At 41.8% G+C, this 58,996-nt stretch overlaps 3 protein-coding genes and 1 pseudogene across 6 annotated transcripts; 1 reads left to right on the forward strand and 3 right to left on the reverse strand.

The window, feature by feature from the left end:
• Positions 1 to 7,375: 7,375 nt before the first annotated feature.
• On the reverse strand, positions 7,376 to 12,990 carry LOC133899338 (MAR-binding filament-like protein 1). 2 transcript variants are annotated; one of them, XM_062340653.1, is made up of 4 exons: positions 12,557 to 12,990; positions 11,327 to 11,473; positions 10,671 to 10,945; positions 7,376 to 9,390 (listed from the first exon to the last, which is right to left on the reverse strand). In XM_062340653.1, exons 1-4 carry the CDS (start codon positions 12,837 to 12,839, stop codon positions 7,621 to 7,623), a joined length of 2,475 nt encoding a protein of 824 aa, XP_062196637.1. In that variant the 5' UTR covers positions 12,840 to 12,990; the 3' UTR covers positions 7,376 to 7,620. The 2 variants fall into 2 exon arrangements, with proteins under 2 accessions (XP_062196637.1, XP_062197305.1); XM_062341321.1 differs by lacking the exon at positions 11,327 to 11,473.
• Positions 12,991 to 20,847: 7,857 nt separating this feature from the next.
• On the reverse strand, positions 20,848 to 23,385 carry LOC133900768 (FCS-Like Zinc finger 10-like). 3 transcript variants are annotated; one of them, XM_062343723.1, is made up of 3 exons: positions 23,027 to 23,385; positions 21,853 to 22,745; positions 20,848 to 21,409 (listed from the first exon to the last, which is right to left on the reverse strand). In XM_062343723.1, exons 2-3 carry the CDS (start codon positions 22,707 to 22,709, stop codon positions 21,256 to 21,258), a joined length of 1,011 nt encoding a protein of 336 aa, XP_062199707.1. In that variant the 5' UTR covers positions 22,710 to 22,745; positions 23,027 to 23,385; the 3' UTR covers positions 20,848 to 21,255. The 3 variants fall into 3 exon arrangements, with proteins under 3 accessions (XP_062199707.1, XP_062198963.1, XP_062198327.1); XM_062342979.1 differs by having other exon boundaries at positions 23,033 to 23,384; XM_062342343.1 differs by having other exon boundaries at positions 21,853 to 23,384.
• Positions 23,386 to 36,295: 12,910 nt separating this feature from the next.
• LOC133930147 (flavanone 3-dioxygenase 3-like) lies at positions 36,296 to 37,231 on the forward strand (annotated as a pseudogene).
• A 3,321-nt stretch (positions 37,232 to 40,552) lies between these two features.
• Positions 40,553 to 55,548, reverse strand: LOC133902872 (DNA mismatch repair protein MSH7). The gene is made up of 17 exons (XM_062344502.1): positions 55,268 to 55,548; positions 53,265 to 54,351; positions 52,679 to 52,774; positions 51,794 to 51,849; positions 50,870 to 50,936; positions 50,349 to 50,444; positions 49,581 to 49,709; positions 49,474 to 49,507; positions 49,356 to 49,403; positions 48,946 to 49,142; positions 48,553 to 48,679; positions 48,168 to 48,445; positions 43,114 to 43,299; positions 42,590 to 42,976; positions 42,414 to 42,510; positions 41,747 to 41,874; positions 40,553 to 41,156 (listed from the first exon to the last, which is right to left on the reverse strand). The coding sequence occupies exons 1-17, from the start codon at positions 55,447 to 55,449 to the stop codon at positions 40,683 to 40,685; spliced, it is 3,669 nt and encodes a 1,222-aa protein (XP_062200486.1). The 5' UTR covers positions 55,450 to 55,548; the 3' UTR covers positions 40,553 to 40,682.
• Positions 55,549 to 58,996: the final 3,448 nt, after the last annotated feature.

Consider the following 58,996-nt stretch of genomic DNA (forward strand, 5'->3'; position numbering starts at 1 on the left):
AGAAAAAAAAATCTTTCGTAACATATGATCCTGTAAAATTTACTTCCGTCGATACCAAGTCACACCACACCGCATCCCGTTCCACCCGTTGTCGTGGACTCGTCGTGCCTTTTCCCCTGTCGCGAGGAACTGATCGGACGGTGATTGTTGGTGGTAGTCGCCCGATCGGACGGCGGCGAGGTGCGCCCGACTGGTTTAGTAGAGGAGCGCTACTGGTGGTGGTTTGGACAAGTTCATGGTAGCTGGTCGGTCTAATTACTTGAAAAAAATGAGTTGCCGATTTAGCCTCTGACCCAGTTGGTAGCGGTTACATCAGAGATGGGCACTACGAAGTCATAAAAAATGGAGTGACGGGAACATGCAGACGGCCACGTAAACAGTGGACGGGATTGTGCTACCGCCACGTAGATATGCTTGTGGAAAACTGGAAACGGACTCCAGAACTGTACGCCTCATTCAGTGCTCTCCCTTTGGCCGAGAAAGGAAAGTGAGATATGCTGCCACTACCCACGCGCCTTCTTGCTGCCACTGAAGGAGCTGGCGCAGAGTGTCGCATCATGTCATCTGAGAGAGGCTCACGCGTACGCACGCACCGGCCGGCCGGCTCATGGCCATGCATTCGGGGTCAGCTACTGTGACGTACGTGCAGCCTACCGAAAGCTAGCTCTGGAACGCTGTGCACGTACTACTTACTATACGGTTACACGATTTGCAGGGAGATTAACGACTCGTCCAAAACTGAATCGTATCTCTCGGGGCGTAGCTATACGGAAGCTAAACTGTTTGCCCTCGAAGCTCAACTTTTTGCAGGGAGATTACCGACTCGTCCAACGAGTGCCGGTACTGGGCCATGTTAGAAGTGATCTCCGTTAACTACCGTCCTTAGAAATAGATTAATAGTTAGTCATACGGTGGTGTATGATCGGTGGACCAAAATTATTTTTTATTGATTTAGTCTCAAGTTATACCATGCTAATATAAGAAAGGGGTCCAACATCTATTGAGATTGATCGAGAGAGACTTATCGGGAGTCTATAACCTCATGCCCTACTGATCAAGGATACGTACAACAATGGCTCAAAGGCCAATGCCGCCCATTGCAGGAACGACATCGCCGACCTTCCTCTGCACTGACGCCCCTCCATGGATCTTCTTTATCAAGCCTACATCATGCCTGCTACAAGCAAGTAGAGGTTATCGCATACATATCACACCTACCATGTCTTCAACAGTAGATTATGATCATGTTGTTAATTATGCATAAACAGAGTAGATGATGATATTTTAGTGCTTAATTATGTCAATTGATTGTGTATTAGCCCCAATACATCCCTGTTAGTCGTGATTCCTCAAGATTAGCTTATGTTTTTGACATAATGTTGATAATTACCAACGATCGGGGCTCGGATAGCAACAAGAAGGAGGGGAATTGGGCGAAATTAAGAACCCTAAGGCTAATTCCCTGATCCTTTTTCCAATCCCGAAACCCTAAACTCGAATTCCCCAAAATCCCTAACCCTAGATCAAGAGGAGGCGAGTTACTTACGTTTTGATGTTGATGTTGTCACCTTGAGGTCACTGGATCCGCCATGTCCTTCTCTGGCAGACCCGCCTCCCTTGCGCACCACTGTTTGTAGCCACCGAAACGTTTCTTCAACTCCCGCAACTGCGCGTGTGTGCTACGAGAGGTTTACTTGATGGTGCCACTCATGTGCGCGATGCGAAGGAAGTGCATCGCGTCGGGGATCTCAACGTTGCAGCTTCATCGCACATGAACCACCGTGAATCCGCTCGACGGAGCCGCGCGCAACTTTGGCCGCATGCGAGCTCCGACGAGAGGACTCGTGGCAACGCATCTACTTCGGCACCAGCACGCCTGCTATTTCACCACGCCACTATCACTGTCTTGCTTTCTCGCTCGTGCGGATTTGTCAGAGGCTGGAGGTGGAAATGATGCTAAGGGTTAAGGTTTCGCGAGTTTTATCCCGCAAGCGCGTATGCGGACCGTTCGATGGCGGTCGATGACTATCGACGCACGGATGAGCAAGGCTAGCCTGCGGGCGTGATGGGTCCCATGGCGGTGTTCACTGGACCGGGTCGGATGCAGCCTCCTTTAGGAGGTTTGCTCGGCCCATTTTTGTTTTTGGGCCAACTCATGTGGGATGAAGTTTACCCTAGCAATAATGAAATTTGGGCCAATTTGAGCAGACCAAAGTTAAGCTTTTAGGCTTATTATTTTCAGTGTATTTTCTCATTATTAATGTTGTTTTATTATGCATTGTCTCAGTTGATAATTGCCCAGAGAGACGTATTATACATCCTTTGACTAAATGAATATTGCCCAAATGATGCTTAGACTTATGTAATTTTTGGAGTAATGTTTAGTTCCCAAAATGATGTAATTATTTTATGATAATTAAGGAATTCACAAATTTAGTTAATGATTAAATTTTATTTTAAGTGATATTTTCTGGCCTCTTATAATTAAGTTTGTCTCAAATCAAAATGGAACCAACGAGAAATTTTGATTTAGGACTATAACCAAATTATGGGCATTAGTATACTTAATGTTGATTTTTTATGGTTGTTTATAATCATGAATTGTCAGAATTTATTGCTCACTAATGAAATATTTATGTCCCTAGATCATGCATATTTCATGGACCCAATTTTGAGCATAAGTTTTAAGTTGGCCTTATGGATATTTTTCAACAGGGTCATAAATAATGTTTAAGTGCATTCAGAGATAAGCTAAGTTGGGATCACTTACGTTGTCAGATATTTTATGTTGTCATTTTATGTTGATAAGAATTTTCTTATGCTTTAATATTGCTTTAAAATTATGATCTTAAGTTTTTCCTTATTTTTAATTTAGCATTTATTTACTGTTCATTAATTATGATATTATTTAATGTTTATGCTTCCGTAAATAAGTAATGTTTAATGCACTTTTTTCACATGATTCAAGCTTGCCTCTAATTAAAAGATTTTGCTTTTAGACAATGTGGTTATGATTAATTTTATAGGTAATGGTCATGTACTGACCAACATTATTATAGTCATATGTCATTCAATTTATTCTTAAATTAATTAAGTTATTGAGTCGTTTTATCTCAAGCATTTATATGGTCATAATTGTGTAATAATTAAGTTGTCTCTAATTAAGATGTAACTAATGAGAGGTATTAATTAGATATTTGATGATGTTTGAGGATAATATCGTGGCGCATGATTATATTCTGACCAAAGTTGATTATAGTTATGTATCATTCTTATAGTTTCTCTAATTAAAATGGAACCAACGAGAAGTTTTTGTTAGAGATTTTATGTTGATTTAAGGATTATATTTCATGGCTCATGGTTATATACTGTCCAACGTTATTTATGACCATTTTTCATCTCTATTAGTGAATCCAGTTAGTCTTCTTTTTCTGCCAAAAGGTGATGAAAGTTGGACGAGTTATTCTTTCCTCAAGTTAGGTTCTTCTTCATTTCTGCCCAAAGGTGAAGTGAATTGGAATTATTAAAGATTGATGTCAGTATGTTATTAATCTGACTAGTGCATGATTAATTTCATGGCAGATAATTATTCACAACTTTTGTAGATATTGAAAGGACAATTATATCACCTAGAAAGAGGTGAATAGGTATTTTTACAAAAATTCATTCTATTTTACCGTCGGCCTAAACTTACATCAAAAAATAAACTAACGGATTTTTCACAAGCGAAAATCCTAAATATGCTAAGCTCAACTAGTTCACATTCACTCTAAATAAGTATAAAAGTTACAATTTCAGGTGACAAAGATTATTCAAAACTAGCAAAAGATATGTAAGAAAACTCTAGTTAAAAAACTCTAAACACACTGTTCACCGGAGGTTTCGGTTCAATCCGGAGCCTTCGGGTTCAAATCTGATTATATAGAACCCAGAGCTCCCGGGTTAAATCTAGAGAATTAAAGGACGCCTAAGGAGTTCTAGCTCAAACCAAATGAAGTCGTATGTTCCAAATGATGATTTCAAGTAGATCCACGAAGAATCTACAATTAATTTCACACGAGCAAGTAAATCAGGCAATATGCATAAATGCTTAGCAAGAACTCAAGAAAAAGATACAAGAGAGGAGACATAAGATTTATTTTTCGAAGTTCGAGCACCTCCTCTAGAGGTTCCTATGTCTCCGTTGAGGGGCTCGGTCACACTTGAGTCGGGTCTCTCTCAACCATTTTCCTCTCCAAACTCGATCACACTTGAGTTTGGGATTCCACTCTTTATTTTTTCACTTCTGAAGGTGAAATCAAAGCCTTCACAAACTTTCCGCAGCACACCACAACCTTGGGTGCTCGCAATGCTTAGCCGCCTAGGGCATTGAATCCCCAAGAGTAACAAACGCTTCACGAACTTCTTCCCGATGAAGATGGGATTTAGCTCACTTGCACCTAATCTTTTAATCTCTCAACAAAACTAACTTTTCTTCTCAAATCTCATACTAAAATGGAGTGGGGAGAAGTTCTTTTGTCTCTAGAATATTTTTCTTTCGTACTCAAGCAGGAGAAACAAGGGTGGGGTGAGGGGGTATTTATACCCTTCCCCCAAAACTAGCTGTAACATGCTTTTCTGGCCTAACCCAGATACTTTGGGTTCAACCTGGAATCTCCAAGTAAAACATTTAGACCTTAACTGAGCATCCCTACTCGGAGCAATGTCTGCGGACTCTAGCAACCCAGAGTATCTGGATCAACCTAGAACATCTGAATAAAACACTTTGGCTCTAATAAACCACCCAGCTCGGAGTTAAATTCGGAGACTCCGGCCAACTTAGAGTATCCGAGACAGCCCGGAACATCCGAGTTTAGCACCGCTAGCCCTCTGAAAACGACGATAACTTTTGATCCCGAAGTTAGATTTTAACGATTTTAGACTCTACGGAAAGCTTATTCAGAGGATTGTATATCCCAACTCTAGGATCAAGCTAGGAACACTCTGAAATCCAATTTAGATACTTTCACACTTTCCGCACTGGACTCTTAAAGCGAACTCTCACTTTGTGTTGGTTAGAAACTCTTAAGAATTGAGGCACAACAATTAGCTCACGTTGCATCCCTCTTAATAGTGCGACATACCTATACTCAAATTCAAATGTAAGATTCGTTTGAACTAATTTAAGTCTTTGAATATCTTCAAGTACCACTTCTTTCTTTCAAACTTTGAGGGTTGCCAACTTCTATATCGTATTCACTCCATCTCTTCTTAATTCTTCATGTGATTGATGCGAATCACCTATAGCTTCCCAAGGCATCACACGATATTGGCGCAAACCCTTCTCTCGCTCGTCACCACCGCCTTGGTTCTTGGGCACTAAGCCATTTGCTTGTACTTCACCACCGGATTGTCCATCGTAGCCAAGTCTTGTTTGCCCTTCATCGTATTTTCATAGAAAACTATTTTGTATCCGACATCTTCGATAAATATATGAAGTCCAATATTGTTCTTCACTCTTGGCATATAGAATATATCAACTCAACTCATGCATTCTTAAAGAACCTAACCCTAACTCGCTCTCAAGCACAAAGCATATGGGTTAATCCATTAAAACTCAATTGACAATTCTATACCTTTAATCACTTAGTCTTCACAAGTGACTTAGCCTTAATGTTTGTTGTTAATCTTCTTTGAGCTTCTCTTCCGAGCATCATATAGAGCTCATTCATCTTGATGCATATCTCTCCTCCATGCATCACCTGTGGAACATCATACTAACAATTCTCAACAATATTGTTAGTTCATAGGTATTATCATTAATTATCAAAATCACATATAAAGGCTAGATGCACTTTCATATATTAAAGTAATAATCAGTGATATGTCCCTATTATAAATTTAGCTATAAGTTCTTCGGTTGTTTCCAGTACCTAATAAGAAATACATTAATTTATTAGTATATTCTTAAGGTAATGTATATTGCTTACGCACATAAACATAATGATAATGTGGCTCCCATTAGAGATACATATAATAATTTAGACATTGATGAAAATTCAATATTCTAATGACTAATAGGAGCAACTTAAGCAAATGTACTTATGATCATAAAATTTAGGATCTGGAGGAGCAATCCTCTGATTAAATTATGATTATCTGCTAATAAGGAAAATCATTATGAAGTTCGTCAAAAGTTCTTGCCAATACACTGATCATAAAAGTGCTCAAAGAATAATAAGCTTGGACATAAAGAATTATTGGAGCCTTTCTAATTCACTTCATTATGTCATTCTTTTCTACGACAACAATGAAGAATGAGAAGTGAAATATGATTGTGCCCAGAATTAATGCATTCATAAAGAAAGTTGGTGATATACTAAGATAAAGAACTACATTTATGTTGCCAATATTACCTCAGAAATATAAAATATTTTAAAGCAAAGTCTTAGAGAAGGGATAGGATGCTAATATTTGAAGCTGTTGGAAGTTTTCCATCGGTACTAAATTATGCTTTAACCCTCCATCCTAATAATGTAATTTATATCCTTATTATGAGAAGTAATTTTCTTATGTTTCTCAACGTTACAATCTTATGAATTAGTTGAGGAGCATTAAGTATGTTGCTAACTCTATTGACTTTACTTAGAGTTCATCAAAATTATGGCATTGCTGCTTATGCGACATTTCGAGGAGGAGAATAAAACGTCTCATTAAGAAAGGAAATACTTCATTATGTGAGATATAAACCCTATAAATAAATTTCTTACTCCATTAAATATATGAAAGAAGTAAAAATAATCGCACATATATTTAGTGCCGCTTACATCTCCAGGATGTCCTGCCGACGGCAGGGGTACTACCTTGTATGTCCTCAAATTCACAAACGGAGATTGAAGTCCCTCCAGCCGGACAACTCGCAGAGACATCTAAGTTTAGTCATATCATAGATTTTTAGTCAACTGCTTGATTGACTGTTATGACTGTAATAAGCTACACTTTATTAGCTTTTTATTCACGTATCATACACTCAGCTTTCTTACTAACTTTGTCATGTATGAACCAAACATGCCCGTTGTAACAGGATCGCCGCACGCCAGGCGTCTTCTTCGAATCAAGCCTCGTCAATGGTCATTCGCAGCCTGCGCCTCGTGTCAAAGTTTGTGACTGTGCACCAAGCTGCGCAGGATGCTTATGCTAAGCTCTTCACCATTCACCAACCCCCTGTCGCAAGCACACATCACTGCTCTGGTGGCATTATTTGTCTGGTCAGCCCCTGAAGATGGCCAAGCCGGGGTGGCTGATTGTATCTATGTTCGGGTTTGAGTGTGTTGGCATTTGTTCTACAAAGTTTCTCCCAACGTATGCATCTAACATTCTTCATCATAACTACAGGTAGAAGAATTCTTCATCATGTTGGCCATTCAGTAACTCATCTGTACACGTATAGATCCTCAACTTTCCAAAAACTCAAAGAAAATACAGCAAAGAACTGAAATACTAAACAAGGCAAATGTAAATAACACTGGAATGATTATTGATGCTATTACGAAGAGGATGACAATTTAAAAAATGAAGTAATAATGGATGACTAAATAGGGAAGGCATATTAAGAAGGTTGTTTGGGCTTCCAAAGCACACTCATGACGATGCACCACCTTTTCTTTTCCTTGCAGTCCTTTTGGCAGAATGCGGAGTCCCAGCAGCAATATTCTGATTATGATCATTCGCAGGTTGCTCTTTCAGAGTTTCATTAGTCTCTGGTGGTGCACTTGTTCTGGGAAGTGTTCTTGGTCTCGGAGACCTGTTTGTGCTAATCTGCCTCCTCAGCCGCAGTATCTCACCCTTAGCTACTGCCAATTCCTCTTCAAGATGTCTAGACCTCAATTCAAAACCGTCCTTCTCTGTCTGAAGTCTTGTTATGAGATTCTGAGCATCCTCGGTGTTTTCCTGAGCTTCGGTTGTGATTTTCATTTGTTCAACGAGAGCCTTTGATAGCATTTCTTTCTCAGCTTCAAGAGTGTCATTCCTAGAATGCGTGCTCTCTAGTTCCTTAGACAGTGACAATGCACTACTGTTCATTTCGTCTAGTGATTTTGTTGCCTCATACAGGTCTGCTTCAAGAGCTCTTCGTGCTTCAGAATCTACCTGCAATTGTTTCGCCAACGCTTCAAGCTCCCTATTTAAGGTTGACACAATTTTCCTTTCGTCAACAAGCTCATGTGTGGTGGCCTCCAAATTCTTGTACAGATCCAGCAATTCTTTCTTCAAGTTATCACGAGCATCAACGACAGATACCAGCTCATTAGAGGTGGCATCAAGTTCTTCTTGTCCCTTTTGAAGCATTTCCTTTACAGAGACCAGTTCATCTGACAGAGCTTTGGATGTTGACTCTGCCTCTCCTAGTTTATTTGTCAGACCTTCTTGCACTTCATTGAACTCATCTTGGAGTTTTGAAATCTGTGATATCAGGTCCTGATTTGATTTATTTGCTTCCTCAAGTTCACGGGAGAGTTTGGAAACCTCACCTCTAGAATCCATTAGAGTCTCTTCAGATGATTGAATTGAATCTTTCAAATTTTCCATGGCCACAAGTTCATTTTCTAGCATCGCTTTGGTGGCATCCAATTCCTTGTTAACCTCAGCGATTGTTTCACAATCTTTGATAGAGTCAGTTAATGCAACAGACAGTTTTTCTTCAAGCTGTTTGATCTGATCATCTCTCTCTGATAGTAGTTTGGAATCATGACTAGCTCTTGTCTCAGAAGCAGCCTTCAGGTTTGTATACTCTTGTCTTAACTCATTAATTTTTTTGTCACCTTCTTCCTTTGCAGAGCTCAATGTTTGAAGTTTCACATTCAGTGAATCAATTGATGATACCTTAGAAGTGAGAGCATTTTTAGTTCTCTGAAGCTCTTCCTCCAGTTGTTGTATTTTAGAATTTGCAAGCTCAATGCTCCTTTTAGTTTGATTAGTAAAAGAGCACAGCTTCTGGTAGTCTACTTCCTTCAAGGAAAGTGACGCGCCGAGTTCCCTGATGTGCTTTTCCTTACCATCGATTTCTTGGCTGAGCAAACTTATTTTTTCCTGCAAAACATTAATTTCACCCAACTTTTCTTGCAGTTTAGTTTCAAGCACATCTTTATCATCTCCATCTTGTGTGATAATAGTCTCTAATCTCTGTATTTCATCCCTAAGCTCCTCAGCTAGTCTCTTCTCCCTTCTGAACTCTTCACTCAGCGATGTCAAAGTCTTTTTTGTTGAAGCCAGCTGATCTGAAAGAGAAGCTTCCTGCTCCTGGAAATTCATAGATTGTTTCTTTTGTGCCGCTTGTCGCTCCAGTAACCTTTTCTCATAGTTATCCCTCATCAAAGAGAGTGCTGCCTCATTTTCAGCCAATTTGCTCTCCATCTAAAGAAAGTAGCACGTTAAACATATCAGATAAATATCTTATTTTCATAGATCAGTTTTAGCAAATACAGCTTCAGCGTATCAAAGGTATTCAAAATATTTTGGGAGCTTGTTGTCTTCATAAGACTTATATGTCTGTTTTCTTGAGAATCATGGTGGAAAACTAGAGTATTGTTAACCCATTAGGTTTTCACTGAGTTCTATCCTTCTTTAAGATTCCGACCCTCACACGTAAATAAAAGCTCAACCTGCAGAAACATATCATCTGCAATGACTATCCTCGAACACCCATCGTTACGCAAAGGAAAGAAAGTGGTTGGTACTTCGTAGAGGTATAATTCGGATCTGGAAGGCAACATGCACAACAAACGAGGGTCAATTTAACTTCTGCATATATTGCCCGAAACCCTTTTCCTTCCGATTTTGAAGGATACTACAAAAACAATTTTCATTTACAAGGATCAGGATTTTCACTAATATTATCATAATTTGAGTGTAGCTAATTTTAGGTGGAATAGTAAGCACACTTTTGGTGGGTTAACGCGCACACACAAAACTTCCGTTATATATGTACATGACTACTTGGAGTAAAATTCTCCTTTTACTTCTCTCTTGACCAAGGCTATAAAAGTATACTGTGGAGCACATTGAAATGGTGTCAAATGTTGGAGGCCTATGGAACCAATTAAGCTAGACATGTGTAACAAAAACAACTGATTAAAACGAAACCCGCATAATAAGGCTAACAGACAAACATTAATTAGAAGGCAGGATCGAGATCAAAAGAGTTTGAAAAATGCACGCTCAACCTTCTTGAACCTCTTAAGAGTACTCTGTATTATTTAGTGCCTCAAATTCACGTTTGTATATTTGGCACCAAAACAGTGTGCATACTGGACAGGACATGCCACTTAATTTCCCCTAAATACAAAAGGGTACTGCAGAGCACCTTTAAAGAGCCAAAAAAGTGGAGGGCATTCAAAAAAAGGAAACACATTCAAACATATTAAGCGGATATGGATAAACTAATGAATATCAAACCCATGTATATGATGCCAACAATATATAAAGTTCCATATAGAAAATACCAGCCCTTCATAGTATATCTGACTTACAGAAAATATATGCAAGATGCACGGCTAATATGAAGACAAGATCATGAGCAGGTTTGGAGAAACTGTTGCATGCTGGAATTTAGGCTATATGAAATTAAGAATCAATATCTCTTAACGAAAAAATAACAGTAAAATAAACTAGATAGAGGTTTGTAGATGATTTACAGATGAGATGATTGATTGCAGGGTCATGTTTTCTTGTCGAGAAGTACCATACAGTCCAGCAAGAACACCAGAGGCAGCAACTGCAATTGTATTAAGAAGGCCAAATACTGGATTCCCAGGAGGTTGTTCTTGCACCGATTGCAAGGATGATTCAGGCCGACGAGCTTCAGGAGTAGTAGTTTCAGCAGTTTCTTCAGGCTGAGGGTTGTCAGGCTTTGCACCACCCTTTGTCCCTTCAGATTGAGGGCCATCAGGCTTTGAGATATCCGTTGTCTCTACAGAGAAAAGTAATATCAACTACTTATCTATGTTCGTGAAGCAACCACACAGGCATAAATAAACCTTTGGTGGACAAAAAAAATCTTTATTAAATATATGCAAAAAGTATTCCTGTTCACTAACGTAGTAAAACAGTTATGGCAAAATGCATTAGAGATTCCAGTGCTAGTTTACAAAAGTAAAACAGATCCGGATGGTCAATTCAGCCCATTCATGTGGTTACAAACAGGTGTCAGGAGACTTCACAAGTACAACAGGAACGTGTTTATGTAAGACAGCAAATCCAGAAGACACACATGATAGTAGATTTGAATAGGTTTTGTAGTAATAAATCCTATCTTTCATACAAACTACTCATATAAGGTGGAAGTTCTGACCATCAAACTTAACCTCCTTAGGTCTACAGATGACGGAATTACGTCCAATCTTGAAAGTTTTGTAGCAATTCTCAGCTTGATGATTTACCCTTGGGGCATAGACCCCCTTTCTTCTAATAAACCCTTCGGGTAACGACATGCCATAAACTGCGGGAAAATGAGAAAAGGCGCATCTGATCATATGCCACAAGCAAACATAAAAATCACTAGGATCACTTATGTGAATAATGAGAGCACCATTATTTCAGTTTTTTTTCCATCAGAATGTTAAGTTTGAAAAAACACTAATGCAAACATCCACTCCCCATAACATAAAGGACTAGAACATCTGAATATCGTACTATGAAGGACCAGCACATGGAGCAATGACTATAAGGCACAGCTTGAAATCTTACTGTAATAAGTAAAGATTCCCGTAACAAACTAGATTCTGTGGCACCGCGCAGCACAACAACCACAAACTACCCTAAATCATTCCTTTGCAGTCAACTACAGGATCTATTCATCTACGATAATGAGCAACATTATGCATACAAACCTCTTTTGCATAAAATCTACTCAACAACTTCAATAGGAGGCTACAAGGGGGTAGTTGGTATAGTTTCAAGGTAGGATTTAGTTCGAGGAATTATCGATGGTCAAGAGCACCATTTTGTATAAGTATGTTATTATGTATAGTCTTTTTATTTCCAAGCCCTTTAGCTGTTTTCATCAATGTGAATGATGCTCCCAACGTTGAGGAAGTTTGGTGTGTAAGATCTCACACAAGGTCGCATTTAGAATTGGAATGTTTGCATATATACACTCAACTGCGGACATCATTCCACCATCTAATTCCTTTTTCAACCATGCATGTGCTAATCAAAAAAGGAAACCTGCAAGCGTCTAGCATCCAAAGTTGCTTAGAGGCATTCAATATCATGCGTCTTATAACTCTTCTATTGACTATTTGAACATAAAGTTGCAAAGTATCATTATAAATTTGGCAAGTGCACACTGGAGCCAAGCTCGAATAGCTCATGCATCCCTACAATGCAACACTGTAGTAATGTCCTTTACAGAAACTAAAGTATCACTTGACACTCTCATATATTGCAGAACATTTTGTATCCTTAGAATCGCATACGGATTTCACAGGCAAAAACTACTCCCCAGTGTAAGATAGAGCTAAGACGGACATGGAGAGCGAACGAAATTTACACGAACCATCGCAGTGAAAGTGGCACTAACCCGTCAGGAGCTCCCCGGGGCTGGGCGCGGCCGCGGCATCGCGGAGACGGACGAGCGGTATTGCCAAGGCACCGAGGAGCACCGCCCGCCGCGCCAGCACGTACGCCTCCGCGGGCGCGGACGGCGACGGGCCGCCATCGGGAGAGACGGAAGACGCGACGACGACGGCCTCGCCTCGCCGCATGCGGTGGCGGGATGCGATGCCACCACCGCCGCCGGAGGAGGGGGACCGGAAGGCGAGCGGCGGCGACGGCGACGGCGAGAGGAGGAGGAGGTACCCCATCCCGCCCCGTAAACCCTAGCTACCCGCCTCCCGCGTACCAACGCGTTTGAACTTCGAGGTGGTTGAGGTAGCGGATGCGGTGGCGGTGAGGAGATTAGGACTCGACCGTTTCGGAGTCGTCGGAGAAGCTTGGCGGAGGAGGAGCAAGACATGGTGGGCCTCCACCGGAGAAAGGGCCCTTTAGGGTGCGCAGTTACCTTTCTGCCCCTCTCGTTTGGGATCGCACGAATCTCAAAGTGCTTTCTATTCAGGGTGATTTAGGGTGTTATCCGGGTAGGAGCCATCAGCCGCTGGCAGCGTTATCCGGATATATTTTATCAGATCTGACCTCTCGAATCTAAGTTAGATTTTATATTTGTACCATATTTTATGTGTTTAAATTTTTTATCAGATTAGATATCTAAATTTGAATCAAATTTTAACATCTATGTCCGTCGGAGGATTAACTCATGTCGCAGGGATCCCGAGAGACCCCTTTTTAGAGATTCGGCCGGAGGGATGATCCTGAATAAGTTCGTCGGAGAAATAAATGGAAGTGGATGCAAATACAACGGCCGGTGGTGGGGAATGATCGATCTAGTGTAAAGGGAAGTAAAGGCACCGGAGTTTTGACAGGTTCGGACCGCACGGGGGCGTAATACCCTACTCCTGTGTGGATGCAATAACTATCTTGAGGGTGATCCCTCAAGGATGTAGCTGGTTACAAGAATATTGTGTCTAACCAAGAGCTTGAGGCTCCTTGTTTCTCGGTGGGAGCTCTGCTTCGGCTAGCTCACAATGTTCTCGTCCGTTGGCTTGGTTCGTTGTGGGGTTCATCTTCTTCGTTGGTTGTGGCCCGGTCGACTGCTTGAGTTTGTTCTTTTTTTTTTCCTCCTTTTCTTCTTCCTGTGCGCCGACCCTTTTATGCACTCGCCGGCCGCGACATACCCCGAACGGGAAGGAAGGGACACAAGTTCCAAGGCGCCACGACTGAGAAAGGCGTCATCATTTCCTCTTGGCGAAGTGACTAGGGCGGTCAAAAAACGCGGCGCGCGTCCGGTCACTTGTCACTATGGACGCCCTGGCAACGGGCGCCGTTGAGAGGGCCCACCGGGCAGCCACAGAGCCACCCGGCGTGCCCGCCCTGCCTTGTTCCTCTGCCATGGCAGGGCGGCAGGCGGAACGCCTTGATCCGAGCAATGTTATCCCGAGATACACCGGATGATACGGGATGGGACCCGTGCAATTAATAGCCCCACGCCCCTCTGCCAAAGCATGGCAGGAACTGACTCCACGGCGGGAGCAGTTGGATATGTCAAGCCACGCGCGCTCATTTAATGCGGCCTTTGACCTCTGACGGGCGGACATCTCATCTGTGGGCCCCTTGGGGACCTCTCTGGGTCGTCGGGGAACCGAGTGATTGGGGGTACCGTTCACCTCCCCGAGTACTCTCTCTCGGGAATGCCTATCTTTGTCTTCGGGGTACCGGGTGCTCGAGGTTACTGGTTACCTCCCCGAGGACCCTCTCCCGAGTATTCGCGCATGATCCTCCGGGGAACTGAGTGCTCGGGGGCTGTTACGAGCAACCCCGAGCACTCTCTCCCGAGCGCTTCTGCACAGACCCTTCAGGGGACCGAGTGCCCGGGGGCTGCCACGCGCAGCCCCGAGGACTCGCTCCCGAGCATTCTCACGCTGGCCCTCGGGGAACCGTGCGCTCGGGGACTGCTGCGCGCGGTCCCCGAGCACCCTCTTCCGGAACTTAGCTCTTCTGATCGTCAGGGGACTAGGGTGCTCGGGGATGAGCGGGTACCTCCCCGAACACTTTCTTCCCGGTACTTGGACTCTGCGGGTCATCGGGGAACTGGGGTGCTCGAGGACCAGAGACTATGGCCCCGAGCACCTTCTCCCGGAACTTAGATTTTCCTCATCCCGCAGGAGGGACCTCGCGGGATGGTGACACGTGGCGGACGGCTGGCCTGACCTCGGGACTCAAGGACCCCCGGTTCCTGATACACCGACAATGTCCATGTTAACACTGGTTAAGGGTGTGGGTGTAGTGAGGTTGTGTTATGGAAATGACAAAACTAACCTAGAATAGTTTAGGGCTTGAAGCTGCATGAAGCGACAGTTTGGAAGGGTGTTTCGGGTATTTTGTGTGGTCGGTGAGGTGGCGAGTTCGGTGAGTAAGCTAATTCAGAGTGTGTGTGGGATTCAGTCACATGGCGAGAGGGTTCGAGCCTAACAGGGTCAAGGAGTTTTAACTAGCGTAGGCTCTTATTAGGTCTATGGGCTTTATCTTGACGTCCTAGGTCTGCTAGTTGTCTTTATTGGCCTCACATATAATTGAGCACAATAGGTTAAAACTCGTCGGTTCCACTCAAAACATATGGTAAAAGAAATATAATTGGTCTCTAAAAAAGAAGTGTAACAGTATGGGTATATCGATGGTTAGAGCATGCAGGTTCGTTAAAGTGGAAATAACCAGTGTAAATAGGTTTTTTTGCAAATGTGCAAATAAATGGTGGACGGGATTCCCTTATCCAATTAAGCACGTTTACACAAAATCAAAGATGACTAAATAGGCCACTCGGATCGGCTCGGTACGGGCCCAGCTTGGTACGGCCCGATAGGCTCAACTACTGTAACGGGCCATGCCATTTCGGCCCGCGTGCTGGGTCAGCCCACGGCACGGTCGATACGACGGGCCCGATCGGCATGACGGGCCTGATCGGCACGACGGGCCCGACCGGCACGACGGGCCCGACCGGCACGACGGGCCCAGTCGGTACGGTAGAGGCACGCTCGGCCTGGCAGTACTCTGAAAATATAAAAAAAAATCAAAAATAATAGCTACAAACTTCAAAAAATCAAAAAATTATAGAAAATAAAAAAATAAAAAAAAAGAGCTTTATTGATTGGTTAGCTTATTAAAAACCTTTCTACTAGAAAAAAAAAGAGTCTAACATATGACTATGCTCCGAAAATTATATGATTTCATTAGAAACCCCAGAATTTTGTTTGCAATATTTAATATGCTTCCTCAAGTGTCTTGTTCCATTTGAAGATCTGACACCTAATTTATTGCTGCATATATTACACTTAGCAAATCTTACCTGTTCCCTGTTAATTTCTCTAAAGATCTTTTCAAAATGTTGTCACACACATGACCATGCACGTGAGTTCTCGGCGTCTTGATCCATGAATTGAAATATGAAATTGATTTTTTGATGTGGGCAAGTGGCTACTGGTTAGCAACTAGAAAAAGAGAGATAGGTGGCCGATGAGATCACAGAGAGTTTAAGATGGTATTTATAGCCCAAGATGAGAGGTGGGTGGGGCCGTGGGGGTCATTTTTGAAAAAATAATGAAAATTATTAAAAACTTAGAAATAATAGGGACACATAATTAATTCTAAAACTGACCTTTATTGATAGGTTGCCTCATTAAAAACATTTCTAGCAATGAAAAAAAAGAGTACAACCTAGCTCAGAAAATTATAAATTACACGTTCTCATCAACATCTAGATACAAATTTTGGAATGATTTTTCAAGCTCAGTGTTCTCTACAGTGTGTTGCATTCATGCTTCAGCTTGTTCCTAATCTTTTACTATGGTGAGTATTTCAACCATCTCACATGACAGATTTGTTCTTCTCTCTTCAATTATCCTTCCAGTAAGATTGAAGGCAGCCTCAGAAGAAACTCTAGATACAGGAATTGTTAACAAATCTAGCGCTAACAGTGAAAGCACTGGATAATTCGTCTTGTGCTCATGTCACTATTGCAGTATGTTGAAGTTTTCTTGTTCATGGTTGATAACGTCACTGTCGATAAAGTTAGTTAGTTCCCATCCGGATGTTGAAATTTCGGCGCTCGTAGACGATCGTGACGAAGAGTCTGAACTTCTTAATGAAGAACCTGCACCAAATATTTTTCCCTACGTTGTTGTCTTCTTATTTGTTGTGGGTGCTAGTGGAGGTCGTTGCAGGCAAACTCCGCTATATTTTATTTTATATTTACTATAAACTTCGAATAACTTAGAACGAATATTAGTATAATAATTAGAATAATTGTGGCCAAGAGCATCACTAAAATTACGAGAACTCTACAGAAAGCTACAATTTTAGACAAAGACGTACAGCAAAGGAATTTCTTTCCAATACCTTAAGAATTTAGATTTCATTAGGAACTACAAAATCTCTTAGAAGATTGTCATTTTCATAGTTGTTTAAATGAGTAGTAATTTCAACAATATTATGCACTACTAAACAAGATATTGGATAATAAACTCCTGAAAAACTCACAGTTGAATCATTAAAAAATTCAAGAAACTCCAGTATCCTTTCGGCAACATACCAATGCGTTTCTGTGAGTAAAGTTTAACCCCATACTAATAATAATGTGTATGAATAAATACACCAAATATGCTCTTGTATAGTATAATATTTTTTAGCATCAAGAAAGTAAAGTTACATCTTAACAGCAAGTCCACAACAAACTTACGTGAACGTATACCCATTGCAACATATTACTGTTTATATGCTGCAATTCGTTAGTTAGAGGAGTTCACAAAATATATTGCAGTACGAAAATCGTCTAGGTATTGCGACAACCTCTTCAAACTGGATTTTACTACAAAATTAATAATATGACAGGCACAACGTTGATGTAACAAGAAAGATTTAGCATAGATACTAAACAACGGAGTAAGAATATACATTGCTCTAGAATTTACACCGTCATTATCTAAAGTGATAGAAAATATTTTATTCGTGAGACCAAAGTCTTTAACTACTTGAGATATTTCTTCAGCAATATTTTCACGGATATACGCGTTGTCAATCAACCGAAAACCTATTATTCTCTTGTCTAATTCCCAATCATTATTAACAAAATGAGCAACCATACTAAGATAATCTTCTCTAGCTCTACCTGCGCATATGTCCGAGGTCAAAGCAACTGAAAATGTGCATGTTTGCAACATTTCTTTAAGTTTATAACGACACGCATTGTAGTATTTTATCATATCCCTATTAGTTCTCTATCTAGAAATATGCATGAACATAGAATTGTGAGCTTGCTTAATGTAATCTTCAAATACAGCAGACTCACCGAAATTGAGTGGTAGATCCACTCTTGCAATAAAGAAACATAGCTCTTTTCGAGCATTTGCAGAGTCGTACTCCCAATGACAAACAGAGTCATCGGGGTTGTACTGCAACACCATCTGCTTCATGGCTGCTCTACTCTTTCGCTTACAACTTGTGGCGTGCCTGTTCAAGTGTCCCGTTCCACCCGAGAGCTTTACGGATAATTCATGTTTGCTAATATTACACCTAGCATACCTGACACTTACCCCATCTTCCTCTTTGTAGAACCTTTCAAAGTCTTGCCAAACTTCGGAAGTACCGGCTCTTGATATTTTAAAGTCGGTGCTCGCTAATGTGTGCGCACTTGTAGAGCCTGACAATGGAGGTGCTGCTGCATCACCTGCATCTGAACCACCCGAAGGTTCACCGTCAGGTCTATCATCACCTGCAGTACTGGTATCAAAGGGGTCGTAGTCCCCTATGAGTCCTTGGAGAAAAAATCATGATCGATGGATGTATCATGATCACTGGCATCCATGATCAATATAGAATGGCACTTAAAAAAAGCAAATATTCAGAGTTAGAAATAATCAAATAATAAAATTAATAATAAAATAAAACTGAATAACGATGCAAAAAAATCACCAAGATTTCTTCAACTTCAAGACAGCAAGTCAGTAGGATGACGGTTTTGAAATTGCTTGAATTTTTTACAACATTTTAAACTAATTTTGCCAAATTATCACTAATTCTTAAGAACTTTGAGACAAGAATGAGATGAGGAAACAAAAGAGAAAATGGTGTTGCTTGTGTGGAATGGAAGGGCTAGATGGTCCTCTATTTTTAGGTGAAAATGATGATTTTTGCAAAAAAATTTAAATTTTTTGAAGCTCAAACGGTCACAAAACGACTACAAAATTCAAAAATATCGGGTTAACGGGTTAAACGGACCGGGGTCGGGAACGGCCCGTTTAACCCGTTAACCTGTGTGCCCCCGCATGCCCGTCGTGCCCGCAATGGCTATTGCCGACCCAGGCGTGCTCGCTGGGCCGTGCTGTGCCGGGCCGACCATGCCGCCGCGTGCCCGCTAGGTCGTGCCCCGCGCGCCGATCGCACCGTGCCGGGCTGACCGTGCCACCTGGGCCGCCGCGTGCCAAGCCAGTGCACTGGGCCATGCTGTGCCGGGCCGACTGTGCCTCCTAAGCCGTCGCGTGCTCGGGTCGTATCGTGCCAGGTCGTATCGTGCCAGGTCATATCATGCCCGTACCGCCCCGAAACATCCGGATCGAACCATGCCGGCCTGCCGTGCCGCGCGCTCGGCCTAGAGCCGGTCCGGCCCATCTAGGCTAGGGTCGGGCTGTGCTTGGACCGTACTAATAGTGTCGTGCCTCGGACCGACCTATGTTGCACGACCTATTTGAATATATTTACACAAAACCTCCTGCAAGGCTATAAAACCTAGATATCCGTGTCTAAGTGGGATGAATATTAGCCGTTCGGATTAGGATCTGACGGTTGGATATTGATGTTCGCACTTTTACAGAGGTACCTCGTTTGCACGAAATACCTCCCGTTGTTTAAGACATAAATCTTGTATCGGAGAGAAATAACGTCACAATCAAACTCGTCAAGGAAACCTTGCCACAACTCCACGGGTATATTGCACGGAGAACTCGGATGAAAAAATTTGGCAAAAGATTCAATTTTGAAACGGGCTTTCGGTGGAAAACGTCAGCCGCATCGCCAAATGCTGATGCAGTGATGCGCCCGTGGTTTACAGAAGAACGGACGAATCCAACGACACCCACCGTCCAAATAAGAGACGCCGACGCAGACGCAGACTCTGCTCCAAATAAAAGGCAGCGAGGTATGGGCGGCTCTGAATTCAAAACGAGCAGCGCCCTCCGAACGCAATGGCTGCTCTGTTCTGCCAGGCTTATATTTCCCCTGATCAGCAGAGCCCATTTGTGGAAACAGGTGAGAAATTGGATCCATGCGTCCTGCAATCACCTGATCCGATCATGGGTTTCAGCAATGCTTCCTTGATTCTGCATTGCATCATTGCCCCTGTCCGTCATGGGAAATTCAGCCCTCAATTCGTTCCAGATCAAAATCAGCACTAGGCTCTCGCTTCAAAAATCTGGCATAACGAGCTTTATGATGACGGTCAACATTCAGAAGTTTGATGGTTAGTTTGCTAGCTTAGATATGGTTTAACGAGCCTAAATTCAAGATGACTTCAGTGGGAAATTTATTCGACCACTCTCAATGCTCAACCTTTGCTTATTTTTAGGCATTGAATGACCGTGCCACATGGATTTTTTTATGAGTTAAATACATGATATTTTCATGGGAAATGCTTCATATACAACCATTTAAATACAACTTCGAGTACAACCATGTATTTAAATCCGGTATATTTATGAGCTTTCATTTAAGTGATTTCAGCCATTGAATTCTAAGTTGTACTCGAGTTATACTCAAATGGTCGTGTGTTCGAGTCTATACATTTTTATGGTAAAAAAACATTTTTAGTGTCGTCTTCCACTAGATATAAGCTAAGAAAAAATCCAACACAAGAAATAAGCTAAAAATATTCCATAAAACAAAGCAAATAAATGTGAACAGTAGAAAATAGATGTGTCATATTTTTTTAAGATTTGGAAGAAACTTTGTATGGAGGGAGGATTTTTACACTAGTGCCCATGTGAGATGAAAATGTATAGATTTTTACACTGTGCATTGGGAGTGGCCTTTTTTTTTACCACAGTTAAGGCTGCAGTTTTCTTGATTTTAACCCACCAGTTAGGACTAGGTTTTGAGATAGGCCAAGGAAAAAGATGCCCTTGATGTTCTAGTGGAAATCAAGTAGCTAAACCATCGTCACATATCTTTTCAGTTTCAGTACTACCACTGTACAAAGTAAAAGAGCAATGGAAATGACTCGAAGCAGCTCAATGTCATTATCTCAGAGTGCAATGTAGCAATGTGCAGACACAGTCACTGCTGCTCAGAGCAGGAAAGAAAGAAAAAGTGAAAAAAAGAGAGAGAAGGATGGGGACTCTGGCCAGCAGCCTTGGATCAAAATTACAGTGCTAAAGGCAGGCAGGCGACCACTCTCTTTCTAAAAAGCCCAGATCTCTGCAAGTTTCCAGGGCTCGCGACAATGACCCACCATGAGCACCGTTTCTTCTTCTTCAGTTGCTGAATCAAAAACAGCAAACTGATGATGACGGCGATGTGCACTGGTGATCGATCGTCTAGGATCACCTATACCCTTGTATGATACAAGGAGGAAAAATTCAGTGCATTTGTCAGGGCGCAACGGTGCGGTGAGCTAGGTGGAGGTCATGTCGCGACGACCATGCCGGCCATGAAGATGTCGTCGTGGAAGGAGGAGCGAGATGAGCGTGGGGAAACGCTGGTGTTGTTGTTCTCGGCTTCCTCTTCGATCAGGATCTCTTGGTCCCGGCAATTGGCGCTGCAGAATGCCTTCTCGCCACTGCAAGAGCACACAGAAAAATAGTTCAGTGTCTCACGTTCTTTCTGGTGCACAGAGCAGTTATTCAGTTCAAGCAAATAATGCACACAGGTGAATGAGCACCAAAGCAATGTGTTCAGTTTATCATCGTTCTTTGGTAATTGGTAGCCATCTCCAACGAAAAGAACATAATCTAGTAATAATTCAGCATGTTGTTCAGCTCAATTCACTATTCCATTTTGCACAGCCAAAACTTTGAACTAAATTTGTTATCCCAAAACAAGTTTCAAAGCTCCCAGATGATCAATGCAGCAATTCGTTCAGTGCTTTTGTTTCTTTCAGATCAATGTTCATTCTGCAAGAGATCTCTTCCTCCTGAAATACTTCCCCAAATAATCCAATTGCTGCAGTAGAATCATCAGTTCTTTAGTGGTATCATAGACCAAGTGATCGCATCAACATACCGGTAAATGTAAATGTCATTGCCCTCCAGCTTCTTCTTGCAAGTGAAGCAGGAGCTCAAGAAGTCCTCCCGGGCGGCGGCCTCCGCGGCGCACTTGACCACCCAGTAGGACTCGGAAGCTCCTTCCTTCACTTCCATGGCGGTCTCGTCACTCTCCCCAACCGTGAGGGGCTCCAAGATGCAGTCCCCGAAGATGTGGGTCGTCTTCGGGTTCGGACCGCGGGCAATGATGCGAGTGTAGTCCTCCGACTGCTCGATCTCGCTCGCCGAGACCGAGCCAATGAACCGCCGGGCGCCGGCGGCAATCGATGCCAGCGAGCCCGGCCCCGGGAGCTTGCCAAGATCGAACGAGTGCCGCTTGGGATTATTGAGGTGAATGCCATCCGACTGAGTGGCCTCCGGACCAGACTTCAGATCCCCGTGGAAGAACCTGCTGCACGGCACTGACATGACGCCACCAGCCGCAGTGTCCGGGGCGGGGCAAGACATCGTCTTGCCGAGCTCCGGCTGCGAATGGCCACCGCCGCTGCCGTCTTTCGGCAGGGAGCTGTACGATTTGAGCCGCAGGCGCGGGCTGAGCAGGCAGTTGTTGGCGTCGCTGGCGAGGGCGTCCACGAGGCCGCGCCCCAACGGCTCCGCGTCCCAGGTCCTCGGCGAGCGCGGCGACCGGAGCAGGAGCGCCTTGGGGTCCAGCGGGGACGTCGGGCTCCGCGACGACTCGCCGTCCGGCGCGCGCTTCGGGGCGAGCCCGACGAACAGCCGCGGCACGGCGAACAGCGCAGCGCCGCCGCGGGGCCTGGCCTCCCAGCCCCTGCCGGAGGAGTCCGGGGCCGGGTCGGACACCATCCTCCGCAGCATCGGCGGCTGCCGGGGGGCCGCGCCGCACCAAACCTCCTGAAACCGGGATCAAGAATAAGGCAAAAGATCACAAATTTATCCCATCCCACGAATCCACAGGACATTCTTGCATCTCGGCGCCCGCGTCCTAAGATTACACGGTCCTTGTCACGAACTAACACAAGAAACCTCTAGTAGTTCTCAGAGAGGTATCCCGTCTCAGGGCGCACGACGCACGCATCGGATGAACTACTAACTCGTCCAACTCGTGAGCAAGAAATAAGGCAAGGAACGGGGAAGCAAGCAGAGCAATGCAAGCACCCCCGGAACCACCTCACCTTTACCTTTTCTCTTTCGCCTTTAGCAGCTCGTTATCTCTCTCCTCCTACTCTCTCTCTCTCTCTCTCTCTCTCTCTCACTCTCACTCTCACGCACTCCGCAATGGCTCTGTGCGAGAGCGGAGGAAGCAAAAAGGAGACGCAAGAGAATGCGAGCGAGGACTGAGGAGAGAGGAGGGAACACAGTGGCAATAAAAGCACACTATCCTGCTCATACGACTGATACCCTTTGCATGCACGCATCAGAAATCAAAGACGCAGCGGAGAGAGAGAAAGAGAGGAGAGAGTGTGATTTTGTGGATTGCGAAATACACCACCACCCACCTCCGCCTGCCATTCATGGATGTCAGAGAAAGGGAGGCAGATGCAACATTTTAAATGTGTTACCCAGTATTGTACACGGAGAAATGCGGCCTGGCACGTACAGCACGGTTCGATCTCTCATCGATGAGGGCTGCTGGTCAGAGGAGGATCAGAGCCGAGAATTAGGGGCTTAACTTCCTTTTGCTTCCTCATTCATCTTTTCTTTCTTTCTTCTTTTTCTCATTTTCTTCAATTTCTTTCTCTTACCTATCTAAAAAATTCTGTCTTACCTATCAAAAATTATATGAGGCTCTCAAGTATTCTCGGGTAAGAGCTAAAGCCCCTAGCCATTGTGGATCCGCCGCTGCTACTTGAGGCGTATATAGAATTTTAATTTTTTGGTCTTTTTTGAAAATACAGATGTACCCTTCAGAAAACTTGTGCATATTTGCTCCTTATGTGTCTTATCAAGGCAGAACTTTTTTACAATAATAGACGACGTATCTATCGATAATGATTCATCTACGGTAATTTCGTCAATTTTCAAGCTCCGCATCTCCGATCTTCAGTATGTGCTGTGTGAGGCATATGTGTAGTGTTGTGAGTATATGTGTACGTCTATAAGTTATACTAATGTTTTAAAAAAATCATTATCTAATACCACCAACTGGTTGATGGTAATCCTCCCGTTACTCCAATTCAATCAGTTTCGTGTTGGAGCACTGCACAGCATGTATGCATTGGGTCGCACAATCATTGGGCTTTTGGGTCTCTCCCTTTCTCTTCTTTTCTAGGCACCGCAATGCCATTTCAATGCAGATGCAGTGCCGCAAAAGAGACATCAGTGTGAGCTTAGCTTTTCCCCAATTTCAAAGCAGTTCTGAATTCTGATGATGCTTGGCCAATTACTGTTACAAAAGTATAAAGTGATTTCTGGGTTTATACGCTGGTGGTAATTCATCTTTTTCTCACTCCCAGTCTCTCTCTGTGAGGTTGTTCCTCTCGTGAGCTCGCTTTCTGAAAGAGACCTTGCTTTGGCCTTTGGAGAAGACGAGCTGAACAGGAGTGCCTTTCTAACACCAGGACAATGTTGCTTTGTGTTTTCACTGTTACAGTCTTTGCACCTGCGATGATCAGTCCAGCATCCAGTACATGTAGCTCATTATGCACTGGCACAAGTTCCATCTCTCTGTTGCGGTCGTGAGCTCGAACAGGACAGAGCTGGGCGACGTCTCAGGATACGCATCGGGCTCGATTTGTTTCTTTCGTTTGTGTGATCACTTCAGGGCACTGTTCGATGGATCGTCAACTTGCCATCACGTCCTGCCAATCGCTATGCGAGGGTGAACGTCCAAAATGACACGAGTGTCCACGTTTGGCAAGTGTTACGGATGGTTTGGCAGAGTTTAGATCAAGATTTATATAGAATTTTAAATATGTAGAATAAAAATATATAGTTTAAATATTTATTTTAATCTAAAATAAAAAATAATATATCTTAATCAAATACTGTTAATCTTTTCATAACTCTAATTTTAAGAATTTATAGTGCTAGAAATAACGAGCTTTAAAAAAAACAGTGCAAAGCTTTGCAAATACTAGGTCAGTATGTACCATGCGTGCGGTCTAACTTTTACGGTCAGTTCGATGTCGTAAAAATCGATGCCCAAAGTTGCATCATGTTGGCTTTGAAAAGTTAAAGGTTCGAGTTTTCTTTTTTTTTTAATACTGATAATATAAGCCTAAAGCCTGGAAGTAATCGAGTTTGGTGTGTAGTTTTGGCAGGAATGATTAGCAAGTGACAGTGGACTCAAACCCCGACAAACTTTGCGCAAATTTCTAGGTGCTCCACAAAACTCCACGGCAGAGCTCTGACTCACGCTCGGTACACGATGTTTGGACCGTTAACTCAGTTAACTCCTCGGATTCTCTACGCCCAGCTCTTTGTCCCCACGCACCATTCAGCCCTACCCACTACCCAAGCGGCCTTGTCTTGTTTTCACGTGATCTTTTTTAAAGAGCTAGCTTTTTAAAAAACATGTCTAGAGAATTTGTTGACTAGAGAATCTAGCTGTGTTAGCAACTCTGATTGTTTTACTAGGGATTATCTATCCTAAATGTATAATGATTGATATGCTCTAAATGAGATTGAGATTTGTAGAACTCTATATTAAATTCTCTCATTAAAGATATATGAAATAACTGTAACTTCAAAACGTAGACAAGTCTCAGACCAATACACGTCTTTAGATTGGAAGTGCTTGGTTCTCTCAACTGCGTCAAATTACACATACTTCAGTTTATTCAAAATTTACAAGTACAAAGACTCCCAAATCAATCCATTGAGAACATCAAATCTGTGAACATCATGTGCATAAGCACACCCAAACTCAAATCTAGATGGTGGACGACAACAACAGCTAGCACTTTTGGATCAGACACCACTTGGAATGAAATAGGGGAAGACAACTCCGAGCAGGGATGGCGAGTTGGCCGAAGTGACGACGAGTTTTGGCAAGGGGCCAAGCCAATTGATGCAGGTGACGGTGGGATGTGCGGAGCAACATCTGAGGGTGGTACTAGCCTCGCGCTGAATAGAGAAGAAATCAAATAAGGGAGGGAGAACAAACAATGGGAGGTGAGCTCTGGTCGGAGGAGATGGCACAACTAGGGTTGGTCGCTGGCGTCCCAAACTATAGTTGCTCCTACGACACGAGAGCTTGGACTCTAGGGGGCACGCATCTAGGCTTGTAGATGGGGATCAAGGGAGGGGCTCCAGGGGTATATCATTGGTAATTACGAGTAAATAAATTTTAACTTTAAAAGTAGAGTTCTATTTTTATCTTGCAAAAGTCACCGTTTATTTAGGAAGCTAGATTTTATATGTTTGTGCTTTTACGTGTAAACAGAACTTTTCTCACAAGAGTATTCGAGAGAAGCTATGATAGAAGCAGTATGTTTGGCACGACAATCACTTTTTAGCAAGAAGCGGTTGGAGAAATTATCCCAAACCAGATTTTTGTTGGCTTTTGTTCCATTTTATTTTGTATACTTGCAAGTGTATTACTCCCGGTGGAGTCACGAGCACATGCAAGCACAGAAGATCCCAATCAGGTTGATGCAGCTCCATGCTTTCCGAGCTGGATCTTCTGCAGCCGCAGCACCGTCCATGATCTAGCTTCTCTGACTTTCTTGGAGTGAAGAAAGAATATGGAGTGATATCTAGCTAAGTCTGCGGTGTCAGAATGGAGCATAATTTCAGAAGAAGAAAAAAATAATGGAGCTTTAGGGTACGTACTATTTCATTGATGCCATGTAAATCTAGCTGAGAGAGTCACACTAATACTTAGAATAGAGGTGGCATGATGTAGCTTCAAGCCACGTTTGGGCCTCCTTTTGCTCCGCCGGACTGCCGGAGTGCAAGCACTTGTGGTTGCTCCACCGCGATCGTCTGCCAAGAAGAGGTCTTTCTCCACCGTCGTCGTACGTATCTCTGCGACAATTGCTGCCCCTTATGTGGAGTTGTTGAAGACCAAGGCAATCTTCCCCGGCACTCTTCCGTATGCCTCACGATAGATAAGATGTAAGTTTTATATTTTTTTAATTATTAAATTAATCCAAAACTAAAAAAATCTACTTCTACCTAATCAAATTAAAAAGTAAATTAATTAAATATTAATCTATAAATATCTATTAAATACCTATTTACATATCTACCGTGTGGTATGTGAAAAATGTTGGAGGCGCTAATGTCTGTCAAAGCGACACACTTGTGATTGTCAAGGCTGGACCGACCTTGTGGCAATCGTCGCAGGGGGCAAACCCGCGACACGGCCGTCCCCTGGAGCATTCGGAAGAATAGAAACTACAAGGTCTTCCGCCACACGGTGTGGGACACCAAGCAAATCGTTAGCCAGGTTGCTGCTGATCTCTCGGTCTGGACACACCGCGCCCGTGATCCACATAAAAAGGCTTCGATTAGAGAATAAAGCAATAGGTTGTTTAATGAAATAGTGATATTCCGTTACTATGTACGCTGACATTCTGTTACCCTCTAAATGAAAATAGGGTCTCCGCCCTTGGAGAAAAAAAGTTGTTTAATAAAAATCAGGTAAAAATCTAAAATTAGATAACATATATAAGTGTATTTATCGAAATAGATAATATGTTGTTGTATTTACAAATTTAGCATCCGTATTCGACGTATCATTTACCGAAAATAGATTTTCGGTAAACTGTATGCCGAAAAAACCTATATTTGACATACTGTATGTTGAATACTGTATTGTAGCCCGTATTCGGCACAGTTTGTGCCGAATATCAACCATATTCGGTATACCGTGTGTCAATTATGGTCGTGTGCCGAATTATTGACCGTACGGCAGGCAAAGGCCATATTCGGTACACCATGTGCCGAATACGGCGCTGTAACCCATATTCGGCAAACGGTGTGCCGGATACGGTTGATATTCGGTAGATGGTGTGCCGAATATGACTGGACCCACGATTTTTTACGTACGGTTTACCGAAATTCTATTTTCGGTAAATGATGTGCCGAATATAAATATAAAATTGTAAATATGATAATATGTTATCTATTTCAGTAAATATGCTTATGTATGTTATCTAATTTTAAATTTTTTCAATAAAATCAACTCCAAATGATATATCTCTCACTATACACCTCCTTCACAAATCCTGGATGTACAAACTTTTCATCCGTTTAATGACAAAGCTCAGGCCGGCCATGCGCTACTGTAGCGTTCCTAAAATAAGAAAAAAACAGGCTTGACAGCTCGTGAACCGCGCCCACAGATGATGGACGGACGGCCAGGATGGCATACGATTTTACTAATAACCTGATCATGGCGCGCGGACGGAAGCAACCAAGGCAAAGTAACCGTCGTGTACGCTCGCGGGGTACACGAGAGAGATAGTGCGCGTTGCGCTTGCGCGGGACCACGGTTGGCATCACAGTGACCCGCCACACACTACTGTAGCCTGCGACGAAGGCAATCTGTCTCGTGCGGGAACGGGGCCCACATAGCAGAGAGAGGGGATGGGCCATTAAGACCCACCCTTTGGGACAGCTTATCATCCGTTGTGACAAAAAAGAAAGGGTTTTGGTCCACTAAACGGAGGGCTTCTCGCCCGTTTCTACCTAACGCACTTTTGGAGAACAGCTCGTTAGGCCACTTCCAATATCTCGTATCTCATGTGATGTCTAAATAAGAGATAAGTAAAAAATTAATGTTAAGAAATAGAATTTCAATACAGGTATGTTTTGTTAGCTTCTTAAGTAAGAAATTGATGTTAAAAAATAAGCTTCTAATTATACATGTATTGTGATTTGCGAGTTTTTTAAGAACTCTTAAAATAATTTATTGTCTCATATTCATCTAGAATCACTCAAAGAACTAGTTTCTTCTAAAAAACTAAGCTCAATCTCTTTCATCTTTAAATTACTTATCACATTATCTTCTTTTTACGTAGACACCTAATTAATATCTAAAAAACCAGCATTGGGAGTGGCCTACACCTACAACGCAAAAGCGGCCGAACACTAGTTTCTGAGAAACACAATGGATTTTCCGGGTGAGGAATATGACAATGGCACTCAAGTTTGAGTTATTTACCTACTTTTACCATTGAGTTACCTCGCACTTGTTTCCCTCCCAAGTTGTGCCCTCCAACCATTCCGTTGCACCTAAAAAATCCTAATCTAGATTAAGTGAGCATAATCACTATAGTTCTAAATTTTACGCAAATTCTGTCACATGTATATTTGTCCTTGTGAGCGGAAATGGTCTAGCTAATTAGAAGTACCTCTTAGGCTTTGAAAAAGAAGAAGAGAAGAAGAAAGAGGAAAAATGGAGACAAGATTTTTAGCACAAGACCGCCTCTCATAGTTTAACTGAGACCCTCACGGTCTGACCACTAGGGCGCAGAAGGTTTTGAGCAGAACATCGTCCCTCATGGTCTGACTAAGACCCCTCGCGGTCTGATCGCTAGGGCGCGGAAGGTTTTGAGCACAAGATCGCCCCTCGTGGTCTGACCACCAAGGCGTGGAAGGTTTTGAGCACAAGACCGCCCCTCACGGTCTGACCGCCAAGGCGCCGAAGATTTTGAGCACGAGACCACTCCTCACGATCTGACCGCCAGGGCATAATAGGTTTTGGTTTAAAGCCGATCGACCGAACACTCCTATCTCTCTTCCATTTCACTCTCACTCGAACACTTCACCAGAGAGAGAGAGAGAGTGAGAGAGAGAGAGAGAGAGCAGGAGATGTCCCAAACGGCCAAAGATCGACATAGAGGACTCCCACAAACTTCCCGAAGACTTCCCCAAGTTCCTCCCCCTCTTTCCATCGTCAGAGATGCATTTCCCCAAGTTTTCTCCATCTAAATACTAATGACCATTTCGAGGCCCGATCCACAAATCGGAGCTTCCCCAAGACAAACCGATCCAATACAAAACTCCTCTACGCTAAGGTGAGCATCCCCCTGCCGTTTTCCCATCATTTTCTGGCTCTTATAGGTCTCCATCTTGATTTGGTCAAGTTCAACCCTAGCTTTAGACACTGTTCATGGGGTTTCTCGAGTTTGGTTCAGTTCATATTGTCCAAACTACCATAGAAACACTTCACTAGTGTAGCAGAGCGTTTTGGTAACTTTTGTGTTCAAAGGTATCACCGGCGACCTCACCGAGGTGGCATCGGCAAGGTCATATGGTCTGACCGCCAATAGGGCCGGTCTGACCGCCAATGAGACTAAGTCGCTCAAACAGACTCCATACTCAGGAGTCGTACCACCATCATGGCCGGACTGACTGCCAGACCTACTCAATACCATTTTTCCCTTTGCTTGATTCGGACGGTCTGACCGCTAGACCCTCGATCTGATTGCCAGCCGTCCAAATCATTATGGTCGGCTTGTGTTCGATTTTAGGTATAAAACACTAGTCGGGATTATCAGGATTAGATTCCGGTTAATCATTGTAGTCGTGATTACGTAAACTCTAATGATTAATTAGAATACAATTTAGACGGTTCTTCACATTCGATCGTGACTCCAGAATGCATGAAAGACACAGAGAGAGGCGATTGGACCATCTCCAACCATATTCTCTTCAATTTGTTTTCTTTCTGATTCCTCTCCCCGTTCATATGCTCTTTATTTTTTTTCTCATCTCTAATAACTTTCTTTCAAAGGGATTCGTGAAGGGAAATGTGAGAGAATCCCGAGGTGAAGGGAATGGGAGAGAGAATCCTTTCCTGAAGGAAATCATGAAGGAAAACTATTGGAGCGCGAAGAGAACATTACTCGCGAAGAGAATTTGTTGGAGATATTCTTAAGGGGTTTGAGGTCCCTCAATGGTGGCCCTCGGACTAGTGGCTCCTTGTCAAGCTCGTTGGCGAGCCCCTTACGTCTCAACATATCCCCAATGAGCCCCTCCCTCCCTCAATGACCTCCCCTCGAACTGTTTTGCCCCAACATTGTCGACCCTAACTACACGACTATCCTAGGACTCCGAGAGTTCGTCATCCCCTAGGAAGCCAAAGCCAATGAGATTAAGGTCCTGTTTGTCATAGCTTGTGTTTCTGTACAATCCACTTTCTGGAGAGTCATGTAAAAAATATATTCTATTTCTCCGAATTGTATAGTTCATTCTCAGAATTTACTTACTGATAATCTACTATAAAATCCTACTATTTGATATAGCTTATATAGAATCCTCCGGAATTTACAAATATAAACTACGCCAAACAGACCTGAGTCCCCTTTGAAGGCAGCATTGCAGCCGATGTCGTGCTAATGTTCCCTCCATTCCTCTCCGTTGCCTAGTTTTAGGTTAAAAATGGCAACATCTGCTTTTACAGTGATGGCCCGATATTGACAAAATTGGCTTGCCCTGGCCTGCTGGCGGGGCCCACTCCCAATTGATTCCGTTTTGTTTTCTTCTTCTTCTAGGGCTTTTCAGCCGAGTAGTAGAAAATGATGTGGAAATATTTGCAACGTAATTCGAGCGCTAAAAATAACCGTGCTGAGTCATGATATATATCAAACATTGCTTGCCAGAATAAGACTATTCTCCCTAGAATTTCACAGTAATTTTGAACAAAATATTTTGGTTCCTCACGATGGAGGAAAACTCCTACCTTTTAGACGGGGCATTAGCACGGTATTATATGCCGCATTTTGTTTTCACGAAACTGGAACGTGAGACCAGACAAGTTGTATCCTTGTCCTGTATTTACTATTGATTCACATTCACACCATCTTACTCTTTTCCAGCTAATTGTTGTTGAGTAGGATATGCTGTGCAGTTAATGACTCAGGCAGACTTCTTTTAAAAAGATTTGTTAAATAATCTTTTATAGATATATGAAATATATAATATTAATTATATATCATCGTTGTACTCTTTTCCAGCTAAAAATAATCGAGTATATATATCATCGGCGTACTCTTTTCCAGCTAAAAATAATCGAGTAGGATATGCTTTGCAAGTTAATGACTTAAGTAGACTTCTTTTAAAAAGATTTGCCAGATAATCCTTTTGAGAGTTTCCGTGGAAATCATGGCGTAAGAAAAGGACAAAGAAAAGCAGAGACGTGCTCTGGTAGTGAGCAGTCGAGGTCCTTTTCCTGTCGTCTCACGGACGCTCCGCCAACCGCACGGATCGCGAGGTACATCTGACGGCCTACCAGGAAGATCCGCCTGCGATCGTACGGCCCGAGAGCGGAGGGGGAGCAGCGGTGCACGGCGGAGCCCCACCGCACGTGCCTGCCGACACGTTAGCAACCTCTGACACTTCACCGACATCAGTACTTGTACGCAGTTCTACCGTGCTACTACTAGCTCCTCCAATATGTATTTTGGCCACTGCTTTTTCTAACTATTTGTTATCTGAAGTTATTAAAATTTTAATTATTTTGAAAGTATTTTCAATTACAAATATATTAATATTATTATGTGACAAATCTTAATAATTTTATTTATCTTAATGGTCGTTGTTTCTAAAATTGATTGCATGTATCTTTAAACATTATTTATTTAAAAACGGAGGGAGTAGCACTCAACACGTCAAATTTACCAAAAACAATCCCGAATCTTACTTAAAAAGTCAAAACAACTCTTAGTTAGGATATTGTTTTAGTAAGAAAAATAGTTGTGTTAAAAGCGGCACGAGAGTAGCTCATGCTGTTGCGCATTTGCATGCAATAATATTGTGCAGCTCAAAAAACAGTGCAAACATGAAAGATAAATAAAGTAAGAAAAAACACTTTTACTCCTGCAACGGCCTCAACAATGATGCCTGTTGGAGCTGGATCATGTGTCAGATCATGTATATGTACATGCTTTTTCCCGTCTGGTGATTCAGACGAACACACACAGGAAGCAATGCACTTTAGCCTGATAAAGCCAAGGATCTTTCACGTGGCAGGCCATATATCCGATGTTCATACGACGTAGTAGTATGGATGAACTTAAACAAAGCATATGCATGCATCTATACTGCATAATGATGTGAGTGTGTACAAGCATAACAACATAACCGATCACATAAAATTAGATCGATATTATATAAATTTATATTTAATTTAAACTACTCACGGGTACTATCTTAATGTTTTACGGGCATATCCTGAACACTTAGCTCCGCCAATGTGCATGTGTGGACTAGTGGTCAGATCAACAGAATGTTGAAACTACTGAATATAATCTACAGTTTCAGCATACAGCAGAGAACAAATTTTATAGGATTATATCAGAAAGATTTTTGTGAGACCTCATCTATATCATTTATTTCGTAATTTAATGATTAGACTGAAGAGAAGAAAAAAATAGAAAACATACGACATCACATAATAGAGAACCTTTTATAAAAGATCGAGTCCTGCAGAACTTACTTTCTGCAGCATGTACCTTCTCCTGGCATATAATTAGCTGAGTATTGGACTATTTTTACTGCCTCTGCAACCGTGTCCATGACTAGCTCTCTGTAAGTAGAATATTATATGGAAAGTAGTTACATATCAGATCAATAGAATACATACATGATGAGAACCACACAAGCGAGTCTTACCGCTGATGGCTGTATTTCAGGAATCAGGAGAACTATTTGTCAGTGACTGCTTTTTTATAACAATTGAATATAAATACCATGGTCGCTGCATCTGAAAATACACATAGTGGGGGCGCTCAAAGGTTGTAATTTCTTTTTCATCCTTTTTTACTAGGGGTGGATGTAAATCTAGGTTAGCAGCAGAGGGTACGATTCACGAGAAACTAAAAATTCCTTGGGAATATTATGGACCATGCGCAGCTGCAGCAAGGTTTATTGCAGCCATTATTCTACTTGAAGGGAGTGGTCTCGTTGCAATGGCATGATGATGCACCAGGAGCAGAGCACACTGGCTGCGAAATACTTTCTCGGTCCATCTAGGCAATACGTATTTAAGAATGAAAACTCTTCAAATATATGTTTTGATCTTCAGATTGTCTCGTGATATATTGTCAATTGTTACAAAATTAACATCATATTAAAGACACTTTAAAATATAGTTTTTTTAAAAATATAATTTTTTTGATATAACTTTTATACACTAAACATTCATATCATTTAACTAATGGTTGATTGAAACTTACAAAGTTTAACTTTTTAAATAAACTATAGCTTATATAAATGGACCGAGGGAGTAATTTACTGCAGCAACATATATACTATTTTATATGGATACTAATAATATTTGCAAAAAAAAACCACCAAATAACTGGGTCGCGGACTGTGCGAGGTTCCAAGTAAACAATGGCGAGGTGTCTGTGGGTGGCCCTGCGAGCGTGCCCTTCCGATTGATGTGTTCTCTATTGCATGCATCACTTTTGTTAAGTAGTACACCAATTAATTTTCAACCACCAATAAAAAAAGTAATTTTCAACCACCGCTCGATCGAGTTTAAAAAATCGCTATGATGTGGCGTATTATGGAGCATCTTACACCTTGATTACACTGCATTCGGACGTCGTGTGTAGTAATATTTTATCGAGTACCTTGTGTTAAATAGTAATTAATTTCCAACGATCAATAAAAAAGAAAGTAATTTCCAACCACTCCTCGACAGAGTTTAAAAATTGCTATTGTGTGATGAAGTATGGAGCATCTTGCTATTTTTTAAGTATAAGTAGGACGCATGCATATTATACTCACGCCCACACTTGATTACATTGCGTTCGGAAATCATGTGTAGTAGTAAATAATTCTAGTAACAGCGTTATTTTGATTCTCTGCACTCATGTGTATTAGCCGGGGTTGAGTTAGGTAAGACTTTTGTTGTCTTGTTACACTAGAAGATCTTGTCAGGGCATATTCTTGGGTTAATGAGGTTTTTTTAATCGTGAAACCTTTGTTTGTTTGGAAGATTATAGATTGTCGTCATTCGACCAAAATATACTATTTTGAAACACAATACTATTGCTGTGAATTTGAGAGGGAAAAGGAACTGCATAGAATTTTCAGTGTAAGCGTATTTTCCATGTGGATTTAATTTGTTCCTCCTCATTCAGAATCTCCAGATTATCAGAGTACCTGCTTGAAGCTGTACATCTCGTTCCCCAGCTAGTTTGTTATCCCTATCTATGATCTTGGTATTTCTAGTTTGATGCAAGGATTAACTGGGTCTGATCAGAAGAAAAGAAAAGAAAAACTGAACCTAGCTACTCTGCCTTTTTTAAAGTTTTTGTTTAAGATCGTACGATGGGAATGGCTACATCTAATGTACTGTTGAAAGGGTGACGACGATGTAGCCAAACCCTATGTGATTTGTTTCTAGCGGAATAATAAATATGGCCCACGTCACAATCATAGGATGGGCCATTAGGAACCGATCGAATAATTGTTAGGGTTGGGACCTAAACCTCACATGTAGATGTAGGTTTCTTCCTCCAATCCATTGTTGCCTGGCTGAATTGTTTTGTAGATTTTTATTGAAGTATATCACAAACTATTTGATCTAGTATGTTTCTTGTAAACATGGAGCTGCTAGCTCGCTCGCCTGCAAATGCTTGGAAGAAACATACAACCTAACCCGGCCCATCCTTACAAACTGAATATACCAGCCCCCCTCCCCCTTTTTTATTACATGACAACTGACTGCTGAACAAGTACTTAAGGACTACAGTGCTATCTTCAAATTTGTTTGTTTATACTTTTTAAAATACAAATACAACTTGTAGACTCGCATACTCACATAACGATTACTGGAGACCGGAGATGCGAAGTTTGAAGATCGACGAAGTCACTATATATATCTTGCTATTATACTATAAAATTCTGCTTTAATAAGACATATAAGGAGCAAATATAAGATGTGATTCCTAATGAGTAGGGATACAACCTATAGTCACATAATCTCTAGTTAGATAAAATCGAGAAACCCGGTACGCTCCTTGCGAAAGATTATGACAAGATAGGGAATTAGGGATCATATTATTCCCGTGTTCCCGGGATGAGGAAGAGCCATAGTTCCACGTTTGGTGCGACTATGGTACAGCCACCTACATTAAGATGCAGCTTATTACTAAGTAGATTATGATAGATGTGGTCACGGCATAATGCACATTCCTGGGAATTTTCGCAAAAGGTCAAAATCTGCACCTTGTGGCCGGTCAAAATGGTGGCAGGCCGGCATGCCCACTGAATTAGCTTTCGGAGACTGTGTTGCCTTTAGTCCGTGGGATCTGGCAGACACTTTGGTTCCTCTAATAATTCCGTCCTACCATTCATCTCCACCATATCGTACCCTACCATTACCATGATAATAACATAAGAGAGGGGCGACTCGGTCCGCGGCCCATAGTCATTCCGGCCCAAATTGTTCCAAGTCAGCGCGCGGGCTGGGCCGGTGTTGCAGCCCTGATCCGGAGTCGATCGATTACCTCCGGCGTCGCGGTTCGTTGGCCGGAATGCTCGGATCGTCGTCAAGGATCCTCCAGGAGCAGATCCCGGCGGAGGAGGACCTGCGTCCGCCGCCAATGCCGGTGATCAACCTTGGCCGCCTCCGCCTTGGTTCCACGACGCGATCTCGGGTGGTCGACGACATCGCCAGGGGGTGCCGTGATCTAGGATATTTCTAGGTATATGCATGCTCATGTCACGACAGCATTCCCACTGTTAGTACATGCAGAATATTGTGACATTCTGCATGTACTACATGAGCCTACATCCCCATGCATCCTTGGTTCCCAAAATGAAGACTTTGAGCTGTGCAAGATTTGTGGTGAAGGCAAAATTCTGATCCACACACGTAATTGCCTGGTCAATCAGCTGGTTTATTCATTAAAATGGTGTTGAAGTACGGAGGTTGGCTTTGCAACTGATGGAAGCAATCGTAGAAGGCCTAGGATTGGGCAAGGAATACCTGCATGACAAGTTTCAGGAAGGCTTGCAGCTGCTGTCAGTGAACTGCTAGCCAAAAACATCGAAAGGTGCTACGGTGATAGGCCTGGCATCGCATTCTGATTATGGATTCCTTACCATCTTGCTCACAAGTAGCCGGGGCCTTGAGGTTGTTGACCGCAGCAGCAACAGCTGGGAAGTAGTCCGGCAACTCCCACACGCATTGCATGTCCACATTGGAGACCACATGGAGGTTCTGAGCAATGGCCGGATCAAGACTGTCATGCACCGTGCAGTTCTGAATCCTGAAGAAGAAGAGGTTTCGATAGCTGGCATTCATGGTTTTGCACTCACTATATGAGAAAGTCCCCAGTGCCAAAGAGCTTGTGGATGAGGGAAATCCTAAAAAATACAAAGAGAGCAGCGTTAGTGACTTCCTCGACCATCTCACGGTTAATATGGACAACAGGCACAGGAACTTTCTTGAAATCCTCAGAATGTAAGGACTAAGGAATATAATTATATTAGAATCTCAATAGAAATCCAAAAATAGGTAATACGATATGCTATGTCTACAATAGTTCATCTATATATGTTGCTTTGATCTAGAGCTGATAACCTGTTGTTTGCTGCAGATTTTGTTTTTCCTTTTCATTCCTACTGCATCATTATGGGTCGCTAACAGGTAAATAAACCAATCGAGTAAACAAATTATCCATTAGGTTGTGCTGCTAATCACGTGAGGGTAAATTTTCATGTTGGACAAGGATGGATTGTTTTTCACTGCTTTCAATCTGTTCGCTCTACAACGCTATAGAAAAGTAATAAAAAAAAAAGGGGAGCTACATGAACCGCTAGTCGCACACCCCCTCGCCAGTTGCAGCGCTCGCCGCTGGCCCCCGGGCGAGGCCTTCTAATTCGCGGAAGCGATCCAGCGTACCTCCCGACAGGCCTCCGCTCGTTCCATTTTCGGAAAACAAATTCCTCACGCTTTTCCTCTTTTTGGAAAAAATTTGCACCAGAAAATTTTGGCTTAAAAATTTTGAGAAAAAATTAACGAAAAAAGTTTGGCTCAAAAGTTTTGAGTAAAAGTTTACAGGAAAAAAGTTCGATGCAAAAGTTTTAAGAAAATTAACGAGAAAAATTTAGCTTATCAATACTATTTATTTGTGTTAAAAGGATAGGTGAAAAAAGTATAAAATAGATGAGAAAGTTAACAAATAGATGTACATCAGATGAATAAAATGGATAAATAAGATATGTTACTTGTATACAAGTGCATTTGGAGTTGTTGCCTATAGTTTCCCTGCCATAATGCAGCTGAAGAAAGGTTGGAAAAAAAATAAAAAAAATAAAAAGAAAGGTCGGAAGAAAAGAACTCAAACACACGATTTGAATCATTGTTTGAATGAAAAAATATATATATTGTAACTGGCATAAGTTGGTAAAAAAAATCGTCAAAAACAATGCAGTGGTAAACAGATACAATCGAACAGAAAAGATCTAAAGATCAGCTGCTGGCTGATCACCGAATTAGCTCCCCTTATTAATCATTCGATTAGTCCTCTAAATCGGAGGACAAATCTGGCAACGGGGCGATGGCGCGCCAGTCAGTTGAGATGAAATGAAACGCCCTTGCTGCTTCCGCTGCCAATGCCGCTACCGCCGTTGTGCTTCCCGCCCGCGCCACCACCACCTCCGAATCCGCTGCCGCCGCCCGTTCCTCCTCCGTCGCCAACTCCACCTCCTGCACCCGTTCCTCCTCCAAAATCACCTCCACCACCAGCACCGATTCCACCGCCGGCGCCACTACTCGCTCCGAAGCCGCCACCCATGCCTCCGCCCTCTCCGGCTCCAACACCGAATCCGCCGTCGGCTCCCGCGCCAACTCCAAAGCCGACGCCTTGGCGAGTTGGCGCCACCACCACCAGCACCACCGCCAAAGCCGCCTCCGGCGCCACAACCAATACCCGCGCCGCCACCTACGCCCCCTCCGGCACCGAACCCACCATCAGCGCCACCTCCACCCCCGAATCCACCGCCACCACCCATTCCTCCTCCACCTCCAGCTCCGGCACCGTGTCCAAGTCCGGCGCCGCCTCCCACACCGCCACCTGCACCGGCTCTTGCTCCAAAACCAGCTCCACCACCAGAACCGAATCCACCACCCGCTCCTGTTCCACCACCACTCCAAACCCGCTGCCACCACCTGCTCCCGCGCCACCTCCACCTCCTAGTCCACCGCCACCACCAAGATCAGCTCCTACACCTACTCCTCCTCCAAATCCACCACCACTGCCCATGCCGCCTCCGCCACCCATATCACCCCAGCGCCACCCCTGCACCCACACCACCTCCCGCACCACCACCGATGCCACCCCCTACATCGGCACCGATGCCGCCACCCCTCCGGCTTCACCACCAACACCACCACCCTTACTATGTTTCTTGTCACAATCGTCAGCCCCAATCATGCCCGAGCTCCACGCCACAGGATCACGGCGCGCGGCGGCACTCGCCGCCCACACGATGGCCAGCAGCAGCAACGCCATTGCCCGATCGCCTATGGAAGCCAGCTCAACTATAGATCGAAGTCCGTGTGCAGGGGAAGCGAGAGCGCGCGCGGGGTATTTAAACGCTACGTGCATGGCTGCTTAGCCCGCGTTTGGATTAATTGGTGGCGGGTGAGAGTTGACTTTAATGGCGGCGTTAGTTTGCTAAATTTGGTTGGTTGGCGCAGCTTTTGACTTTTGAGGTGCACTCGCCACGCATCTGATCTACGTGAGCTAGAAAACTTAGGGGCTGTTTGGTTCTTTGCCTGCACAGCCTAGCTGGCCCGGTGAGCAAGCTTGTCTCATTGCAAGTGCTCCTCTTGCTCGAGCGGACCGGCTCTTCTAGCTTGGCAAGGAATTTCTTGCTTTAGCAAGTAAGCTTGTCTAGCAAAACAAGCTTTTAGTGCTACTACCAAACACATATACTTACCCAGCAAGGCCAGGCAAGGCTATGCAAGAGATCCAAACATATCCTTAGGCTCGCATGCATGCATTTGCTGTGACCTGTGCTTGGAACTTTGGATCCATGCATTGATCATTGATGGCTGCCGAGTGTGTTGGGAAGAAGCAATGTGGGGAGGAAATGAGGAAGGAGGAGCTCGGCATGCATGGCAAGTTTATGTCCCAGGCTCCCAGCAGTAGCAAGCAATAGGCCAATAGCGCTTCGAACAAAGTTTTCCCAAAATGCTATGCGGGTGGGGTCATTGTGTACTGCCCATGTGTTTTGATGATAAAAATAGAACATTTTGGTAGTGCGTTTTCCCTTTCTCAATGCTGAATTTGGTAGTACTAGCCGAGACTCCTGCCAGGCTAAAAAGCAGAGCTAAAGCCTGATACCGGCGTGTTTCATGCATACTTCTGGCAATGTAACCAAAACAATTTGTTGGAGAATAGTAGTTAGGATAGAGCATGTAGTAAAGCTTCCCTGAAACTGTGTATATACCTTGGCCTTGCAATTTTAGGCTACGAGTTGTGCAATTTTAGGTGTAAAACAGGTAGCAAGAAATTTTGAATTGCCCAAAAGTTTGCGAACAAACAATAAAGATGCGCCATTTACGAGTCTAGTGCCACTAGAATAAGTTCTCTTGTGGCACAGTTAAACTTTCAGCTTTAGCTCTGATTTGTGCGTGTTCAGACAAACCAGTTAATCAGTAATCACCCTGACCAACCAGGGCCAGATTGCGACTGACGATCTTTGGACGGACCAAGAAACAGGTTACCGATTAAACAAGTCGACCTACAGCATATATACACATGGTAGTCGACAGTGCATAACTCAAGCCATCAAAAAGGCTGATTATATTAAATCAAGTGATGCTAAAGGTACGATATTATAACGTGCAAAAGATGGTATCGAACTGGATATAAACATTGATAATTAGTTGCAACTGGTGGCGAATGCTCAACTTGTTTTCCTGAAGTGAGCTTTGAGCTCTTGCGAGACGCAGAACAGGGTGTCCATGATGTCCTCATCCAAGTGGCCGTCCTTCACACTCACCGCCAGGGCCGTCCTCAGCCATTCTTCATGGTGGGTCGAGAACTCCGCCCGCTGTTCGCTCGACTTGAAGTTCCTGGCGATCTTTGACCTCATCATCTGGCCTGCGACTGAAGCCTTCTCCACTATAGACTTCGGAAGCCCTGCCATTGTGGCGACCTGCAGGCCGTAGCTCTCTGGGCAGGCTCCTGAGGTGAGCCGGTAGAGGAAGGTGAGCTCCTTCTCACCGTTGCTGCCGTGGGCACCGCTCCTTGGCTTGAGCATGCAGGCCATGTGCTGGAGGCTCACGTGAGGGTGAGAGGCAAACTCCTTTGTGAGAGGGTGGTAGTGAGTGGCGAAGAGCAGACGGCATCGCACCTTTTCCACAAGGTGGCGAAATACCTGAGTTACATTGTACACAAGGTGTTATCTCATTCCTTCCAAAAAGAAGAACAAAAAAACAAGGCGCTATCTCAGATAATGGAAGGCTCATGAAATATGAGATGTGAAAACATGGGAAAGAGAGAAGTATGGTGTTAGTAAGACACCGAAATCCCAGCATCTCGAATGACCTAAGAGCAAGGCAGGTCTAGATATTAATACCTTAAGATGTAAGGTCAGGAATGCTGTTACAGAACAGATATAAAGACAAGCTGCATGAAACTTGAATAAACTGCAGCTTTGAACTTTGTAAAGGAGTTTTTTTTTTCAGCCTACTTATACATTGCATCTTATTGAAGAGATAAAAGCATACACAGAGGGCCTCCAGGAAATAATTGGAATGGCATCATAATATGCCATATCCAAATTGAGAAAAATAACCAATTTCTATAAATCTGTAAATTAGGCAAGCTAAATGTTTGGTACCAATGTACCATGCACCGTAGGACCTTAAACCCATGGTAACATCATGAACTGTTGGGTGAAAGCATACCACAGGCACGGCAAGCACAGTGATTAATGATGAGATACTATAAAAGAAGAGAACTCACAGCATATGCAATTGCATATCCATCAAATGTGCTAGTTCCTCTGCCAAGCTCGTCAAGCAAGACAAGAGAGTCCTCAGTTGCGTTCTGAAGAACAGAGGCAGTCTCAGTACATTCAACAAGAAACGTGCCTGCAAGTAATGTCATAACAAATGAATTTAAGGCCATTGTCATCTTATATCTGGGCTGGCATACTGATTACTGAATACTGCACATACAAAGGGGCACATCATGGAATATAAAGAAATTAATGAATCCAACTAAACAAGTTTGTGAGCCAAAATTGTTCAAACGAGTACGCAGAAGGCTTTCTACTGATAATCCAAGTATTTACTCACAGCATACAGGGAAGTATGTTCTTCTGTTATGAGAATAGTTCAAACAAGTACACAGTAGCTGCTTCTACTTGTCCCCATTTCTATGAATGGAATTCTTTTACTAGTTGCAACAATGTGCATCAGTTTTCCGTTCCGAAAAAGGATGGGTTATTTCGTAGGATTGAATGCTGAAAAGGAATCTACTATAAGATCATATTTGGTTATTAGTCCACATCTTCTCAAATTCAGTTCTTGGACAAAACATATAAAGTTTTATCTATTCTCAATTCTAACCCATTGGGCTCAAAGCAGGATATGAAAGACATGATAAAATTGTTGTCATGATTACATACTTTCTCCAGACATAATCCGATCTGTTGCACCAAGACGTGTAAAGATGGAGTCCGCGAGGGTCAATTCACATGATTGGCAGGGGACATAACAGCCAAGCTGCAGACCAGAAGCAAACATCCAAATGCACTCATGAATAGATAAGCTCAAGTGAACAACCAAATGTATTTTTACAGACCTGGGCAAGTACAATAGCCAGGCAGGTGGCGCGCATTATCGTAGATTTCCCACCCATATTTGGACCAGTTAACAGCAACGCAAAACGATTAAAACCAGATAAATCATGACCAAGAGATAAATCATTTGGTATCAGCCCATTTGCACTTTCTGTAAAAGCATAGGGATGCCATAGACCCTTCATCTGAAGTACAGGCACACCATCTTTCAGCAGAATATGTGGTCTGCACATGGTGCCAAATGACAACAAAGTCATTGCAGCAAAGGACCTAAGCACATCGATAATGCTGACAGCATTGATCACCAGAGACCATTCAAAAGCCTTTCCAACAAAGAGGTCCACTAGAACAGCCAAAGTGTTATCATCATCATCTTTGACATCATTATCCTATCAAAGCTCACAAGATCAAGCAATAAGTAGAGTGCCGAAAGAAGAAATACAAATGACCAGCGAATAACAGAAAAGTAAACAACCACTTGTACATAGATTGATAATGAACATGAGAAATTCATGGCATATTTTACCTGGTCACATGGAAATTCATTTTGTATTGCCTCTTCAAATTGATGAATTAATTCACGTAGGGAGCTCAATGCCGGAATCTCCACAACCTTATAAAGAGCTGAGACACCATGATCCCCTCTTTGTATTTCATTTAGTAAGTCAGTTCCAACCCGGAGGCCCTTGATAAGCATGGCAAATGTTTTAATCTGGAACACACCACAGAAACTTGCATGAAACTAATCAAATCATAGACAGAAAGAAGACAAACATCATGAATTTAGAAAATGAGCATGTCAATAATCGAATCTGGAACATAGGCTACTAGTTAGAAATTTAAAAAATTATTCTTTGTAAGACATTCAGACAAAAGGTAGCATTTTAAGTATTTTCTACCTCTTTACTGAGAACACGAACCAGCAGCTGTAAAATGCAACGAAAAGTTGGAATGTGGCATAATTATGAAAGTTATTGCACAACAATGCAAACACCATATTAGCTACCACATCTTTTGGGAAAACTTTTACACAAACATAGCATCAAACCAACAATGTCGCCAAAGGAAAAGATTTGATAGTGCAGTTGTAATGGCCAAATAGCCCATGCAAAAAGGGATGATGAGCAACACAAGATCAGGATCAGGCCTCCAAACTTTAGTTGCCTTTGTTAGGATGCATGATATCCTCTTAATTAGATTAGTTAGACATGTATCTCTATATTTGTTAAATCCTTATCTCTAGTTGATTGGTTGCATTAGATGATCATGGTAGGGGCCTGCTAACCATCTATATAAGGGGGCATATGGCTGTGCTTTGGACTTCAAGAAAGAATGTATTAAGAATCTCGATTCTTCCCCAAGGTTCTTCCCTCCAGTCCATGGTCTAATCTTTCTCCTAAAATCACTCCGCTTCAGCCACTGCTGTCTGTCCCTCTTCGGCATGGTCTTTACCCCTAATGGTCCAAGGACCATAACAGTAGAAGTTCTAAAATCGATGAACAATTCAAGCATCACTTCCCCTGCACTGATAAGCTATTAATGTATGCATATCATGGTTACTGTCTCCCGTATCTTGTCTAGATCTCTTCTGATTGTACTTGAGTCCTGGCAGGTGCCGGAACAGCTGTCTCCTGGTGTTCTTCTACCATCTCTTTCCCACAATTGAAGTCAGAGTCTTGGTGTGGGCCTGCTTACTAATACGGAGAGGGTTTCGCATGATAAAAAGAAAAGGGGACGGCTTGGTCCCTTTTCTTCTTATCATATCACAATGGTGCGGCTCTGTATGTGGCTCGTATTGTAGAGCAAGTCTAGGAGTCCTTTCCACTCATTGAGAAATCTATCTAGAAAGGGTCCCCTCTTGCCTACTAGTAAGCGGGTCAAGATTGACCTTGCCAACTAAAAGAGGGATTCCCAGAGCTTTCCACTGAAGAAGAAAACTACTTTAGACTCAACATCATTTCAAACTTTATACATAAGGTTTTTTTGGTACCAGCTCCTTCTACCTGTACCGCAGTTGAAGCACCTAAAGGTGAATTAACGTGCAAACTAATAAAGCTTATAGGTTTTCCCTCAGAAATCCTTGCATGGTAACAGAGAAAGTCTCTCTAAGACTATTACTAATACATATACACATTAAAGATTTTATAGCATGTGCTGAAGACGAGGAGGGTTGTGATAGGCTTGGTGAGCCAACGTAAAAAACCTAGCCACTCTTATGGAGATGAAACCTAGAAGTGCGGACAACATAGAGAAGTACAAAGTGGCAAAGAAGACCGCAAAGCGAACTGTGAGCGAAGCAAGGGGTTAGGCTTATGAGGGCCTTTATTAGCGGCTAGGCACAAGGGGAGGAGAAAAGGACATCTATAAGATGTTTAAGATCCGTGAAAGGAAGACGAGAGACATCAACCAAGTCAAATGCATCAAGAATGGGACCGATAGACTTCTAGTAAGAGATGATAAGATCAAGATTAGATGGCGAGAGTACTTCGACAAACTGTTCAACGGGAGAATGGGAGCTCTACCATTGAGCTAGACGAATCATTTGATGATACAAACAAACAAAGGATTCAAGAAGCTGAGGTCAAGAAAGCTTTAAAAAGGATCAAAGGAGGCAAGGTGATAGGCGCTGATAGTATCCCCATTGAGGTGCGGGGATGTCTTGGATACATAGCAATAGCATGGCTAACTAAGCTCTTTAAACTCATTTTTCGGTCAAACAAGATACCTGAATAATGGAGAAGTATATTAGTACCAATCTTCAGAATAAGAGAGATATTCAAAGTTGTACTAATTACCGTGGAATTAAGTTGATGAGCCATACAATGAAGCTATGGGAGAGTTATTGAGCATCGCCTAAGAAGAATGACGTGCATTAACAAAAACCAATTTGGTTTCATGCCTGGGAGGTCGACCATGGAAACGATTTTCTTGATAAGGCAATTTATGAAGAGATATAGGGAACAAAAAAACTTGCACATGGTATTTATTGACTTAGAGAAGGCTTACGATAAAATACCGAAGAATGTCATGTGGTGGGTCTTAGAGAAACGCAAAGTTCCAACAAAGTACATTACCCTTATCAAGGGTATATACAGTAACGTTGTGAAAAATGTTCAGACAAGTGAAGGTATCACCAATGACTTTCCACTTAAAATAGGACTACATCAATGGGTCAGCTTTGAGCTCTTATTTATTTGCTTTGGTGATGAATGAAGTCACAAGGGACGTACGGGAAGATATCACTTGGTGTATGCTCTTTGCCTAAATTGCACTGATTCCGACACTCGTATCAAATACGACACGTATCGGACATCGTGGTGCAGCATTCTCCAAAAATGACCGATACTACGGTGCGGCTATATTTTAGTAATTATTATTATATGTATGTATATATAGATTAAGTCGTGAAATCTAAACACATTAACATGTTAACAGCAAATTAGTAAACTAGCAGTGTCGGTCATTAAACAAACTAGCATATCAGGCTAGCAGCAGATCAGTAAACAAACTAGGAGATCAGTAAACGACATATCAGAGTAGAGTAGCAGAGGGCACAAAGAGAAGTATAGATCAGCAAAGCACGGCAAGGTTACCTGGACAATAGAGCAGCCGAGCAACTTCAATCACCAGTGGGGTAGCCTGATCTGACCGTGAACAGGATAAGAGACGAAGCCCGACGTCAAGCACCTCCAATCGACAACGGGAATGGTGAGCTCGACCTCCAATCCACAGTGGCAAGCATCAGTCAGAGAAGAATAACAGTAGCCAAGGCGGGGAGAAGGAAGAATAACAGCACAATAAGTGGTCGGGGAGGAAGAACTCACCAAGCGGTGTTAATAGCAAGCGGCCGGCATGGGTCCACGTTGGCTTGTGTCCATCTCAAGCAAACGGCATGGGGCCACATCCATCTCAGGCGGCCGGTGCGGGGCGGCGTCAATCTGTTGCGGGCTAGCGACCGGCGTGAGGTGGCGTCGCTTTGGTGGAGGCGGTGTAAACATGTGCGCCGCTCTGGTGGAGGTGTAGGCGACGTTGATGACCTAGCGCAGGGGGTCATGTAACGCCTGCCGTGGGCTGGGCCGTGTCGCAGGACGTGTCCCAGCCGTATCCAAAATGCAAAGCATTTATTTTTATTCTATAATTATGCTATACTCCTCCGATACGTATCAGACATGGTACACGGTGCGGAGGCGGTAGTAAAGAGGTGTGTCGGTGTTTCAAAGCACTTTACTGAAGATGTGGTGCTAGTTGGCAAGAGCTGGATAGGGGTTAATAGAAAATTAAAGTTGTGAAGATATACTTTAGGAGCGAAAGGCTTTAGACTTAGTAGGATCAAAACTGAGTATATTAGGTGCAATTTCGGTGCTACTAGGCATAAGGAGATGTTAGTCTCGATGAAGAGGTGGTTCCCAAGAAGAATACATTTTGTCTTTCAATACTTGGGATCGATGCTACAGCGGGATGGTGATATCGATGAAGATATTAGTAATAGAATCAAAGTCAAATGAATGAAATGGCGCCAAGCTTCTGACATCCTCTTTGACAAGATGGTGCAACAAAAATTGAAAGGTAAATTCTATAGGGCGACGATTCGACCCGTAATATCGTATGGAGCAAAATGTTGGCCAACTAAAAGGTGACATATTCAGCAATTAAGTGTAGCAGAAATACGTATGTTGCAATGGATTTGTGGCCATACAAGAAAGGATCGGATCTGAAATAATAATATACGTGATAGGATAGGAGTAGCGCCAATTGAAAAAAAGTTTGTTAAATATCGGTTGAGATGGTTTGGACATATCCAACAGAAGCCTCTAGATTTACCTGTAGATAACGGGATCCTAAGGCGCGCTAATAATATGAAAAGAGGACCTAACATGGAAGGAGTCTGTAAAAAGACTTTAAGGATTAGAATGTCACAAAAGAACTATCCATAGATAGAAACGCGTGGAAGTTAGCAATCCACCTGACATAACTATAACTTATGCATCAATTTGCTTATACCATTATTACTTTACTTTTTTACTATTACTAATATCTTTATTTATTATTGTTTTATCATCATCTTTTTAATTGGATCTGCCAGAACTATAACTTATGCATCAGTCTGCTTATACCGTTATTACTTTACTTTTTTACTATTACTAGTACATTTATTTATTATTGTTTTATCATCATCTTTTTAATTGGATCTTGTGGATTTAATATCTAGTCTACCCTAACTTGCTTAGAACAAAGGCTTTGTTGTTGGTGATGGTGGTGGTGTTGTTGCTGCTGAAGACCAAGAAAAAAATAATCAAACATTCCATTGCAAAAAAAATGCAGGGAAATGCATCGTCTTTGCTGACATTTTTTATGCAGCGCAAACTATGCACATGATTTCAGGAAAAGTTTTACAATCAACAACTTGAGAAAATTCTTTCCACCGTAATATAGCAGCAAACATGTATGTACTTCACAGATATGTTGCACAATATTCTAAGAGATTTACATATTCAACACTACACCAAACTTCACTGTATAAGAGAATTCGAAGTTGTAATAAGCTTGTGACTGAAAGAGAACAGAAGAACAACCACTAACCCGTCTCTTTAATATCTTTTTTCCAACAAAGGGCAGCCGGACTGAAGATGATAACCCAACAGTGGATCTAACTCGTCCTAATAATCTCTCAAGATCAGGTATTTTACGGAGATACTCGAGTGTTTTAGGACCTAGACCGCAGTTTAGGATGAAACCTTCAACAACATCGAGCCTTTTATTGATATCATCAACATCCCTTAGTGGATGGCAAATCCACCTTCTTAGCAGCCGCTTACCAGATGCAGTGACGCAGTGATTGAGGTGCTTATATAAAGTACCTGCAACAAGGTGTAGGTGCAGCTATATGATTTGGTATCTTTTTCCAAAACTATTGTTCCTGAGCAAAAGTAAGAGAGCAGAACAAAAGTAGAATCTGCACTCCTACCTGATGGACCACCATCAAAACTGTTGCTGAAAATCTCAAGGTTCACAAGAGTCTGACCGTCCATCCTTAGACAAGTTTTGTACACATGGTACGGTAGGACTTCCCCATTTTTTAGAGCATCATGTAACTGTTTCCAGATTGCATATTATTAGACCTTGGCCACATTTTAGTGGCCAACATAGGAGAAAGAGAAAATTTATACTTAAAAGTTTATGAAACTATTTCGAAAATGCATAAATAATGGAAAAGAATGGCTAATGACAGCATTCTAAAGACTCATTATAAAGCGTTTACATAAAGAAAACAACAGTTGCTAATGACAATTGATTGGGGTGAGTGGATGACTAGGAACAGGATCAAAGAAAGAAAGAAATTGGAGTAAGATAAGTATACCATAAGCCTAGTCATATGACCAATAAGTCCACCAAGTGCACAAATAACCGCTTCTCGATTCACCGAATATTCCAATGCATTTAACCACGAATCTGTTGATGCTTTGAAGTACCCTTTAGAATGGATTAACATTTGAATTTGTGATGCGTCAGAGAAATCTATCCCAGATAGTGGGGTCAGCTGCATTTTCACAGACCCTGCAGTTAAGGAAAGCTATTTGTAACTTTACAACCTCAAATAGCCAGTTAACTTGCTATCTGATATAAGAGTCGTCATCTGCCAGCAGCACTGCCTTTTCTGCTTTTTCCCCTTTATTTTTCTTGGAAAAAAGGTAGGTCATTACCTTGATATTGAGTATAGAGAAACAGCGTAAGGAGACAAACGAAAAGGAAATTATTAGGAACATTTACCTGCTGAGGCATATTTTCTCATCGATATATGAGTTTCTTTTGAGAGGCCTGAAGAGAGCAGGTATTACCATATTAGCTTCTACAAATACAAAGATTTGAAAATAAAGCATGTTCTGACCTGATGTTTCATAGATTATTTCTCTTGGAGAAACCTGAAAAAGGCATAGTAATGAGTGATAGTTTCTAGTCTGCTGAACCAAACAAAAAAGGACTACAAGAGCATACCTGCACCAACAAAGCCCCCAAAGCTGCAGACGAATCATCATCATGGAGTGAACCCACCCAAATTTTAAGAGCAGCATAGTCTAGAAAAGCAAATCCATACACCCGAGAACCACTAGAAGCTAGGGTAACCTGAAAGTTCCAAAAAGGAAAGGCCACTTTGAATCAAAATCACCTATGGAAAATGTTAACGTGAAATCCAAGGTATTCAATTATAATGCAGTTTTTCCTAAAAAGTCCATACTAACCACCTAGAAAAAGTGCAGGGCCAAATATAACACTCTTAGCGGGCATTAGGATATTACTACTACTTTCACTGGAAAAATGAAATTGGAAGCTGCAAGTGCAGATATCACCAGTAGCCTCTTTTTTTTAACCAAGATATCACCGGTAGCTGAATGTTGTTACAGGAAATGCATTATGCACTTACTAATTTCCTATATTTATGCAAACTGGTCAAGAAGATTTCAGATTAATCGCTAATTTATCAGCAAATCGCTCCTTGAGTGGTACCAAATAAATGATTACTCGAATCAGGGTTTTGGGCATAAAGATTCCACTGACCCGTCGGTGGGTTATTGTATGCTAAGGCCACAATTTGTTCTTATCTTTTAAGGAAATAATGATCTTTATCTATACTGTTATGAGATCTTTAGGTTTGGTGGTACTGTTGTATATATCCGTTCCATTTGAATCAAATAAACTTTCAAAGCATCATACCAAGGCATAGTGGCCCAAATACAGTGCCATGCTTTGTTAATAGAAGCAAACCTCTTTCAATGCAAGAAGGTGTACAGCATCAGGCCCAATGTTGCTATCAGCTACAGTTGACGGTGTGCACACCTGAACTAACTTTCTTTCAATAACCTTGCAGAAGTGGGAAAAAAAAAATGTTACATGACACTAGACTATTTTAACCTGTAAGGAAAAGATTTACATTGCCCTTCAAACATGACTACATATTGAATTCGAGTGTGGAAGCTTCAATCCTTGTGTTGCACAGGGTATAGCTACTAAATGACATCCAGAATGCCAGAATTGTGTCTTAAGCAAAACAAAGTTTCGCGTCTCAACAAGAAATAAAAGGACGAAGAACCACCATGTAAATATGCACATTCAAACAAAGGAGTGTCCCTAGTTCTAGAATCTAAACTAACAGTTTTTGACATGCAAGTGAGAAAAAGGCTGATTCTAAAAAGTTACGCATGACAACTGCTAAATAAGCGATTACGAATCAGTACAGCACTTGCAACTAACAAAAATTGGGATTTATGACAATACTAAACACTTACTGTGTTTGACCCTCTAGCTTTGGCCTGGTCTGCAGATTCCATTTGTTCTATTCTTCCTACTTTATACCTGGATGGAAATGCCAGAATTATGAGCAATAACAATAGAGAAATTTTACGGTGGTCCAAAATTAATATGAGCCATCTATTTTTAGAGTCCAACGATCCAGATTAGTCAGAATACTACTCATTTTCTACTAGTAGTATAGGTAGTATATGTGAGTAGTATAGTAGTATTAGGGTTATTTTGGGAAGAAAAATACGTTGCATAAAACTAATTAACTGCAGTTATGTGTCTCTAAATAGAGTAATATTTCATTGTTATTTTAACATTTTAATCTATCTTCGGCATGAGAGTTCATTTGCTACCCATCGGCTAGGGTTAGCGATCCGATGTTTGCGACGTCAATTTTTCTATTAGCAAAAGCATGATAGTTAATTTTAACAAAATTGCCATAATTACTAAAATATCCAATTATATAGATCGTCGGATTAGATTTATACTACCTCTTACCTCTAGGTAGTATGGACCACCGTAAAAGAGCTCTAACAATAACCCCACTTCATGATAAAAAAAAACAGCAGACAAACTATATGGAAAACTATCATGGATGTCTCGTAGATCATATCATAAGATTTAAAAGGAAATTATATGTTTTGTAGAAACCAATGAACAGTTTTAGTTTTCTGGAAAGCAGCAGAATTAACATGCAAACCAATAAGGGATCAATCTTGCTTGAACATCCCTCGTTACATATCAAAGAATACAGAAACACTGACTAGCCATTACCAACCTGAAGATCAAACATGAACTTTCTGATGTTCGAGATGGTGTTATGTTTTTTTGCAAGAGCAACATAAAGCATGAACCTGAAGAATTATAAAATTCTGAAAATCAACAAAACAGAACGGGAAGGAGGAGCTTACCCCCGAGCTACAAGCTTATCAACAGCATCATCTATCCCACTCTCTGAAATGCCAACCTTCACATGTGATGAAAAAGTTAAAGTCCTGTGCCATTAGGTGATAACCTTGATACTGAGTTATGGTATAAAGCATGACAGGCTATTTTAATGGGCAGTGAGATACAAATGGCACAAGGTGACCAGAATTTAGCAGCAAACAGGATGAAATGGTGCAAAGCTAAGAGCTTAGAAGTATTTACTCAATCATTTCTGACTTCCTGCCATGCCAGAACAAGAATTACATCATAACTGTTTTGTCTAAGTACTATAATACTAACATAAGAGTTTTCGAGAAAAAAAAAATAACGACTAAAGCGTGACTAGTCGCACTTCAAGCCCATTGTGCGGCAGTCACCTCCCTTGTTCTCTGGCATCCACATCGACCGCCACCCCAATTCCACCAGCCTGCCTCCCATCGCCGCTGCGTACCTACCACAACCAGTCACACCCCCCTTCAAAACTGAGGCACACAACCTCGCCGCACTGATGTTCTGCCACCTCCCACTCTCTACAACTAGGGTCCCCGTTTTACCCTATCCATATAACACACACCCAAAACCCTAACCTTGCCAGTGGCCACAGCCAGAGAAGAAACAGTGAGTGCAGGATACCGGTAGCTCGTTCCTCCTAACATGCGACCAGTCCCATAGTAGACTTATTAAGAAAAGAATATGGCACAAATGACAGGTATTAAGACCAATGATCCAATGCGAGATATAATTGTTAACGAAGAGAACAATAACAGTGAGCTATAAATGAAATACTTTAGAATTAAGCTGTACCAGAACAACAGACATTTAGAACCAAGCATTTAATGATATGCAAGAGAGGACACAAGTTCACAAACCTGTCGGCACTTGCCCACCCCACTAACAGTCATTTTCCAGTCAAGTTCCTTTTGGCCAATCTCAGCATCTAGCTCATAGAGCTCGTAAAATTTTCCCTGACAATAAGATAGCAAACACTTAGTAGTTACACGATCTCTCATGCTACAAAAGATAAAGTGGTCAATGTGAGTTTTTTTCTTGGGGGTGGAGGTGGGAGGGGTGGGGATGTGGACAGAATTTGAAACTGTGAGCGATGACAGCCTGGGAGTGTACTAACAAATGAAGAACCTTACAATTAAAGCAAAGAGCTTCTGTGGAATACTAATCAGAACAAAAACGTCAAACATTAGTGATAAATGTCTAACTTCTGGTGGACATCCGTCAACATGCATAGAGTAGAACAGCTAAAAGTTATGACCAGTAAACGGAAAATTGTGGGGTGACTCTTGACTAAAAAGCATTCACTCCCAATGTATAGGATCAGGTAATGGCTCAGTATGATACCAAGGTACCAAACTATGTGAGATATTGGTTAACCACAGCAATAATCTTTCATTTCATAATACAGTAGAGTACTCTATAGGCCATGAGATGAATCATACTTACCACTTTGAAAAAAAGGACAACATCCATGTATTTGCACTTAATATTCCAGTATTGCTTTTGAGAGGTTGACATCTTTCTCAACGCATCAGGTGGAATAAATAGAGTACTCTTGTCATAAAGTGGATCATTTGGTCGTCTTCCATTTGCATCCCTGATGGTATACAGATTCAGCCACTCAAACTTGCTCCGTGCACTTTCAGCTATCTCATCATGAACCTTCTTCCCAATAGGAGAACAATGAGATGATTTCATCTTCTTGTTCAAGACCCGCAAAGGAGAGGGTTGGTTGTCAGCAGTCGCACTTTGTTCTTCTCGAACTCGCTTTGGGCGAGGAATGGCTGCTTGCATTGCTGGCGTTTCTGGTTTCGAAGGACTAGAATCAAGTGCCGGAAATAGTGTCACAGCTGCTACATGTTTATCATTCATGAGCACCGAAGAGACATTTTTCAAGTGGTTCTGCGATGGGGTTGCATTTGAATCTAGTTCTGCAAACAAATTTGTTGCTTTGATGTAAAAAGGGTCTGAGGATCCTGAGGATAGCTTCTTTGAAGGTTCCTCTGTACAAGTATCATTTGAATCTAACCCAAAGGCTGTCGCTGCTCTAGCATATTCACCATTAGCAGAAATCAATGAAAACTTCTTTGATGAATGCTGCAAAAGGGTTTGATCTGAACCATATTCTGTTAAAGGTGTATCAGCTCCATGAGAAGGCCCCAGGAAGATTCTCTTTGAGGGATCCTGAGAAGGAGTTTGTACATCAAATTCTTCAAATAATGAAGTAGCTCGAATGCAACTATTATTAGGAAACTCTGAGAATAACTTCTTTGGATGCTCCTGAAGAGGAGTTTGATTTGAGCCGAACAGTGTCCTTGCTCTAACAAATTCATCTACAGAAGACCTCAATAAATGCTTCAGGGGCTCCTGCAAGGGAGTCATATCCGAACTTTGTTCTGGAAACAGGGTTACTTTGCTGTATTCAACATTACAAGGCCTTGAGAACAATGGAGTTGAACGCTCATTTGAAGGAACTTGATTTTTCACAGAGGTGGCCTTCTCCGCATGTCTAACCCGGGAAGCATCTTTGTTTCTGCAAAAAGGCAGAAATAGCTTCACCATGACAACAAAACAAAGTGCAAGAGCAAGACAATCTAGCCCATCAGGTAATGGCAGGTCTGCAATGAAAACCAGAAAACAAAACTATAGCTGGCCAACAATAAAAACATGAGAAAACCCCAGAGAAACTAAGGCATCCAATCCAAGCAAGCAATATAGATATCCAAGTCCTACTCTAAAAATCAAGGACAAATAGCCCATTACTGGTTTAGACACTGGAGTCTACTTCAGAAGGAGAGAGAGGACAATGGTGAACAAGGTGTGTCAAAGACTGGAGGTGGTTCCTATGGATGTCTTTGCCAAGAATGGGTGGCGTTTCAATAACAGATTATGTGGTGCATGAAATTTCATTTATCATGTTAATTATTTGCTTTAAGACACTTGCAATTGTAATGCAGCGGAACTGTAATAATGACCTGGGCTGTGTGCACCTCTAGGTGCAGAGGCCGGAATTATTTCCATTATCTTTAAAAAAAGCCCAATAACACAGTAGTAAACTCAAAATCTGATACACTTTGAGGCTAATAACAGTTTGACGGAGTAAGCTTAGCTGCAAGTGTACAATAAAAACACATGACGTAAAGTGGTATCTAATAACCCATAAATGGACACCAAACTAACTAATCACAATTAGAGCCGTAGTAAAACGAACATATGAACCACCGAAATATGATAAAAATCCCTGGGCGATCGCCATTAGAAAAACTTAAACAACGCACGTTGATTTTGACATAACACAAATCGATCAAATCCCCATCTATTATCAAGCAAAACGAACGGCTCGAAACCCAACTCAACCGTCCGAACCGGCGCCCAAACCCAAAACCCTAGCCCCCCGCCTCCCACCGCTGAAGTGGCGCTACCGAGGTCAGCGATCATTGCGTCCGTACCTCCCCTGGGGCTGCGGCAGCGGCGGCGGACGCACGAGCCTCTCCATGATGCCGGCGACCGACCCCGCGGGGGGGCGCGGGGGCTTCTCGGGGGTCGTGCCCTCCCCCGCCGGGTCCCGCCGCGGCGGCTGCTTCTGGAGGAAGGAGAGGATCGATTGCTGCTGCTGGCGCCGGGGCTGCATCGCTCTCTTAAGGGAGGTTCCGGAAGCTTCGAGAGGGGTCGGCTCGGGTGGGCGAGGCGGGGGGTTGAGCTTGGGAATGGGAGGGGGATAGGCGACGAGATGAGGGAGGTCGATTTATTTGGGGAAATTTTCGAGCGGGAAATGGGACTCGTCGAAGCGGCAGGCCGCCGCGCGCCCGCGCGAGTGAAAGAGTGGCGGGTTTATCTTTTCCGCTTTCCTATCTGGGTTACGTCCCTATTCAGATAAAAGTAGAGGGTGTATACTTGCTTGTTTGGGCTTCTGTTTCTGATTTTTTGAAAAGTTATGTTTTTGAGTTTTCTGAAAATTTATTTTTATATTTTAGTTATTGAATTTTATAATAATTTTTTTGACTTTTCAACACACTACTTCTAAAAAAAGTTGCTCTCATCTAGCTTCTCAGTTTCTAATTTATTTTTTCAGAAATAGCCTTTTGGCTTCTTCAAAAATCATTTTTCAGCAAACTCGTTTGTTTAGGCTTCTGACTTCTGACAGAAACAGAAGTCAGAAGTAGTTTGAAACAAACAGGCTCTTAGGCTCCTGACTAAACACAGCAATGGTAAAAACACGAAGTTTCGGTAGCAACATAAGTGCAAAGAAGATGATTGTAAAACACATAAAAACTGCAGAAATGACCATTTGAATGTAGTGCGGGTAAAACATAGGAATTTGAGGAGAAAAATGACAAAAGGAAATTTCTCCATGCATTGAACCTTAGGCTATAAATCCAAATTTCTAAGGAAGAAGCACAGTCCTTGTTTCAATAGGTTTGGTCGTAAAATTTTGTATAGGGCTTAAAACCTTTGGGATTACTCCATTTTTTCTATATTCCAAACAGAGGTTTATTAGGATATAATTAGCATAGGTGGTGCACCTGAAGCTAAGATCGTAGTAGGGGCGCCCAACCAAAAGGAGTTTTTTATGAAGTAATATTATTTTATTGAAAAAATACATAAATAATATCTAAAATCTGATATTTGCATAAATGTGTACATGTTGGCGCGCGGAGTGCCAACATGTACTATGTGGCAATGGGCCATAGGGCTTGTCTGCATTCCGCATATCGACAAGTCATGTGTCTCGCAGATAATATTTAAAGAAAAATCATAATTTTTTCATATGATCCCGGATATATATGATTTTTATATAAAAATTATATCTGTCGACGATATCTACAACTTTGTAATTGAACAATTTTCTATTTAAATCCTTTTAGATACTAAAAAGTGACTAGAAATTCTAGCTGTAGTTTTTTAAGGAAAATTAGAAGATTCACATTTCTGATTTATTGCCTCATGAAAGTTAAAACATAAATTTATAAAATAAGGAACATTTCAAGTACGAGATGGATCTCAAATAAGATTTTGGAAAGAAAAATTACTAAATAACATCACGCTAAGCGAAGAATACCCACCAATATGTGATGTGGTGGTGAAAAAACATGCCACGGCTGCTGAAGTGATGAGTACCATATCACTTAACATTTCCTTCCATAGATGGGTCGTAGGATATAAACTAGTTGCATGGCAATCGTTGTTATCTAAACTAGTTCGATGTGCATTTATCTAAAAAAATATATTTTCAACTGAACCTACATGTGAGTGGCAAATTTTCGATGTATTCCATGTACCAACAAATGATCATTCAACCCGTTTCCATTTCTTACAAAATCATGTGGCATTTTAAAACTACCCCTGAAGATAAATATATTCCTTTTGTATATATAAAGAGGAGAGATATTGACCCAGGACAATCTAGCAAAACAAAATTAGAATAGCATTCGACATCTCTTTTTGTATTGCCAGTTTGCTAGATTAGTGTGCTTTATAGTTGAGTTTGCACTAGGTATCAAGACACCACAAGCATTGCTCATAACGGGTGGTTGGCTTGGGAATATTAGTCTTCCGCATAAGAAAAGATCTTAGTTGAGATGGCCCCTCTATGTTGGCTTATATGATTATGCTGTAATTATATAGTTTTTATATAAAGGTAAACATATTTTTTATGCAAGCTGTCTTTAAATATATCTATTGGCTGAAATACTGGAGATTGTTACAAAAGGAGAGTGAGGATATACGCATTATGTGCCAAGCATCAGAGTCAGGTGGACATGGAGTTATTCAACAACAATGGGTGACAATTTAGCAATATACTTAGTGTTGGATGATATGTCATATATCGTAGGATCTACTATTTACTTCTGGTCAATTCTCAGTCTTGTACTGATACGATGTAATAACAACTAAGATCTGTGCACCCCAAGATACATAGGCTAAAAAAAAGCTTCCATTGTCTAAAAACATCGGGCTGCCTAAAAAGGTTAGTTTACGCATTCTTTGATAGTCTGTCATGTTCTTAGATACATACTGTGGATGATTAGTAATGTTGATTATGTAAATACTTATTTAAAGTATGAATACATGTTTATTAATTGTGCATATCGAAGAATATGACATAAGATTTTATATAGGTTCGAGCTTTCCTTAGCATAATAACCTTATATCACGTGTTGCCTTGATCAGAGTTCAATTTATCGATGGTAACCGGTCAAAATTCGTAGTTACTGACCTTACCGCTACGGTCCGGTTTCAGAAACCAAACGGTAACCGAATTTGAATTCAAAAAATTCAAAAAAAAATCAAAAATTCAAAAAAAATCTAAAAAACTAGACACAATTCCAAGACCTTATGTGAAAAAAAATAAAAAATAATGTCCTTTACATCATATTCTATAGGGAGGAAGTTTGAAAAAAAAAGATAAAAGATAAAACGTGCAGCTCAGTTATTAACTCATGTTAAGGAAAAGATTAACATGCAAACACATATTTTTCTAGCGTAGTATGTATCTTAAGAGGATATTTAAAATAGATTTCACTTCATTTAGAATTTTATTAATTTCTCTATGATTTTTACAGAGTTCAGAAGTATAAACTGAATATGTTAACAAACAACACTGTAATTAAACTTTTCATGTCTACTATTATTTTTCCTACATAAAGAGTAGTATAAATAAACTAATAAAAATTGTTTAACTAATTTTAGAGGTGTGATGGGTCAGTTATGAATTAATCTAGTCACAATATATTTACACAATCCTGCATGTTACAATAACTAATTCATGAGTTAATGTATTTTTAAAAGACATAGGATCATGTAATAAGACTAACAAAATTAGTTTCATGATTTTTGGATTAGTAAAGAGTAAACTATGCATTTAACTTGGTTTAAGAAATACATTTTCTCATAGAAACTTTTCAACTTTTTTATGATTATAAATACTTTTATCATGTAGATCATGTTACAAGGAAACCAACAAATTTTGTTTCACTTGATTTGAAGCTCATATGAATTAGTTATTGATTTTACAAGATTGAGCCAATTTTTGGGTTTTTTTATTGAACTTCACTGAAAATCGAGAAAACCGCACGATAAATCAAAAAAACCGAGTAGTTACCAAAAAACTAAGTGGTTACCGACAATACAGAAAATTCAAGAAAACCGCTCTATAACTCGAGAAAATCGCTCGGTAA

This window comes from Phragmites australis, chromosome 1 (assembly GCF_958298935.1).
Source record: "Phragmites australis chromosome 1, lpPhrAust1.1, whole genome shotgun sequence".
NCBI lineage: Eukaryota > Viridiplantae > Streptophyta > Magnoliopsida > Poales > Poaceae > Phragmites > Phragmites australis.

Excerpts from the sequence above, each read along its gene's own strand:
- LOC133902872 (XM_062344502.1), bottom strand. The coding sequence starts at position 55,449 with ATGCAGCCCCGGCGCCAGCAGCAGCAATCGATCCTCTCCTTCCTCCAG. Across the intron at positions 54,352-55,267 it reads CTGCCGCAGCCCCAGGGGAG|AAACAAAGATGCTTCCCGGG; the intron begins GTACGGACGCAA and ends GCCTTTTTGCAG. Across the intron at positions 42,511-42,589 it reads TGGCTATTGTACTTGCCCAG|CTTGGCTGTTATGTCCCCTG; the intron begins GTCTGTAAAAAT and ends TCTGGTCTGCAG.
- LOC133900768 (XM_062343723.1), bottom strand. The coding sequence starts at position 22,709 with ATGCTGCGGAGGATGGTGTCCGACCCGGCCCCGGACTCCTCCGGCAGG. Across the intron at positions 21,410-21,852 it reads AATGACATTTACATTTACCG|TGGCGAGAAGGCATTCTGCA; the intron begins GTATGTTGATGC and ends GTGCTCTTGCAG.
- LOC133899338 (XM_062340653.1), bottom strand. The coding sequence starts at position 12,839 with ATGGGGTACCTCCTCCTCCTCTCGCCGTCGCCGTCGCCGCCGCTCGCC. Across the intron at positions 10,946-11,326 it reads TAAGGAGGTTAAGTTTGATG|AGACAACGGATATCTCAAAG; the intron begins GTCAGAACTTCC and ends TTTTCTCTGTAG. Across the intron at positions 9,391-10,670 it reads TGCAATCAATCATCTCATCT|ATGGAGAGCAAATTGGCTGA; the intron begins GTAAATCATCTA and ends TACTTTCTTTAG.